The 71,554-nt window shown below is 52.7% G+C and overlaps 1 protein-coding gene across 1 annotated transcript; it reads right to left on the bottom strand.

Moving 5' to 3' along the window:
* Nucleotides 1–50,504: 50,504 nt before the first annotated feature.
* LOC138520404 (olfactory receptor 6C74-like) lies at nucleotides 50,505–69,968 on the bottom strand. The gene is made up of 3 exons (XM_069632806.1): nucleotides 69,651–69,968; nucleotides 51,563–51,620; nucleotides 50,505–51,463 (listed from the first exon to the last, which is right to left on the bottom strand). Exons 1-3 carry the CDS (start codon nucleotides 69,966–69,968, stop codon nucleotides 50,505–50,507), a joined length of 1,335 nt encoding a protein of 444 aa, XP_069488907.1.
* Between the last annotated feature and the right edge of the window lie 1,586 nt (nucleotides 69,969–71,554).

Below are 71,554 nucleotides of genomic sequence, written 5' to 3'. Positions count from 1 at the left end.
GCCCTCTACTTTGGAGATGGGGTCCATGTTGGCAGCAGTGCACAAACAACTCTACATGGCGGCAACCCTGTACAGTTGGAAGTGGTGGGAGTGCAGGCATTTCCAGGTGGTGAGACTACTGATTCCTTACATTCGTAATGTCATGTTAATGGTAGTTTTGAGGGTCAGTAGCTGATAAGTGTTATTGCTAAATACCTGCTCAAGTGTGTTGTTGGTCCTGCATTACTGTGAGCATTTCAGGTGTAGCGAGTTTCAATTAGGGACACTGTACTTTGTGACACTTGTGTCATGTTGTGGGGATTACTTTGTTTACCTGCACATAGCATGACATGGCACAGTGTGTCGTGTGGCGGTGCTGGGGATGGGTTGGGTGACATGGCACTGTCCTCATGTTGCATTTTGCAAGTGGGTATTCATTTTAGCTGCATGAATATGTTTTTTCAAGAAACTGCATTGGTGGTGTCTGTGTAGGTAGGGATGCACACATTGTAACACTCCAGGTGAACAATCTCAGGCTAATATGGTTTTGATGGTTGATTCTCCAGACATTCAGGATCAGTGTCAGGTTGAGTCATCATTGATTGTAAAATGGTATGTGCCAGGGCAGTGTGCACTCCACAGGGGTGTGATTTCTATGTGAAGTAATTAGCCACTAGCTGTGTACGGGCTGCCTCCCCCTTGCCCTTTCCCCTCCCATGCGCAGCGGGCGTGCATGTGGTTGGGGATGTGGGGGCACCACCATGTCCACGGCCAGGCCCCGGCGTGTTGCAACATTGTGCAGGACACATGCTGCCACTATGATCCTGCACACTACTGGGGGAGCGTATAACAGCTGCCCGCCAGAACGCTCAAGGGAGCGAAAGCGTGACTTAAGCACTCCGAATGTGCACTCCACTATGCCCCGGGTTGCAATGTGGGCTGTGTTATATCTTACCTCGGGTGGCGTGGTGGGGTTCCGAATTAGTGTCATCATGTGGGGGCTGAGAGAGTAGGCACTGTCCTCTGTGGAGGTGGTGATGGGTATCATTGGTGGGGTTGTGACCTTGCTCAGTATCTGACATGCATGCATGTGCAGTGGCATTCATACTCACCAAACAGCCATGTATCGCCATGCCGCCCAGCTTCTAGGTCCCACCTTAGGGTGGACATTCGGTAAATGAAGCTGTCGTGGGTGGACCCGGGATAGTTGGCATATACTGAGGTGATGATTCCCTTGGCATTACATACTACCTGCACGTTGATGGAATGCCAGTGCTTGCGGTTCCTATAGATGTGCTCAGATGCCCTGGGGGGACGAAGAGCCACATGGGTGCAGTCGATGGCACCTAGCACTTTGGGGAATCGTGCCACACCGTAAAAATCCAGGGCGGCAGCATGCCTTTCTGCAGGTGTTCTGGGCAGGTATATGTGCCTGTGGACTGATGGGCGTGCAGTGATGATGTTCAAGACCTGGTGTAGGCAGCGTGACTGCGTGGCCTGTGACACCCCACCCACTATGGCACTTGTCCGCTGAAATGATCCAGTGGCTAAGAAGTGCAGTACATTGAAGACCTTCTACAGGGGGCTGAGTGCTTGGGAGCACAGGGTGGGTGATGTGAGGTCATCCTCCCACTCACTCACCAGGTCCAGTATTATGTGTGGTGGAAACCTGTACCTCCCATACACCTGGTCATCAGGCATCCCGAAAAGGCTGGTTCTGGGTGTGAAAATTCTGGCCCTGACTATCCTCCTCCTCCTCCTTTGGTAGCCCACGGCCACTGCTGCTAGGAACGGTATATTCATCCTGGCGTCTGAGATTGTTAGTTTTTTGCGCGCCGATTTATGCGTCGCGGGTCGACGTATGCCTGCTTCCTACTGGCGTATGTGTTTCTTTGCGCGTGTTGTAGGCGAGCGTGTGAAACTTCCCGCGCACCCCTGAAATCCAGTACCCAGGCCAATAGCGTTTGGAAATTTCCGCGCACCCCGGAATACACGTGCGCTGATGTACTCGCGTGTGTATGTGCCCGCGCACCCCTGAAATACACGTACATAGGCCAATCGCGTGTACGCGCACTTTTGTCCAATTACACGCGATGACACTCTGACGTGCAGTCTTTCCACGTGTGCTCCAGCATCACGTGCTATGAGGGAAACACCCGTGCGGGTCACGTCACAGACGCGCTTACGCGCTGAGGGCCATTGGTCCAATAGAATCCCGTATGCGTGCTGAAGTGCTTACGTGCTGAGGGCCTTTGGTCCAATAGAATCACGTATGCGTGCTGACGCGCTTACGCGCTAAGGGCCTTTCCTCGAATTTCACGCTGACGTGCAGGATTTTCACGTGCCAAATCACTCAGTATCAAGCTGGCCACGCGAAAACACACGGAAGACCACGCTCCTGCCCAGAAGGCCGAATTACTGCCCCCCAGTACCCCGAGCAGCCTCCCACGTGCCATCTGCTGCCTGCCTGCCTGCCTGCCTGCTGCCACCGTGCCCTGCCATTTGGTGCCTGCACATCAGCCATCTGCAGGGGTCCAGTTGCTGTGTCCACCCCTGCTGGAACAGAAGACTCCCGACTGGGATAACATCGCTCCACAGCCCAGTCCCAGGGCCCAGTTGCCCACCCACTCCTGCCTCTGGGGTTGCCATGTCGGGCACTTCAACATCTGGCACCAGTGGCAACCCCAGGCCACAGGGGCAGAGGGGCACCAGCTTCACTGTCACCGAAGTTGGTGTCCTGGTGGAGCATGTCCTGGGGCAGTATGATGCCCTCTTTGGATCGTCCCGCGCCAGCAAGGAAGGACGGGAGAGGATCTGGGCCGACTGTGTGGTTGCCATCAACGCAGAGGGGGTGGCAACCCGCGACGTGCAGAAGATCAAGAAGCGCTGGGAGGACTTGAGGTCCAGGACCCTCGTGAAGGCCCGGCGCCTCGTGGAGGGGGGCCGGGGCCGCATGAGTTCCATCCAGATGAGGGTCCTGGAACGCGTACGCCCAGCGCTCCACGCCCAGATCCTTGAGAGGGAGACCCGTCTGGAGTTGAGCGGTAGGTGGCCAAGCATTGCTGTGTGAGACAGGGCATGTTGCGGTGTGCTGGTTGTCTGATACTTGCCTGTATGTGTGACATAGGCCATGTATGCATGTATGTGTGCAGGGACATCATGGTAATGCATGTGCGACCAGTGATGTGTGAACCACATGGTTGTTGCATGTTTTTAAATGCGACATGGGGAGCCCTATGCAGATTTTACATATGAGAGCATGCCAGTCTCTGTTCCTGGACATTGGTGGGGGTGAGGGATGGGTGCTGATGCCAGGTACATATATGGTAGCCATGTCTGTGTGCCTGACCTGCGTGTCTGTGACTTGTGAATGCCATGGATGCATGACACATGGGTGTGACAATGCACAGATTCACTGATGCAGCCTAGTTATCCTTGTATCCACTGTGTTTGGGGTGTATGAGGCCAGATGGATGTGACTGAGGTGAAGTGTGTGCATGTGATAGGCATGACCCATGATGCATGTGAGTTCCATATCATTGTATGTTTCAAGAGTCCATTGGACATGTATGGAAATGTCCATGGCATGCACCATTCCTGTTACTGTGTGTGTTTTGCCTGGACTGACCCATGTGTTGTGGAGGGACATGATGGAAGTGTACTTTGACAGTGGTACTCATCTGCTATTGCTTCCTGTCTAGGGGACCATTGTACAGTACCCTGATGCTGTGTTCTATGTCTCCCTCTACGCAGCGGCTAGTGAAGAAGAGGGCGGAGACGGCGCTGTGGAGCAAGGCGGCGGGGATGCCCCCACGGCTGCAGCGGAAGGGGTGGGTGAGCCCCCACAGGGGCCTGCTACGGCGGAAGACGGTGAGGAGCCATGCAGGTTGGTGGTTTCCACAGAGGAGGAGGAGGCCGCCACTGAGGCACACATGGGGCCTGGTGGGGGCATCCCTGCTGGTGCAAGGGGTGCAGTCCAGGGGCAGGAGGCAGCACAGGTCACCGTAGAGGGGCCTGTGCATGTCGCTGTCCCTGACCCTGTGAGTGCACCACCATGCACCATCAGGGATGCCCCGTCTGTGGAAAAAGAAAAATTGATATGAGGCCGGGAAGCCCAAAGGAAACACACCGACACAGGTTACAAAGGACATACAAAGCGCTTTATTCAAAGTTACAACAATTACCAAAGTCAATTGACATACGGATAGCTATTCGGCCCTCAGAGTAACAGGACGAACCATCAACGGTAGTTCGCCGTGTTAGTGTGAGAGACCGTACATTGGGATACTCGGGTTTTTATACTTTTTATCCAGCCTTGGCCAACCCCTTCGCGGGTTAACCATTCTTTGGACCAGGCCTAGGGTTCGTTGCCAGGTCAATCCCATAATGTATGCAATTTGATCAGTTCCGCTGATACAGTCGTTCATTTACACATAGGTCAGGGATAGGACAAGGTCTCAGTTCGCGGCCCCAACAAGTGGCCTGCGGGCATATTACTTATTCATGTGTGCGGTGGTCACAACGGCCAGAATCCCACTCGAAATGTCATTCGGCCTCCATTTTGTTGTTCAGGGTGACTTCCACACTGCAAGAGTACCTAAAATGGCGGCTTAATCCAAGATGGCGATTTGCACAATACATTAAGGTCAAGACCTTGCCGCGGAATCTATGAACACAATGTTTTTAGACAACTTGGCGTAGGCCAACATACATTCAAACAATGCGATAGGAGGTACAATATTATTTCGATTTCCACAGACCCTCCTTTTGGCCTATGCTAAGTGCTAAACATCATCCCTAATACTTTCGAAAATGACTCCATGTCTTATCATCCATAGGTTCCGCATCATTGTCTGTAATGTCTATAGCCATAAGGTCGTTCATAAGAACCTCTTGTAACATGAATTCTTTAGATGCTGTATCTGGGGTATATATTTTATGCCCTATTGCGCTCACTGCTTGAGCACAACACCCCCCTATCATTCCACATATACTTGGGAGGCATTGAAAACAACAACAAAGGAATAACAGAATCCCTAAAATAACCAGAATGACGGAAAGCACCTTCCAACCCCAAGATCGCAGAGAATCCCAAAACCAAGTACTAAGGTTCCAGTCTCCTACAGGGATATGGACTTCAGAACTGAGAGTATGCAAGTTCTGAATTGCTTTAAAAATTGTTGGTGAGGAGTCTGGTACGAAAACACAACAAGCGGACCCCACTAATTTGCATACTCCACCTCGTTCTGCCAAGATGACATCTAATGCCATCCGATTTTGAAGTGCTACCAATCTTATCGCCTTTTGCTCTAAGGTCATATTGTAGAGTATGTCCGTGGTCCGTTTGATCTTTCTCTCCAATACCCTTGCTAATCCCCTAATGTTCTCTGAGTTTGCTATTTGTCTCCAAAAGGGCACAACCGATTTAGCTATGTCCCCCAATACTTGCCCAGGGGTATCTCCATTGTTGTCTCGCCGTGGGCGAGCCTTAGAAACCTCCAAGGTACTAGCTACAAATACCCCGGGTAACAATATTCCTAAATAACAGGTTCCCTGCCAATCCTTGGGCAACCAGGGAAATGCTAAACTACCACAAACAAAATAAACAGGCCCTCCTACATACAGAGGCCTGTTTTCCCCAGTCAAATTTACAATATTTTTACAAGTTTCAAAATCTCCCATTGGCCTAGTGCCATTTCTCTGTACACAGAAGGGAACCGAATCGGGGCTATGATTTACAGAATAAGAAGGAGGTACAGCGTCCTTATTGCCTATCGGAGCCATTTTAAAGGAAATCAGAGTTTGAAAAGGAAGAGATAGTTTGTCAGACGGCCTAATAGAAGCAACGTTAGGTTTACTTCTATTTGCGAAAAGCGAGCATCCCAGGGGAGTCAATTCACGTTTCTCGAAATCATTTAAATTAGTTCCATCAAAGTTCCTTGAGATGCTATCATTCCATCGGCCAAAGAATAGTGCTCTAAGAGAGGCATAGCAAGAAGTCGTTAAAGGTAGAGGATGTATATACCATCCCAGTCCCTTGCTCCCATGTTGCGGTAAGTGAGTACAAATCCAACAATTACTCTTATTAAAAATGGCATGAGTAGCTTTCATTACTATCATCAGAGTGTTATTATGATACTTCTGTCTATGTTGGGAGTCTCTAGGGGACAGAGTGTGAAGGTGTACAGAGGGAGTCAAAACAGTTGGTACGATCTTGGTCGGTAATAAAGGTTTCAAAGTATAGACTTCTTCGAAATACCAAAGTCCTACAGTAGCAGTTGCAAAAATAACAATAATCAAAATCAAAACACGACAGTACGTTTTCGTGGCCCAGGCACATTGTTCATTGTTCGATTTGGTCACCCCCTTATCTAAAAGTCCAGTGCGGGGAGCAGCGGTGAAGGTGGCAGGCATCGTAGTTCCTTGATCGACGGCCCCAATGTTCGTTGCTGGTGACATTACTGTCGCGTGATTTCTTAGTCCTTCCCAACCCTTGCCAGCAGAATCCCTTTTTGTTCAACAAAACAAAACAATTTTCCGATCACTTCCTTTTCCAGATGCACGACACTCGTGCCGTAGTTCTATTTCCGTGGTCGAAGGTTGTACCTGATGGTACCCAAATTTGTCTGGTCCAGAAGCAAAGTATCGTCACTTCCTGAGGGAAGCGACGTGTCGGTGGTGACGGAAGTCGCAGAGCTCGAAACAGTGTTTTCCGGAAGTGATTTTTCAAGAGAGTGCGGAGACGAGATGGACTGTTCCCCAAGCTCCTCAGGCTCAGAGAACTTCTCCGACGCACTCACAGCGCTGTTTGCTACTCCAAGATCAGAGACTGTAGCACCAGCCAGGGGTTCGTCTTCTTCTGTAGCGTGTGGCATCGGGTGAGGAAGTTTCTTGACGTGCGTCGCGTGAATCCAGTTCTTCTTTTCAGCCACCCGCACTGCTGTCCTGGTGACCAATAATACCTGGTGGGGTCCCCGCCAGCGAGGCGCGAGACAGGAAGACCTCTCCTAGGCCTTCACGAGGACCCAACTTCCAGGCTGTATATCGTGTCCTGGGCCCGTGAACTGTACAGGTAAAGCTGAGTGCACCTGGTGGTAGATGAAATACAAATTTTTAGTTAACTGGTTACAGTAGTCTACAAGCAATACATTCTCCACCTCCCTCAGGGCTTTAGGTTTCGGGAGACCCCAAATGTTAGCAGGCCTCCCCATCACTACCTCAAATGTAGAAAGCCCAGTTCTAGTCTGAGGTGTGGTACGCATAGCTAATAACACAATAGGCAAAGCATCTGGCCATTTCAGTTTGGTATCAGCACTTTCCCACATTGTGCTGTAGGCAGATCATGCAGTTCTGGACGTGCCTCTTTGCAGTTTCCAGAATTTTGTCATTTACCCAAACCTGTTCTAACATGTTCGTGATCTGCTGGGCACACACATGCGTAGGACCGTGTGCATTGTAACCATCGCCAATACATAAGAATCAGGAAGCAACCATTTCCCTTCGGATGTATCCACCCAACACCCTTCGTCATCCAGTTTCCCCATTCCTTCAGCCCACTTTCTAGATTCTTCCATCGTGGCATCAGTATGAATACCTCGCACAGACCCAATACCTTCATCCATTATGCAAACGTCTCTCATTTCCCTCGAGGTATACATGTCCGTGCTAAGGTCTGTGGCCGTTTGTCTGGCTATCAAATCCGCAAAAGCGTTCCCTCTGCCCACATCATCTATGACCTTGCGATGTGCTGCACATTTCATGATCGCTAACCGTTTAGTGAGTGAGAGAGCTGAAAGTAATTGCACTATCAAAGGGCCATGCTGAATCTTGGTCCCATGTGAGGTCAGGAACCCTCTTTCTGACCAAAGTTTTCCGAAGTTGTGAGCCACCCCAAATGCGTACTGGCTATCGGTATATATATTTACTCTTCGCCCTTGGGAAAGTTCACAAGCTCGGGTCAACGCTATAATCTCTGCGGCCTGCGCAGAGTTATGCGAAATTCTCTTACCTTCGACAATTTTGCTCAATGTAGTAACTGCATAGCAGTTCTAGATGTACCATTCGAAAGTTTGAAGCAGGAGCCATCACAAAACAGCTCCCCTTCTGCATGATCCAAAGGAGTATCTATGAGATCTATCCTGCCCTTCGTTTCTTGCTCGGTGGTATAGAGGCAGTCATGTGATTCTTCGTCACCGCAAACAGTGTTTTGCGGGAAAGGTAAGAGTTCAGCCGGATTGAGAACACAACACCTCTTAATTTGAATATGAGGGGCAAACAGAATTAGTTCATACCTTGTTTACCGTGCAGAGGTGAGGTGTTGCGTTTGGGTTTTGTTCAATAGGATATCAACAGAGTGAGGTACCATCAAAATCAAATCATGGCCTAGGACCATTCTCTCACTCTGTTTTACAGACGCGGCAGCAGCAGCAACAGCGCACAAACATCTTGGCAAAGTGCATGCGACAGGATCAAGGGCGGAGGAGTAGTAGTCGCACGGCCTATTCTTCCCTCCGTGTTCCTGTGTTAACACAGCCAAAGCACATCCATCACATTCATGCACAAACAACCCAAAGGCCTTGTCATAATTTGGAGTACCCAGAACCGGTGCCGAACATAGCGCGGTTTTGAGAAGCTCAAATGATCGTTGATGTTCCGATTCCCATGGCAGTGGCAGAGAAATGCCCTTCTTCGTCAAAGCCAACATCGGTTTTACCACTAGTGCGAAATTCGGGATCCACAACCTACAGTAGGACGCCATCCCTATCAGGGCTCTGACTTCCTTCTGTGTATTTGGAACAAACATGCCAGAAATGTGTTTTATTCTTTCAGGTGTCAATCTTCTCCCCTCCTTTGACAGGAGGTAGCCTAGATAGGCAACCTCCTGACAACAATATTGACATTTTTTAAGCAAAGCTTTGTGACCATTTTTTGCTAGGTGAACAAGCAACAGTATAGTGCCTTCTTTACAGGCCTTCTCAGAATATGCAGCCAAAAGTAAATCGTCAACATATTGAAGCATCGTGCAAGTAGGTGGCAATTCAAGGGTGTCGAGCTGCTCTTTTAAAGCTCTACTATAAATACTGGGACTTTCAGTATACCCTTGAGGTGCCCTTGTAAATGTAAATGAGCGTCCCCCCAAGGTGAACGCAAACAGATATCTGCTTTCTTTATGTATAGGGATACTAAAGAAATCGTTTTTTAGATCCACAACGCTGAAGTGCGTAGCCGTAGCAGGGATCATTGTTAATATCGTTGTCACATTAGGCACAATTGGAAATTGTGGGGCGACCACTCGGTTAATAGCACGAAGATCAATTATAAACCGGTATGGAATTGCATTGTCGCCTTTCTTATATACAGGTAAGATCGGACTGTTACACAAACTACCTGTAATTTCCTCGATCACCCCACGATGTACAAAATCGGAGACAATGCATTTCAAAGCACGTTCACCTTCTACTGATATTTTATACTGCGGGATGCGTGGCAGTTTCACCCCATGTTTCAGGACTATTTTAACGGGCTCAATCTGTAACACTCCGACATCATTGTCGTCCACCGCCCACAAACATTCCGGAACGATGCTAAACTCGGGAGGTAAAGGTTGAATCAAGAACTGAGAATTAGGAAGTTGCTGTGGTGAAACCGTTAGCCGTACTCCATCCGAAGAACAATGAATTACTGCGTTCAATTTCTTTAACAAATTCAACCCCAGCAAATTCTCTCCACAGTTTGAAGTGAGAAGAAAAGGACAATGGCCTATAAAGGGACCCAAAGAAACGGATACCGGCATAGAAACCGGACAGACAGTTGGTACACCAGAAAACCCTACGGAAACATTTGTTTGCCCTGACAGTGGGATGTTTGGAACCCGTGAATGATCAATGGAGCACTTCTGTGCTCCGGTGTCAATCAAAAACTGGTGTTTCCTATTCCCCACTAATAATTCAACGTAGGGGCCTTTTTGATTAACGGGAATAGGCAAAGGTTCCAAACCCTGCTTCGGGCAATCCTAATAAAATAGAGCCTCATAAGAAGGAAGCTCTTCAGAAAGATAGGCAGCAGAAGGGTGATCAAATATGTTCTCGAGTCCATACTCGAGGTCTGATTTTCCCATGAAAAAGGTTGCTGAGAATCTTGTAAAAGTTGACCTCTGTCAGGGCCCCTGCTCCAGGGCGGCCCATAGGTCGTCTACCCATACCCCCAAACACACTGTTTGACCTCTGGCGAAGGACAGGGCACTGTGCTCGCCAATGACCTTCCTGGAGGCAATAAGCGCATTGATTAATATTCACAGTACTCAGAGGAGCATTTCCTTTTGGAACGTACTGACCTCTAGTCTGTGTCGTACCTCCTCTGGGATTTCTAATAATTTGCTGTAATAATACTTTGGTTTTCAAATCTCCCTTTCTCTTTTCAATTTTTTCCTTCTCATTATTAACACGGTTCTCATAATACTGAGCCATGTACAAAACCTCAGATTGAGATTTTGCCTGCCAAGCGCTCTCAGAGGACATAATTTGTGACTGGATGTCAGGTAACAATCCACGTACAAATTTGTCCACGAACAACCTCTTCCCCGACTCTGTACCTAAATCCTGTCCACTGAAGTCAGAAAATACCTGCTCGAATCTATTGAAAAATTCGGTGGCGCCTTCAGTTTTCCCTTGAACACAGGCCGTAAGCTTGTCCCAAATAATCCTTTTTTCTGGGATTATAGTTTTTAGTTTAGCGACAATCCTATCAGGTAAAGTAAGTATTACCTGTGGCGGTTTTTCACCAGCTGGTCTTTCTCCATCAATTCTAATCATATTTGCCCACGTATCTCCAACCCCGGCACATCATCTACTGTCCGAACCTGCTTCCATACATCTACGGGTAGGAGTACAGGAAATAACAAGTCAATGTCACTCAAGGTGAACACAGAGGACTGTAGAACGGACTCTATTTCTTTGTAAAACCCCGTCGGGTTTTTCCTAATATCGGGAACTGATTGTCTAATTGTGTTCACTTCCTGTCGTGAAAACGGGACGTGAGCAAATTGCGATACATAATGTGCAGTGATATCCACCGCGGGGGCACCAGTCGCCGCGTTGGCGGGGATCTCAACTTTTGGGACAAAGGTCGGAGGAACCTCTCTCATAGGCAACTGAGATATAGGTACCTCCGGCCGCTTACTAAGCAATAGAGCCAGGTCGAGCGCTAAGGCAGCTGTAGAAGTGTCAGGCGAAAAAGCCCTTTTACAAATCCCCAATAATTCTATGGGGCAACTAACCCTCTTCCTTACACATTCCTCTTGCAGGTGCTGTACCATCACCTGAATTACTTTTCTTTGCATCTCTACTGTATACTGACTATACGTGTCATACACTTCGTCTGGCGGTATCGATGAATCCGAGATCCATCGAACCGCATCTTTGGTACAAATTCATACTTCCTCAGGTGCTGTTCTTCGGCACGGAAGGAACCGTTTCTGTACATATATTCTATCGTCCTCATCATCCTCATCTCGTGATTTTTCAAAGTCTTTCCTAAACTCAAACAATCTTTCAACATGTCCATATACTTTCTGCTCTGTGTCCCTCGAAAGTGCCAAAGCATTCAGATCTCTCACCCCTTGTGGAAAATCCGAATTTTGTAATCTACCCCACATCACACACAAATGAGTCCCCAAACCTTCGATAAAAACATTTTTCTCGGGAAAACTATTCAAATTAGATAACGTAGAAAAAACATTAGCTTGATCACCTTTCTCCATGCAATGCTTAGCCCATGCAAACAATTCCTGTTTCCTATCTGCAGAAACAGTACTACGAGTCACAATCTTTGACCCTGCACCTGGATCGACTCCAATCAATACGGGGCCACTCGGGAGCGGAGGTATAGGTAAATTTAACAAAGGTGCAGGTGCAGGGGGAAGGGGCGGTACGATAGGCGGAGGAACAACAACCAAAGGACTAGGAACAATAGGCTGTACAGGGGGAACAGGAATAGCAACAGGAACGACAGCAGGAATGGGCAGAGCGCCCAAAACAGGAGCATACGGAGGTGGCGCTGAGGCATCGGGCCTGCGTTCATTTAATAATTTCTCAATAAATTCCTCAGACACATGGAAATCTTTAGAGGGATACATTTTCTGGATCCCGAGTGAAAAGGCTCTATCCATATTTTTAACTGATTCTATCCGCTTTTCTTTATCATATAATAATGCTTTTTCAGCGTTTGTTTTATGACGACATGCATGCTTATCCCTACTTTTAAGCTGCTGCAATGCTTCTTTCTTCCAATTTTGTAACACATCAACGGCTGCTGGTCTAGCCTTTTTCTTTAACAAGATCGATTCTAAGTATTCAATACGGGGGATCTCAAAACTACCATTGATTGGCCACTGAAATTCGGAGGCATGTCTGGTCTGTCTGTGCCAAATATCATTAAATACTATACTTCCATGCCATACTTACAGTACATAGTACACGCCGACGACCCCTCCTGTGGTGCCGGGCGGCTAAATTCCAAGGATTGTCGATCGCTGCGGAACAGAGCCCTAAAACAGCAAGACAATTTCCCAGGCATTTCACAAAAAATTGGTGTTACCTGGTTCAATAATTGTGTCTGCAGATACAATACGCCAAATTCAAAGTGTCAGGGTTAAATTAAGAGCCGGGTCACGACTACACCTGACCAAACCTAAGGAGGACCGTACGTTTTACAAAGAACTTACCTAACAAATTTTACCTTGCGTTTGGTGGATTCGGCAAATCTGCCCGCCTCAAAATTGGACCCTCGTCAAGATGCCGTGTCAGACCACACGACTATCGTCCAAGGATCGGATCGTGCAGTGCTGCCGAGGTATCTAGTCTCGATCGGTCGGGCCCGCAGAATCACACCGTCCGATCCCGGTTCGATAGTCTGCGTCAACCTTCAATGATCCGGCATCAATCTTGAGGGTCCCTATTCGGGCGCCAACTGTGGAAACAGAAAAATTGATATGAGGCCGGGAAGCCCAAAGGAAACACACCGACACAGGTTACAAAGGACATACAAAGCGCTTTATTCAAAGTTACAACAATTACCAAAGTCAATTGACATACGGATAGCTATTCGGCCCTCAGAGTAACAGGACGAACCATCAACGGTAGTTCGCCGTGTTAGTGTGAGAGACCGTACATTGAGATACTCGGGTTTTTATACTTTTTATCCAGCCTTGGCCAACCCCCTCGCGGGTTAACCATTCTTTGGACCAGGCCTAGGGTTCGTTGCCAGGTCAATCCCATAATGTATGCAATTTGATCAGTTCCGCTGATACAGTTGTTCATTTACACATATGTCAGGGATAGGACAAGGTCTCAGTTCGCGGCCCCAAAAAGTGGCCTGCGGGCATATTACTTATTCATGTGTGCGGAGGTCACAACGGCCAGAATCCCACTCGAAATGTCATTCGGCCTCCATTTTGTTGTTCAGGGTGACTTCCAAACTGCAAGAGTACCTAAAATGGCGGCTTAATCCAAGATGGCGATTTGCACAATACATTAAGGTCAAGACCTTGCCGCGGAATCTATGTACACAATGTTTTTAGACAACTTGGCGTAGGCCAGCATACATTCAAACAATGCGATAGGAGGTACAATATTATTTCGATTTCCACACGCCCCAGGCCCGTCCGCAGGTAGAGGGGATGTCCATGTCACCTGACTCCCCTCCACCTGTGGACGAGGGGACCCGTGGCCGTATGAAGAAGGTCCTGATTGGGGTCGCGATGCGCGCGGGTGCAATTCGTGATGACGTGCGTGCTTCCCGGGGGGAGCACGCATGTCATCACGAAGAGCACCGTGCCGACGTGGCCCAATTGGGATCTTCCATGTTCGGGGGTTTCCTGCATGTGTCGGCCAATCTGGCGGCCCTCTCCTCCTCTGCGGAGGCTATAAGCCGGTCGTTCTCCTTGCTGTCTTCCGGCCCAGATGCCACCAGGGCCCCCTGTGGACCTGCCCTGACCAATGCACCCAACTTGGTGGGGATCCCATCCCTGCCACCGTCGGGAGTCGGAGGTCCAGCAGGGGTGGACACCACAGCAACTGTACCCCAGCAGATGGAGGATGTGCCGGCATCATCAGGCAGGGCACGTGCACAACGGCGTCGGTGGATTCCATCAGCCTGGATGCCGTTGTGCTGGCAGAGGCAGTTGCGTCGGAGGCAGCAGCAGAGTCAACGTGGGAGGCATTGTCATGAGCTCTGCTCCCGAGAAGCCAAGTCAAGCCCAGCATCCCCGGAAGCAGGCTCATGACCCTCGTCCCCGGCTCCAGCAAACCCCTATTGAGGCCCTTTGGACCATGTCCTGGCGCCTCTGGCGCCAGGCTCATAAGGAACCTCAGTCCCGGTGCCAGGGGCGCCGGGCTCATAATTCTTGCAAAGGTGCTTGGGTGGACCTACCTGTAGCAGACCATGCTGCATACTCACCTTTGCAAATGCTGGCAGGATGAAGTCCCCAGCCTTCTGCTGGGAGGAACTATTCCCTGAACCGGGACTACTTTCTCACCTGGGTGGGGCTGGTGCCACCCCTTAGCTCTGGAACACAGGAACTCTTTTACCTGGGCGAGGCTGAGGAAGAAGACACCCAATCACTCCAACACTATTTAAATCACACCCGATTGGGAAAACGTGCTTCGCATTATTCTGCATCTGCAGCAGGACGCTCACCGAGGCAGCTCCAGCATTCCAGTGACATCTCCAGCTTCAGCTCAGCAACCTGTGGAAGAAAGACACGAGAACTATACTTACCATCCAGGAATCCAGACACCGGCAGAACCTGCAAGCAAAAGAAACATAAGGTTAGCAAGTTGCAACACGTTCGCAGCCGCGCTCGCTTACCTGATCCATCTGTGCTTTCACGGATTCTTTGCGGCCTTCTCTTCAGCAGCCTAACGGCACCTGTAAAGACAAAGAACATTGTTTAGTCGGAATTGGGTGAAGGCGGCCGCATTTACTTTTCTTACCTGCTTTTGTGCGCGTATTACGATCTCTTCAACCGCAGCAGCCCGGCACCCGGAAACAAGAAAAGACATTATTTAAGTGCCATTAAAGATTGCAAGAAAGCCTAACACTTACGTGTTTCCCCACGTGCATCCGCGACTGGGAAAACGCCCGCAAGGTCCCGACACCTGCAAATAAGAAAAGGACATTGTTAGAGGTGCTATAAAAAGGTCACAGATCATTATACTCACGTACTTCGCACGTGCAACGGCAACGGACGAACAACGCCCGCAACATCTCAAGACCTGAAAACAGAAAACAAGGGACATTATTGAGGTGGCATTGAAATTCCCATACCTACGTACTACCGCACGTGTCGTGCTCTCAGTGACCACGCCCTCAGCATCCAGGCACCTGAAAAAGACAATGCAAAGACTTAATTAAAGGTGCCCATCTCTTCAAGACTATAAACTCTTTATACCTACTGGCATCCGCTCGTGCAGTAACGGCGGCATGACCTTTTGGCATCTCAGCACCTGTGCCACTTCTAAGGCCACAAAAGACTTTGAGGACCTCCAGTGACGTACCTGGAACCCACGCACCCCTGCATAAGTCGCAGGATGGAGAGCCCAGTATTTATACGCCTAAGATGAGAGCTCACCAGGACATTGGACTTTCGGAGAGTTGGCGATTAGTGAGGAGGAAGTCCAGCCAAACGGTCATTAACCCTTTTTTTCTTCCGCCTGCAGAAACCTTACCCTGCAAGCCAGACGGTCAATAAGAGGAAACCCAGTCCAGAGAGTCATCCGAGCTCTACGCTTCTCAATTGAAGAGATTATAACAGTTCAGCCGGGACCAGCGCCTCTGTGGGAATCAGGTGAGCGTTACAGAACGCGAAGCCCTCCAATAACCTCCTACCCAGGCGCTATGGAAACTTCCGACACAGATCAACTGGCCCAGTTACTAGGGGAATTAAGAGCTGAAGTACATGCTGCCCGCCAGGAAACGAATGCCCTGAGGAGGGAATTGATTATGTCCAAAGAACAAACTGATGACCTCGCCAGACAGTTATTACAAACACAAGCGGGGCAAATCCCTCTACCTAATTCAGGAGGGACCTATACCCCGGCGGCTTCAGCCAATCCTGTTCAAATCAATCTGCCCGGAAATGTGCCTTTGGCTCCGCCCGAACGCTTCTCTGGTGACCCTAAGAGGTTTGCAGTGTTCATAAATCAGTGCCGATTGCACTTTCTTTGTAGACCAGCTGCTTTTCCGACTGATCAGACTAAAGTAGCCGTTGTGCTTTGGTATCTTAGCGGCAGCGCCGCTGATTGGTCAATCCCTCTGGTTACACAGGATGACCCGATTCTTTGCAATTTCCAGGCCTTCCAGGCCAATATGGAAAGACTTTTCGCAAGACATTCCCAGGGGCAGGCCCTGGACAACGAACTCCTTTCCTCAGGATCTTCTGGCTTATATTGCGTCATTTAACAGACTAATCGTAGAAACCAGATGGCCCGAGGACAAGAGGATCACGCTTTTCCACAGGGGTTGGCGTGGCGAACTCAAAGACGTCCTAGCCCGGGTCGTGAATCCCCCTCAAGATTGTTCAGAGTACATTGATTTAGTGGTCCAATTGGATCACAGACTACAAAACAGAAAGGCAGACCGCTCCAGGTTCGAAACTCGAGTATTCTCTAAGCCACTAACTCACACCAAAGAAGTTGAAGCCGTAGAACCTATGCAAATAGGGGTCGTAAAGGGTCCCCTAACCCAGAAAGAACGTGACAGGAGACGACAATTGGAGCTCTGTCTCTATTGTGGAAATTCAGGACATTTCCTCCGAGATTGCCCGGTGAAACCTCCGAAGAAGACAGTGGGAGCTTCTGATAAGAATTCCGAAAAGCCAGAGACGGGAAACAACCTCGCCTGACAAGTGTAGAGGTCCGCTTGCCGAGCGTAAAAACCAGTTCTTTGACCTCGCACTTCATAATGTCAATGGTCCTCATAAATCCAGAACGACCGGATCGTTTGCATGCCATTAAAGCATACATTGATAGCGGAGCGATTGGAAATTATGTAGACCGCGAGATGGCTTCCAGGATGAACCTACCCCTTTGTCCTAAGGTAATTAAAGACGTCATTACCACAGTGGATGGTATGGAAATAGCCTCCGGACCGGTAACCCATACCACCACAGAAGTGACGTTATTAGGCCAAGATGGACATCGGGAGGTAATCATGTTCGATGTGATCAAGGCCCCTCAGTTCCAAATAATTCTGGGGATCCCTTGGTTGGAGAAACACAATCCTCAAATTGATTGGCGAGCAAAGACGATACAGTTCCCAGAGTGTGCACCTACTTGTTATCCTCAACCCAGTATTGGCCTAGCGGTAGCAACATCCGAAGGACCGCAATTGCCTCCAGAGTATCAAGAATTCCAAGATGTCTTTCAGAAGGAACAGGCTAATACCCTGCCTCCCCACAGATCTTACGACTGTCAAATAGACCTGATACCCGGAGCCACTCACCTTTGTAGTAGAATTTACGCCCTTACCGAGCCTGAAAATCTTCATTTGCGACAGTATCTGGACCAGTACCTGGCCAATGGATTTATCCGCCCATCAAAGTCTCCTGCATCCTCGGCTCTGTTCTTCGTACCTAAAAAAGAAGGTGACCTTAGAACCTGTATTGATTATCGTGCCCTGAACCAGATAACGGTAAAGAACAGATACCCCCTACCTCTGATTCCGGAACTCCTTGACCAAGTTAAGAACGCCTGCATTTATACAAAGCTAGATCTCCGGGGAGCCTACCACTTGGTACGGATTAAAGAAGGCGACGAATGAAAGATGGCATTTCGCACCAAGTATGGACTATTTGAATACCAAGTGATGCCCTTCGGACTATGCAATGCACCAGCCGCTTTTCAGTATTTTATGAATGATGTCCTCAGAGAACTCATAGATGTTTGCGTAGTCGTTTACATAGATGACATCCTTGTGTACTCATCTTCAGAAGCAGATCATCGGAAACATGTTAGAGCCGTCCTTGAAAAACTCTGCCAACATAAGGCTTTTGCTAAGCTCGAAAAATGTGTTTTTCACGTCACGGAGGTCGAATTTCTAGGCTTTATTCTGACACCCAAAGGAGTCCACATGGACTCGAGAAAGGTGGACGCTATCATCAAGTGGCCATCACCTACTTCCGTGAAAGGTGTCCAAAGCATGTTAGGTTTCGCCAACTTTTACCGCAGGTTTATTCCAGAGTTTTCATGAGTGGTGCAGCCCATCACCGCCCTCTTAAGAAAAAACAAACGTTTCGAGTGGTCAACAGAAGCAGAACAGGCCTTTCAAGAGCTAAAAGCCAAGTTCACCTCAGCACCCATACTGAAACACCCACGCCCAGACCTCCCTTACATCGTGGAGACCGACGCCTCCAGCTTAGCAATGGGGGCGGTTCTATCACAGAAAGATCCAGAAACTAACCAATTGCACCCCGTGGCATTCTGGTCTCGCAAGTTCTCGGCGCCTGAAATTAACTACACCATCACAGATAAAGAGCTTTTAGCAATTAAGTCTGCTTTCAAGGCGTGGCGGCACTATCTCCTTGGAGCCAAACACACTGTCACGGTAATCACCGATCATCGAAACCTACAATACCTGAAAACCGCCAAAGCTCAGTCCTCCAGACAGCTTCGCTGGGCACTTTTCTTTGCCGAATTTGACTTTGTAATTACTTATCGCCGCGGCAACAAAAATGGCAAAGTGGATGCCCTTTCCCGGATTGGAATGGGAGATAATATTGTCAATCCAGAACCTGTGCCAATAATTCCAGAACAGAGAATCCTGGGCCTGATTTCTGCACAATCCATCGAAGATATCGAAGCAAAAGTTAAACAACTTGTGAGCCCTTCGGACTTACAAAACTGGCAACTGAAGGGAAAGGACTTCATCATAAAAAAAGACCTGCCTTATTTTCAGGGACGACTATTCCTACCACATGCCGATTTACAAAAACAGGTAATCTCTTGCTACCATGATTCCTTGATGGAGGGCCACCCAGGCATTGCCAAAACCTCGGAAAAAGTCAAGAGACACTTCTGATGTCCGTCATGGAGAAACGAAATAAAGGAGTTTGTGATGTCCTGTGGTGTGTGTGCCCAAAACAAAGGTCAGAAGGAAAGACCAGCGGGTCTCCTGCATCCGCTAGACATCCGACTGTGATGCTGGAAATGCATCAGAGGGACAGGGCCTCTGAATCCTTGTCCTTTACTGCTTTTTATCGTGTGTTCTGTCATGTTTTCTGCCCATGAGTCCATGTGGGACTCCTGGCAGTGCAGCTCTCTCTTTTGGTTTGGTGAACAGACCCATGGGATACCCTTATGGCACCCATGGGTAGGGGTACATCCCTGTACCCCTAGTGTATGTTTTTGTGCACCTGTGGGTGGCCCACAGAGCAGGGTATGGGCTGGTGGCAGCTCCATGCTGAATTTGACAGGTGCTCTGGGTGTCCTCCATTTTGGGATACCCAGGCCCTGCCATTGGGATCAGTTGATTCCTGATAGGAAACAAGATGGCCCCTGTGGCCTCTTGCTTTCTATTGCCTGTTACCTTGTTTCTCAAAGTCCTGGGAAGCCCTGACTCTGTCTCTTCCCCCTGACTGGCTGTTGGGTGGAAGTTCCATATATGGTGTTGTTGTGAAGGCCCAGCTAGACTGACTGGAGCCTTCCCAGTGACTGTATGTTGTGGGTACCTCCTGTGGGTTGGACCTGGGTGAATGGAGTGTGTGACCAATATACACTCCTTGTTGTGGTTGTCTGGTTTCTGGCATGAGAGACAAAGACTGAGACAGCCCTGCCCGAAACTGGCCTGAATGCAGTGTGAGTGTTGAATGGCTGGGTACTTGTCCCAATCCACATTCCTTGTTGTGAGTGTCTGAAAGGGAGGAGTGTGGCCTGAATGCATTGTGTGCCTGATTGGCTGACTGACTGCATGAATGCCCTTCTGCATGATTGGCTGCTGAGTGTGTGCCAGCAGTGTGGATGAGAGACAGAATAGTATATCTGGGGACCTCTCACCACTGGTAATTGTTCAGGGAACGTTCAGAAGCGTTCTGGAACTGAGTCTACACTCTAAGAGTAACTGGAACTGCTGATCCTCGACGTCCAGCTGGAAGAAGAAGACTTGCTGTTGCATTTGCTTCGACCGATCCGAAGGCTGCCGAAATCGTCGAAGACTGACCCGAGAGAGGACCTGGTAAGGCGCCCTCTTCCCGTGCTCCGAGGGACCATCGAGCACCGCTCCATCTTCGCCGAAGCGCCCTGGAAGACAGACCCTCGAAAGGCTGCCGACCCGAGACGGGACCGCCGAGGAGATCGAAGTGAAGCACCCGGACATCACTGCCGTCGAAGTCCATCGCCGTCGACCAGGGTTCGCAGGTTTGTGTAACCGCTGGAGGCCCGTCTAAGTTGTGTTGCCCAGCCGTGGGAACCACTTGACGCCGTGCCGCCGACGACCGGAGCCGCCCGCTCCTTTGCCTAAGAACATTCGAATCGAAGGACTCCCTCGTCCGCACCGTCGACCGCTTTATCCTGCCGGAGAAAGTTGAGGACGACCAACGCGCTGAGGAGAAACCTGCCGGTGGGTTTCCCGCCACCCGAAGACCACAAAGACTCGAACGACTCGACGCCCTTGCTGGGCCTCCGTCTCCACAATCTTTGCGGTCCAGAACTATTGTCACCGAGGTGCCCCGCACGCCTCTGCCTTGCAGGACGCCGACGCTCCGACGCCGACGAGCACCGCTCGGACGAAGCTGCCGCCTCATCAACGCCGTTCTACCCTGTTTGTCGACGGACGTTCGACGCCCCGTGTCTCCCGCTTGAAAGGGAAGGCATTCAAGAAGGGCCGTCGATTCCCCGCCGCCTAACGCCGAGTTCCTCGACGTTTCTCGACGCCTCTCGACGATCCGTGACTCCCGCTTGAAAGGGGGTCGCTCAAGAAGGATCTGTCGACGCCTCTTCGAAGAACTCGACTCCACCAGGTACATTGGGGGGGTAAAAACATTATAGGAGGGAATAAGACTTGCAGAGCAATATATGGACTGGGCTTGTGCTATACCTTTATTTTACAGGCTGCCCAGGTGGGGGGATCGCCACACAGAACTGTGTCTAGTGATAGGGGCCAGTATTCTGCCTATTGCTCAACCATCTTATTTTCTCTCCTCTCTATTGCTGGTTTCACTCTATTGATCTGTGTGACATTGTTACAGTATTGTTAATGCACTTTAATGAGATCTAATACAAAGGGTGGTACCACTTTAGAATTGTATATATTTGCCATTGTTGATTTTCCTAAGTACAAAGTGAGTTATTATGATAAATGTACATAACCTTGAATATTGATTATATAAAGACTGTGTTCTAACCAATACAGTGTGTGGACATTCCTTTGTGGGGGCTTGGGGACTACACTGTACTTAAGAACCAGCCTGCATCACCTCCTGAGAAGCTAGGCCTTGATTGCTCGTCCATTGCTACCGTAATAGAGAATCTTGGCTGGGGTCCTCTGTGCCTCTCTTCTACCATATAGAGAGCAGAAGAACAGACACCCGCCACTTCCCTGGCATACCCTCTCCATGGACTTCATCACCGATTTACCCTCCTGTTCCGGATACAACACTATTTTAGTAATTGTAGATTGGTTTTCTAAAATGGCCCACTTCGTTCCACTAAAGGGCTTACCTTCAGCTTCAGTTCTAGCACAGGAATTCCTTGAAAATATTGTAAGATTGCACGGCTTCCCTTCGGTTTTGATCTCAGATAGGGGGAGCCAGTTTATCTCTCACTTTTGGCGAAGTTGCTGTCGTTTAGCTTAAATCGATGTGAGACTTTCAACCAGCCATCATCCCCAGACCGAGTGTACAGGAGGAAAAGCCCAGAATAAGCTCAGGACAAAGGGCTATCGGTAACAAAAGAACACATGGGGGGTTGTCCTGACTGAAACAGTCAAAGCTAATTGCAATTTGTTGGGATGCAAATAAAATTTGATGTGTATCTAATCCCCTCTTATATCTCTTATTTGTACATATCCAGGGGAAAGATGGGAGAGCACCAAGGAGAAAAAGTATACCACGAGCACTTAGTTAATATGAAACTGGGAGTATTTTTTATTTATTCCCCTCAGTCAAATGTTCACTTTTAAACAAACAAACAGAAATTGCATAGACCCATAAGTAGTACAGGAGTTACGTTGTACAATCAAACAAAGCAGAAACAGATTGATGCATAAGTGTATCATCAGGTGACATTCTAAGAGAAAAACCTATGTACACGCAGGTTTCTTATCATATTTAGTACATTTCATGTTCTTCTCATTAAACACTTTAGATGGATAAAAGGTAAGTAGCACGTCTACCTCTATCTAATAAGACCAACAGAACATTTTGTTGCTCTAACACAGAACCTTGGATAGGTCTAACAGAAGCCAGGCTAGAGGGTGACCAAAATGGATCGACGTCACTGACATAAATCAAAAACAATTGGAAAACGGGGACCTATAGACCCCAAAGGGGGGTAGTGTCCCTGGATGTTTCGGCTAGACAGTGGATCACAGCCTTCTTCATGGAGCCAAGGTTTGGAGAACCCCTGTGAAAGAGGAAGGGGTGCTATAGTTAAAACACCTTATGTAATGGCAGGGCATGGTATATAAACAGACTCCAAAAATAAAGTTAATAAAATACATACACTAGTATATACTGATAAAATAAGGTGTTTTAACTATAGCACCCCTTCCTCTTTCACAGGGGTTCTCCAAACCTTGGCTCCATGAAGAAGGCTGTGATCCACTGTCTAGCCGAAACGTCCAGGGACCCTTCCCCCCTTTGGGGTCTATAGGTCCCCGTTTTCCAATTGTTTTTGATTTATGTCAGTGACGTCGATCCATTTTGGTCACCCTCTAGCCTGGCTTCTGTTAGACCTATCCAAGGTTCTGTGTTAGAGCAACAAAATGTTCTGTTGGTCTTATTAGATAGAGGTAGACGTGCTACTTACCTTTTATCCATCTAAAGTGTTTAATGAGAAGAACATGAAATGTACTAAATATGATAAGAAATCTGCGTGTACATAGGTTTTTCTCTTAGAATGTCACCTGATGATACACTTATGCATCAATCTGTTTCTGCTTTGTTTGATTGTATAACGTAACTCCTGTACTACTTATGGGTCTATGCAATTTCTGTTTGTTTGTTTAAAAGTGAACATTTGACTGAGGGGAATAAATAAAAAATACTCCCAGTTTCATATTAACTAAGTGCTCGTGGTATACTTTTTCTCCTTGGTGCTCTCCCATCTTTCCCCTGGATATGTACAAATAAGAGATATAACAGGGGATCAGATACACATCAAATTTTATTTGCATCCCAACAAATTGCAATTAGCTTTGACTGTTTCAGTCAGGACAACCCCTCATGTGTTCTTTTATCATCCCCAGACCGACGGACAAACTGAGAGGACAAACCAAACTCTGGAACAATATTTACGTTGTATGCTACAGCAGTCGGAAAGTAATTGGAAAGATATCCTTTGGATAGCCGAATATGCTTACAACAACTCGATCCATTCAAGAACTGGAAAAAGTCCCTTTTACATTTTATATGGGATTCATCCTCGAACCTCCAATCTCGACCCGCCCCAAGATCTTGGAACGCCTACCGTGGATCAACTTCACAATGTATCACTCAAGCTTTCAAAGAAGCGACAATCCACCTACAACAGGCTAAAGAATGGTACAAAAGGGGAGCAGACCAACACCGAAGCGACGCCCCTCAATACCAGGTTGGAGATCAAGTTTGGTTATCCACCAAACATTTATCACTTAAAGGACCTCACACCTTCAACCCAAAATATCTGGGACCATATCCAATTACAGCCATAATAAACCCAGTGGCTGTCAAATTGGGTTTGCCATCCCACATGAAAATACATCCGGTGTTTCACGTATCCCTACTAAAACCTATGCAACCTGGAACCAGACTGAATAAACCTCCAGAGCCTATTCAAGTAAATGGAGAACCTGAATTTGAGGTTAAAAACATCCTGGACTCCAAGATCATCAAGTCAAAATTATACTATCTGATCGACTGGAAGGGTTACGGACCTCAAGAACGATCATGGGAACCCTCTGACCACGTCCATGCTCCTCGTCTAGTCAGAAAATTCCACCGAACTTTTCCCAATAGGCCAAAACCTCCGGGGAAGACAAGTTTGGGAGGGGCCTTGAGGGGGGGTGCTGTCATGAGCACTGCTCCCGAGAAGCCAAGTCAAGCCCAGCATCCCCGGAAGCAGGCTCACGACCCTCGTCCCCGGCTCCAGCAAACCCCTATTGGGGCCCTTTGGACCATGTCCTGGCGCCTCTGGCGCCAGGCTCATAAGGAACCTCAGTCCCGGCGCCAGGGGCGCCGGGCTCATAATTCTTGCAAAGGTGCTTGGGTGGACCTACCTGTAGCAGACCATGCTGCATACTCACCTTTGCAAATGCTGGCAGGATGAAGTCCCCAGCCTTCTGCTGGGAGGAACTATTCCCTGAACTGGGACTACTTTCTTACCTGGGTGGGGCCGGTGCCACTCCTTAGCTCTGGAACACAGGAACTCTTTTACCTGGGCGAGGCTGAGGAAGAAAACACCCAATCACTCCAACACTATTTAAACCACACCCGATTGGGAAAACGTGCTTCGCGTTATTCTGCATCTGCAGCAGGACGCTCACCGAGTCAGCTCCAGCATTCCAGTGACATCTCCAGCTTCAGCTCAGCAACCTGTGGAAGAAAGACACGAGAACTATACTTACCATCCAGGAATCCAGACACCGGCAGAACCTGCAAGCAAAAGAAACATAAGGTTAGCAAGTTGCAACACGTTCGCAGCCGCGCTTGCTTACCTGATCCATCTGTGCTTTCACAGATTCTTCGTGGCCTTCTCTTCAGCAGCGTAACGGCACCTGTAAAGACAAAGAACATTGTTAAGTAGGAATCGGGTGAAGGTGGCCACATTTACTTTTCTTACCTGCTTTTGTGCGCGTATTACGATCTCTTCAACCGCAGCAGCCCGGCACCTGAAAACAAGAAAAGACATTATTTAAGTGCCATTAAAGATTGCAAGAAAGCCTAACACTTACGTGTTTCCCCACGTGCATCCACGACTGGGAAAACGCCCGCAAGGTCCCGACACCTGCAAATAAGAAAAGAACATTGTTAGAGGTGCTATAATAAGGTCACAGATCATTATACTCACGTACTTCGCACGTGCAATGGCAACGGATGAACAACGCCCACAACATCTCAAGACCTGAAAACAGAAAACAAGGGACATTATTGAGGTGTCATTGAAATTCCCATACCTACGTACTACCGCAAATGTCGCGCTCTCAGTGACCACGCCCTCAGCATCCAGGCACCTGAAAAAGACAATGCAAAGACTTCATTAAAGGTGCCCATCTCTTCAAGACTATAAACTCTTTATACCTACTGGCATCCGCTCATGCAGTAACGGCGGCATCACCTTTTGCCATCTCAGCACCTGTGCCACTTCTAAGGCCACAAAAGACTTTGAGGACCTCCAGTGACGTAACTGGAACCCACGCACCCCTGCATAAGTCGCAGAATGGAGAGCCCAGCATTTATAGGCCTAAGGTGAGAGCTCACCAGGACATTGGACTTTCGGAGAGTTGGCGATTAGTGAGGAGGAAGTCTAGCCAAACGGTCATTAACCCTTTTTTTCTTCCGCCTGCAGAAACCTTACCCTGCAAGCCAGACGGTCAATAAGACGAAGCCCAGTCCAGAGAGTCATCCGAGCTCTACACTTCTCATTTGAAGAGACTATAACAGTTCAGCCGGGACCAGCACCTCCGTGGGAATCAGGTGAGCGTTACAGGCATCATGGCTCGGGGCCATCAACATCGGAGGGGCAGGCATCGGCCGGAGGGCAGGAGGACCCAGGACAGGAAGTGTCTTCCGTGTGGCTGCGGTTGGCCCAGCAGATAGGTGCGGAGCGGGGGCGGGCGGAAGAGGCGCGGCTCACGATGTCAGGGAGGAGAACTCCATGCGGAGGGCCCTGAGGCGGGCCGAGTGCCCCGAGGCAATCCGCTGGGGGTTGGAGGAGCAGATGGCGTCGTCCCTGTGGACCCTCGGGGCCATGGAACAGGACCGCCTCTGGGACATATACGAGGAGTTTGATGATGCCCTGGCCCGGAACACCACGGAGTGAGCCGCTGGACTTGCCCGCCGCCTTTGTATATAGTTCTTTAGTTTTAGGTTTCCTTTGTTTCTTCTTATGATTTGGAGTCGACGGACACTGCTCCACTTTTTGTATATAGTTGCATTTTAGTTAGGGTTTTTTGTAGGTTTCCTTTGTTCAGTTGGGCTCATGGACCCTTGGATGTTTTGTACATAGTTCTTCATTGGATTGTTTTATTTTCTTTTTTTTTTTTTTTATTCACCATGGAGCAATGGTCTTTGCATGTATTTTTCTCTCTCGGATTGATTTTATTTTTAATTTGACTTTGGACAACTTTTTTTTGGATTTGGATTTGTAGTTTTGATTTTTTTGGACGGACATGCAGCTTATCTTTTTTTCATTGCCATTGTAGTTTGTTTCATTTTATTTGCATTCAATTTTTTTTAATACAATTTTGTTTTCATACTTCACTGTGTGGTGTCATCTCATTGGTTTCATGCATGTCATGTTGGGTGTTTTCCCATTCAATTGCAACCATTGTGTGTGACGGACATGGGTTCATTTGCTTTATGAACATTGGGGGTGCAACATGAAATTTCCATTTCCATGTGGGTGAATGGGTTAGTTGGTAGGGCCTTTTGGCTGTGGAGGCTGACCATAACGCACATGATTGGGGATTGTGAGGACCTGGGTGCAGGGGGACATGAGTGGGGGCCTGGTGGAGGGTGCCCCTGGATGCTGGGGGGTGGGGGTGGTGGGAGACATGAGTGGGGGCCTGGTGGAGGGTGTCCCTGGATGCTGGGGGGTGGGGGTGCAGGGGGACATGAGTTGGACATGAGTGGGGGCCTGGTGAAGGGTGCCCTGGATGCTGGGGGGTTGGGGTGCAGGGGGACATGAGTTGGACATGAGTAGGGGCCTGGTGGAGGCTGCCCTGCACTGCTAGGGGGTGGGGGTGGTGGGAGACATGAGTGGGGCCTGGTGGAGGGTGCCCCTGCACTGCTGAGGGGTGGGGGTGGTGGGAGACATGAGTGGGGGCCTGGTGGAGGGTGCCCCTGCACTGCTGAGGGGTGGGGGTGGTGGGAGACATGAGTTGGACATGAGTGGGGGCCTGGTGGAGGGTGCCCTGCACTGCTCGGGGGTGGGGGTGGTGGGAGACATGAGTGGGGGCCTGGTGGAGGGTGCCCCTGGATGCTGGGGTGTGGGGGTGCAGGGGGACATGAGTTGGACATGAGTGGGACCCTGGTGGAGGGTGCCCTGGATGCTGGAGGGTGGGGGTGCAGGGGGACATGAGTTGGACATGAGTGGGGGCCTGGTGGAGGGTGCCCTGCACTGCTGGGGGTGGGGGTGCAGGGGGCCATGAGTGGGGGCCTGGTGGAGGGTGCCCCTGGATGCTGGGGGGTGGGGGTGATAGGGGACATGAGTGGGGGCCTGGTGGGGGCTGCCCTGCACTGCTGAGGGGTGGGGTGGTGGGAGACATGAGTTGGACATGAGTGGGGGCCTGGTGGAGGGTGCCCCTGCACTGCTGAGGGGTGGGGGTGGTGGGAGACATGAGTTGGACATGAGTGGGGGCCTGGTGGAGGGTGCCCCTGGATGCTGGGGGTTGGGGGTGGTGGGAGACATGAGTGGGGCCTGGTGGAGGGTGCCCCTGGATGCTGGGGGGTGGGGGTGCAGGGGGACATGAGTGGGGGCCTGGTGGAGGGTGCCCCTGGATGCTGGGGGGTGGGGGTGCAGGGGGACATGAGTGGGGGCCTGGTGGAGGGTGCCCCTGCACTGCTGAGGGGTGGGGGTGGTGGGAGACATGAGTTGGACATGAGTGGGGGCCTGGTGGAGGGTGCCCTGCACTGCTGGGGGGTGGGGGTGATAGGGGACATGAGTGGGGGCCTGGTGGGGGATGCCCATGGTGGCTGGGGGGTGGGGGTGCAGGGGGACATGAGTGGGGGCCTGGTGGAGGGTGCCCCTGCACTGCTGAGGGGTGGGGGTGGTGGGAGACATGAGTTGGACATGAGTGGGGGCCTGGTGGAGGGTGCCCTGCACTGCTGGGGGGTGGGGGTGGTGGGAGACATGAGTGGGGGCCTGGTGGAAGGTGCCCTGCACTGCTGGGGGATGGGGGTGGTGGGAGACATGAGTGGGGGCCTGGTGGAGGGTGCCCTGCACTGCTGGGGGGTGGGGGTGGTGGGAGACATGAGTGGGAGCCTGGTGGAGGGTGCCCCTGGATGCTGGGGGGTGGGGGTGCAGGGGGACATGAGTGGGGGCCTGGTGGAGGGTGCCCCTGCACTGCTGAGGGGTGGGGGTGGTGGGAGACATGAGTTGGACATGTGTGGGGGCCTGGTGGAGGGTGCCCTGCACTGCTGGGGGGTGGGGGTGATATGGGACATGAGTGGGGGCCTGGTGGGGGATGCCCATGGTGGCTAGGGGGTGGGGGTGCAGGGGGACATGAGTGGGGGCCTGGTGGAGGGTGCCCCTGCACTGCTGAGGGGTGGGGGTGGTGGGAGACATGAGTTGGACATGAGTGGGGGCCTGGTGGAGGGTGCCCTGCACTGCTGGGGGGTGGGGGTGGTGGGAGACATGAGTTGGACATGAGTGGGGACCTGGTGGAGGGTGCCCTGCACTGCTGGGGGTGGGGGTGGTGGGAGACATGAGTGGGGGCCTGGTGGAGGGTGCGCCTGGATGCTGGGGGGTGGGGGTGGTGGGAGACATGAGTGGGGGCCTGGTGGAGGGTGCCCCTGGATGCAGGTGGGTGGGGGTGCAGGGGAACATGAGTGGGGGCCTGGTGGAGGGTGCCCCTGGATGCTGGGGGGTGGGGGCGCAGGGGGACATGAGTTGGACATGAGTGGGGGCCTGGTGGAGGGTGCCCTGGATGCTGGGGGGTGGGGGTGCAGGGGGACATGAGTTGGACATGAGTGGGGGCCTGGTGGAGGGTGCCCTGCCCTGCTGGGGGGTGGGAGTGGTGGGAGACATGTGTGGGGGCCTGGCGGAGGGTGCCCCTGCACTGCTGAGGGGTGGGGGTGGTGGGAGACATGAGTGGGGGCCTGGTGGAGGGTGCCCCTGCACTGCTGAGGGGTGGGGGTGGTGGGAGACATGAGTTGGACATGAGTGGGGGCCTGGTGGAGGGTGCCCTGCACTGCTGGGAGGTGGGGGTGGTGGGAGACATGAGTGGGGGCCTGGTGGAGGGTGCCCCTGGATGCTGGGGGGTGGGGGTGCAGGGGGACATGAGTTGGACATGAGTGGGGCCCTGGTGGAGGGTGTCCTGGATGCTGGCGGGTGGGGGTGCAGGGGGACATGAGTTGGACATGAGTGGGGGCCTGGTGGAGGGTGCCCTGCACTGCTGGGGGGTGGGGATGCAGGGGGCCATGAGTTGGGGCCTGGTGGAGGGTGCACCTGGATGCTGGGGGGTGGGGGTGATAGGGGACATGAGTGGAGGCCTGGTGGGGGCTGCCCTGCACTGCTGAGGGGTGGGGGTGGTGGGAGACATGAGTTGGACATGAGTGGGGGCCTGGTGGAGGGTGCCCCTGGATGCTGGGGGGTGGTGGTGATGGGAGACATGAGTGGGGGCCTGGTGGAGGGTGCCCCTGGATTCTGGGGGGTGGAGGTGCAGGGGGACATGAGTGGGGGCCTGGTGGAGGGTGCCCCTGGATGCTGGTGGGTGGGGGTGCAGGGGAACATGAGTGGGGGCCTGGTGGAGGGTGCCCCTGGATGCTGGGGGGTCGGGGTGCAGGGGGACATGAGTTGGACATGAGTGGGGGCCTGGTGGAGGATGCCCTGGATGCTGGGGGGTGGGGGTGTAGGGGGACATGAGTTGGACATGAGTGGGGGCCTGGTGAAGGGTGCCCTGCCCTGCTGGGGGGTGGGGGTGGTGGGAGACATGAGTGGGGGCCTGGCGGAGGGTGCCCCTGCACTGCTGAGGGGTGGGGGTGGTTGGAGACATGAGTGGGGCCTGGTGGAGGGTGCCCCCGCACTGCTGAGGGGTGGGGGTGGTGGGAGACATGAGTTGGACATGAGTGGGGGCCTGGTGGAGGGTGCCCTGCACTGCTGGGAGGTGGGGGTGGTGGGAGACATGAGTGGGGGCCTGGTGGAGGGTGCCCTGCACTGCTGGGGTGTGGGGGTGGTGGGAGACATGAGTTGGACATGAGTGGGGACCTGGTGGAGGGTGCCCTGCACTGCTGGGGGGTGGGGGTGGTGGGAGACATGAGTGGGGGCCTGGTGGAGGGTGCCCCTGGATGCTGGGGGGTGGGGATGGTGAGAGACATGAGTGGGGGCCTGGTGGAGGGTGCCCCTGGATGCTGGTGGGTGGGGGTGCAGGAGAACATGAGTGGGGTCCTGGTGGAGGGTGCCCCTGGATGCTGGGGGGTGCGGGTGCAGGGGGACATGAGTGGGGGCCTGGTGGAGGGTGGCCTCGATGCTGGGGGGTGGGGGTGCAGGGGGACATGAGTTGGACATGAGTGGGGGCCTGGTGGAGGGTGCCCTGCCCTGCTGGGGGGTGGGGGTGGTGGGAGACATGAGTGGGGTCCTGGTGGAGGGTGCCCCTGGATGCTGGGGGGTGGGGGTGCAGGGGGACATGAGTTGGACATGAGTGGGGGCCTGGTGGAGGGTGGCCTCGATGCTGGGGGGTGGGGGTGCAGGGGGACATGAGTTGGACATGAGTGGGGGCCTGGTGGAGGGTGCCCTGCCCTGCTGGGGGGTGGGGGTGGTGGGAGACATGAGTTGGACATGAGTGGGGGCCTGGTGGAGGGTGCCCTGCACTGCTCGGGGGTGGGGGTGGTGGGAGACATGAGTGGGGGCCTGGTGGAGGGTGCCCCTGGATGCTGGGGTGTGGGGGTGCAGGGGGACATGAGTTGGACATGAGTGGGACCCTGGTGGAGGGTGCCCTGGATGCTGGAGGGTGGGGGTGCAGGGGGACATGAGTTGGACATGAGTGGGGGCCTGGTGGAGGGTGCCCTGCACTGCTGGGGGTGGGGGTGCAGGGGGCCATGAGTGGGGGCCTGGTGGAGGGTGCCCCTGGATGCTGGGGGGTGGGGGTGATAGGGGACATGAGTGGGGGCCTGGTGGGGGCTGCCCTGCACTGCTGAGGGGTGGGGTGGTGGGAGACATGAGTTGGACATGAGTGGGGGCCTGGTGGAGGGTGCCCCTGCACTGCTGAGGGGTGGGGGTGGTGGGAGACATGAGTTGGACATGAGTGGGGGCCTGGTGGAGGGTGCCCCTGGATGCTGGGGGTTGGGGGTGGTGGGAGACATGAGTGGGGCCTGGTGGAGGGTGCCCCTGGATGCTGGGGGGTGGGGGTGCAGGGGGACATGAGTGGGGGCCTGGTGGAGGGTGCCCCTGGATGCTGGGGGGTGGGGGTGCAGGGGGACATGAGTGGGGGCCTGGTGGAGGGTGCCCCTGCACTGCTGAGGGGTGGGGGTGGTGGGAGACATGAGTTGGACATGAGTGGGGGCCTGGTGGAGGGTGCCCTGCACTGCTGGGGGGTGGGGGTGATAGGGGACATGAGTGGGGGCCTGGTGGGGGATGCCCATGGTGGCTGGGGGGTGGGGGTGCAGGGGGACATGAGTGGGGGCCTGGTGGAGGGTGCCCCTGCACTGCTGAGGGGTGGGGGTGGTGGGAGACATGAGTTGGACATGAGTGGGGGCCTGGTGGAGGGTGCCCTGCACTGCTGGGGGGTGGGGGTGGTGGGAGACATGAGTGGGGGCCTGGTGGAAGGTGCCCTGCACTGCTGGGGGATGGGGGTGGTGGGAGACATGAGTGGGGGCCTGGTGGAGGGTGCCCTGCACTGCTGGGGGGTGGGGGTGGTGGGAGACATGAGTGGGAGCCTGGTGGAGGGTGCCCCTGGATGCTGGGGGGTGGGGGTGCAGGGGGACATGAGTGGGGGCCTGGTGGAGGGTGCCCCTGCACTGCTGAGGGGTGGGGGTGGTGGGAGACATGAGTTGGACATGTGTGGGGGCCTGGTGGAGGGTGCCCTGCACTGCTGGGGGGTGGGGGTGATATGGGACATGAGTGGGGGCCTGGTGGGGGATGCCCATGGTGGCTAGGGGGTGGGGGTGCAGGGGGACATGAGTGGGGGCCTGGTGGAGGGTGCCCCTGCACTGCTGAGGGGTGGGGGTGGTGGGAGACATGAGTTGGACATGAGTGGGGGCCTGGTGGAGGGTGCCCTGCACTGCTGGGGGGTGGGGGTGGTGGGAGACATGAGTTGGACATGAGTGGGGACCTGGTGGAGGGTGCCCTGCACTGCTGGGGGTGGGGGTGGTGGGAGACATGAGTGGGGGCCTGGTGGAGGGTGCGCCTGGATGCTGGGGGGTGGGGGTGGTGGGAGACATGAGTGGGGGCCTGGTGGAGGGTGCCCCTGGATGCAGGTGGGTGGGGGTGCAGGGGAACATGAGTGGGGGCCTGGTGGAGGGTGCCCCTGGATGCTGGGGGGTGGGGGCGCAGGGGGACATGAGTTGGACATGAGTGGGGGCCTGGTGGAGGGTGCCCTGGATGCTGGGGGGTGGGGGTGCAGGGGGACATGAGTTGGACATGAGTGGGGGCCTGGTGGAGGGTGCCCTGCCCTGCTGGGGGGTGGGAGTGGTGGGAGACATGTGTGGGGGCCTGGCGGAGGGTGCCCCTGCACTGCTGAGGGGTGGGGGTGGTGGGAGACATGAGTGGGGGCCTGGTGGAGGGTGCCCCTGCACTGCTGAGGGGTGGGGGTGGTGGGAGACATGAGTTGGACATGAGTGGGGGCCTGGTGGAGGGTGCCCTGCACTGCTGGGAGGTGGGGGTGGTGGGAGACATGAGTGGGGGCCTGGTGGAGGGTGCCCCTGGATGCTGGGGGGTGGGGGTGCAGGGGGACATGAGTTGGACATGAGTGGGGCCCTGGTGGAGGGTGTCCTGGATGCTGGCGGGTGGGGGTGCAGGGGGACATGAGTTGGACATGAGTGGGGGCCTGGTGGAGGGTGCCCTGCACTGCTGGGGGGTGGGGATGCAGGGGGCCATGAGTTGGGGCCTGGTGGAGGGTGCACCTGGATGCTGGGGGGTGGGGGTGATAGGGGACATGAGTGGAGGCCTGGTGGGGGCTGCCCTGCACTGCTGAGGGGTGGGGGTGGTGGGAGACATGAGTTGGACATGAGTGGGGGCCTGGTGGAGGGTGCCCCTGGATGCTGGGGGGTGGGGGTGATGGGAGACATGAGTGGGGGCCTGGTGGAGGGTGCCCCTGGATTCTGGGGGGTGGAGGTGCAGGGGGACATGAGTGGGGGCCTGGTGGAGGGTGCCCCTGGATGCTGGTGGGTGGGGGTGCAGGGGAACATGAGTGGGGGCCTGGTGGAGGGTGCCCCTGGATGCTGGGGGGTCGGGGTGCAGGGGGACATGAGTTGGACATGAGTGGGGGCCTGGTGGAGGATGCCCTGGATGCTGGGGGGTGGGGGTGTAGGGGGACATGAGTTGGACATGAGTGGGGGCCTGGTGAAGGGTGCCCTGCCCTGCTGGGGGGTGGGGGTGGTGGGAGACATGAGTGGGGGCCTGGCGGAGGGTGCCCCTGCACTGCTGAGGGGTGGGGGTGGTTGGAGACATGAGTGGGGCCTGGTGGAGGGTGCCCCCGCACTGCTGAGGGGTGGGGGTGGTGGGAGACATGAGTTGGACATGAGTGGGGGCCTGGTGGAGGGTGCCCTGCACTGCTGGGAGGTGGGGGTGGTGGGAGACATGAGTGGGGGCCTGGTGGAGGGTGCCCTGCACTGCTGGGGTGTGGGGGTGGTGGGAGACATGAGTTGGACATGAGTGGGGACCTGGTGGAGGGTGCCCTGCACTGCTGGGGGGTGGGGGTGGTGGGAGACATGAGTGGGGGCCTGGTGGAGGGTGCCCCTGGATGCTGGGGGGTGGGGATGGTGAGAGACATGAGTGGGGGCCTGGTGGAGGGTGCCCCTGGATGCTGGTGGGTGGGGGTGCAGGAGAACATGAGTGGGGTCCTGGTGGAGGGTGCCCCTGGATGCTGGGGGGTGCGGGTGCAGGGGGACATGAGTGGGGGCCTGGTGGAGGGTGGCCTCGATGCTGGGGGGTGGGGGTGCAGGGGGACATGAGTTGGACATGAGTGGGGGCCTGGTGGAGGGTGCCCTGCCCTGCTGGGGGGTGGGGGTGGTGGGAGACATGAGTGGGGTCCTGGTGGAGGGTGCCCCTGGATGCTGGGGGGTGGGGGTGCAGGGGGACATGAGTTGGACATGAGTGGGGGCCTGGTGGAGGGTGGCCTCGATGCTGGGGGGTGGGGGTGCAGGGGGACATGAGTTGGACATGAGTGGGGGCCTGGTGGAGGGTGCCCTGCCCTGCTGGGGGGTGGGGGTGGTGGGAGACATGAGTGGGGGCCTGGCGGAGGGTGCCCCTGCACTGCTGAGGGGTGGGGGTGGTGGGAGACATGAGTGGGGGCCTGGTGGAGGGTGCCCCTGCACTGCTGAGGGGTGGGGGTGGTGGGAGACATGAGTTGGACATGAGTGGGGGCCTGGTGGAGGGTGCCCTGCACTGCTGGGAGGTGGGGGTGGTGGGAGACATGAGTGGGGGCCTGGTGGAGGGTGCGCCTGGATGCTGGGGGGTGGGGGTGCAGGGGGACATGAGTTGGACATGAGTGGGGTCCTGGTGGAGGGTGTCCTGGATGCTGGGGGGTGGGGGTGCAGGGGGACATGAGTTGGATATGAGTGGGGGCCTGGTGGAGGGTGCCCTGCACTGCTGGGGGGTGGGGATGTAGGGGGCCATGAGTGGGGGCCTGGTGGAGGGTGCCCCTGGATGCTGGGGGTGATAGGGGACATGAGCGGGGGCCTGGTGGGGGCTGCGCTGCACTGCTGAGGTGTGGGGGTGGTGGGAGACATGAGTTGGACATGAGTGGGGGCCTGATGGTGGGTGCCCCTGCACTGCTGAGGGGTGGGGGTGGTGGGAGACATGAGTTGGACATGAGTGGGGGCCTGGTGGAGGGTGCCCCTGGATGCTGGGGGGTGGGGGTGGTGGGAGACATGAGTGGGGGCCTGGTGGAGGGTGCCCCTGGATGCTGGGGGGGTGGAGGTGCAGGGGGACATGAGTGGGGGCCTGGTGGAGGGTGCCCCTGGATGCTGGGGGGTGGGGGTGCAGGGGGACATGAGTGGGGCCTGGTGGAGGGTGCCCCTGCACTGCTGAGGGGTGGGGGTGGTGGGAGACATGAGTTGGACATGAGTGGGGGCCTGGTGGAGGGTGCCCTGCACTGCTGGGGGGTGGGGGTGATAGGGGACATGAGTGGGGGCCTGGTGGGGGATGCCCATGGTGGGTGGGGGTGCAGGGGGACATGAATGGGGGCCTGGTGGAGGGTGCCCCTGCACTGCTGAGGGGTGGGGGTGGTGGGAGACATGAGTTGGACATGAGTGGGGGCCTGGTGGAGGGTGCCCTGCACTGCTGGGGGGTGGGGGTGGTGGGAGACATGAGTGGGGGCCTGGTGGAGGGTGCCCTGCACTGCTGGGGGGTGGGGGGTGGGAGACATGAGTGGGGGCCTGGTGGAGGGTGCCCTGCACTGCTGGGGGGTGGGGGTGGTGGTAGACATGAGTGGGGGCCTGGTGGGGGCTGCCCATGGTGGCTGGTGGGTGGGGGTGGTGGGAGACATGAGTGGGGGCCTGGTGGAGGGTGCCCTGCACTGCTGGGGGGTGGGGGTGGTGGGAGACATGAGTGGGAGCCTGGTGGAGGGTGCCCCTGGATGCTGGGGGGTGGGGGTGCAGGGGGACATGAGTGGGGGCCTGGTGGAGGGTGCCCCTGCACTGCTGAGGGGTGGGGGTGGTGGGAGACATGAGTTGGACATGAGTGGGGGCCTGGTGGAGGGTGCCCTGCACTGCTGGGAGGTGGGGGTGATAGGGGACATGAGTGGGGGCCTGGTGGGGGATGCCCATGGTGGCTGGGGGGTGGGGGTGCAGGGGGACATGAGTGGGGGCCTGGTGGAGGGTGCCCCTGCACTGCTGAGGGGTGGGGGTGGTGGGAGACATGAGTTGGACATGAGTGGGGGCCTGGTGGAGGGTGCCCTGCACTGCTGGGGGTGGGGGTGGTGGGAGACATGAGTGGGGGCCTGGTGGAGGGTGCCCCTGGATGCTGGGGGGTGGGGGTGGTGGGAGACATGAGAGGGGGCCTGGTGGAGGGTGCCCCTGGATGCTGGGGGGTGGGGGTGCAGGGGGACACGAGTGGGGGCCTGGTGGAGGGTGCCCCTGGATGCTGGGGGGTGGGGGTGCAGGGGGACATGAATGGGGGCCTGATGGAGGGTGCCCCTGCACTGCTGAGGGGTGGGGGTGGTGGGAGACATATGTTGGACATGAGTGGGGGCCTGGTGGAGGGTGCCCTACACTGCTGGGGGGTGGGGGTGGTGGGAGACATGAGTGGGGGCCTGGTGGAGGGTGCCCCTGGATGCTGGGGGGTGGAGGTGGTGGGAGACATGAGTGGGGGCCTGGTGGAGGGTGCCCCTGGACGCTGGGGGGTGGGGTGGCGGGAGACATGAGTGGGGGCCTGGTGGAGGGTGCCCCTGGATGCTGGGGGGTGGGGTGGCGGGAGACATGAGTGGGGGCCTGGTGGAGGGTGCCCCTGGATGCTGGGGGGTAGAGGTGCAGGGGGACATGAGTGGGGGCCTGGTGGAGGGTGCCCTGCACTGCTGGGGGGTGGGGGTGGTTTGAGACATGAGTGGGGGCCTGGTGGAGAGTGCCCCTGGATGCTGGGGGTGGGGGTGCAGGGGGATATGAGTTGGACATGAGTGGGGGCCTGGTGGAGGGTGCCCTGGATGCTGGGGGGTGGGGGTGATAGGGGACATGAGTGGGGGCCTGGTGGGGGATGCCCATGGTGGCTGGGGGGTGGGGGTGCAGGGGGACATGAGTTGGACATGAGTGGGGGCCTGGTGGAGGGTGCCCTGCACTGCTGGGGGGTGGGGGTGGTGGGAGACATGAGTTGGACATGAGTGGGGGCCTGGTGGAGGGTGCCCCTGCACTGCTGAGGGGTGGGGGTGGTGGGAGACATGAGTTGGACATGAGTGGGGGCCTGGTGGAGGGTGCCCTGCACTGCTGGGGGGTGGGGGTGGTGGGAGACATGAGTTGGACATGAGTGGGGGCCTGGTGGAGGGTGCCCTGCACTGCTGGGGGGTGGGGGTGGTGGGAGACATGAGTGGGGGCCTGGTGGAGGGTGCCCCTGGATGCTGTGGGGTGGGGGTGGTGGGAGACATGAGTGGGGGCCTGGTGGAGGGTGCCCCTGGATGCTGGGGGGTGGGGGTGCAGGGGGACATGAGTGGGGGCCTGGTGGAGGGTGCCCCTGCACTGCTGAGGGGTGGGGGTGGTGGGAGACATGTGTTGGACATGAGTGGGGGCCTCGTGGAGGGTGCCCTACACTGCTGGGGGGTGGGGGTGGTGGGAGACATGAGTGGGGGCCTGGTGGAGGGTGCCCCTGGATGCTGGGGGGTGGAGGTGGTGGGAGACATGAGTGGGGGCCTGGTGGAGGGTGCCCCTGGATGCTGGGGGGTGGGGTGGCGGGAGACATGAGTGGGGACCTGGTGGAGGGTGCCCCTGGATGCTGGGGGGTAGGGGTGCAGGGGGACATGAGTGGGGTCCTGGTGGAGGGTGCCCTGCACTGCTGGGGGGTGGGGGTGGTTTGAGACATGAGTGGGGGCCTGGTGGAGAGTGCCCCTGGATGCTGGGGGTGGGGGTGCAGGGGGATATGAGTTGGACATGAGTGGGGGCCTGGTGGAGGGTGCCCTGGATGCTGGGGGGTGGGGGTGATAGGGGACATGAGTGGGGGCCTGGTGGGGGATGCCCATGGTGGCTGGGGGGTGGGGGTGCAGGGGGACATGAGTTGGACATGAGTGGGGGCCTGGTGGAGGGTGCCCTGCACTGCTGGGGGGTGGGGGTGGTGGGAGACATGAGTTGGACATGAGTGGGGGCCTGGTGGAGGGTGCCCCTGCACTGATGAGGGGTGGGGGTGGTGGGAGACATGAGTTGGACATGAGTGGGGGCCTGGTGGAGGGTGCCCTGCACTGCTGGGGGGTGGGGGTGGTGGGAGACATGAGTTGGACATGAGTGGGGGCCTGGTGGAGGGTGCCCTGCACTGCTGGGGGGTGGGGGTGGTGGGAGACATGAGTGGGGGCCTGGTGGAGGGTGCCCCTGGATGCTGGGGGGTGGGGGTGGTGGGAGACATGAGTGGGGGCCTGGTGGAGGGTGCCCCTGGATGCTGGGGGGTGAGGGTGCAGGGGGACATGAGTGGGGGCCTGGTGGAGGGTGCCCCTGCACTGCTGAGGGGTGGGGGTGGTGGGAGACATGAGTTGGACATGATTGGGGGCCTGGCGGAGGGTGCCCTACACTGCTGGTGGGTGGGGGTGGTGGGAGACATGAGTGGGGGCCTGGTGGAGGGTGCCCCTGGATGCTGGGGGGTGGAGGTGGTGGGAGACATGAGTGGGGGCCTGGTGGACGGTGCCCCTGGATGCTGGGGGGTGGGGTGGCGGGAGACATGAGTGGGGGCCTGGTGGAGGGTGCCCCTGGATGCTGGGGGGTGGGGGTGCAGGGGGACATGAGTGGGGGCCTGGTGGAGGGTGCCCCTGCACTGCTGAGGGGTGGGGGTGGTGGGAGACATGAGTTGGACATGGATGGGGGCCTGGTGGAGGGTGCCCTGCACTGCTGGGGGTGGGGGTGGTTTGAGACATGAGTGGGGGCCTGGTGGAGGGTGCCCCTGGATGCTGGGGGGTGGGGGTGCAGGGGGATATGAGTTGGTCATGAGTGGGGGCCTGGTCGAGGGTGCCCTGGATGCTGGGGGGTGAGGGTGCAGGGGGACATGAGTTGGACATGAGTGGGGGCCTGGTGAAGGGTGCCCTGCACTGCTGGGGGGTGGGAGTACAGGGGGCCATGAGTGGGGGCCTGGTGGAGGGTGCCCCTGGATGCTGGGGGATGGGGGTGATAGGGGACATGAGTGGGGGCCTGGTGGGGGCTGCCCTGCACTGCTGAGGGGTGGGGGTGGTGGGAGACATGAGTTGGACATAAGTGGGGGCCTGGTGGAGGGTGCCCCTGGATGCTGGGGGTGGGGGTGGTGGGAGACATGAATGGGGGCCTGGTGGAGGGTGCCCCTGGATGCTGGGGGGTGGGGGTACAGGGGGACATGAGTGGGGGCCTGGTGGAGGGTGCCCATGGATGCTGGGGGGTGGGGGTGCAGGGGGACATGAGTGGGGGCCTGGTGGAGGGTGCCCCTGCACTCCTGAGGGTTGGGGGTGGTGGCAGACATGAGTTGGACATGAGTGGGGGCCTGGTGGAGGGTGCCCTGCACTGCTGGGGGGTGGGGGTGATAGGGGACATGAGTGGGGGCCTGGTGGGGGATGCCCATGGTGGCTGGGGGGTGGGGGTGCAGGGGGACATGAGTTGGACATGAGTGGGGGCCTGTTGGAGGGTGCCCTGGATGCTGGGGGGTGGGGATGCAGGGGGACATGAGTTGGACATGAGTGGGGGCCTGGTGGAGGGTGCCCTGCACTGCTGGGGGGTGGGGGTGCAGGGGGCCATGAGTGGGGGCCTGGTGGAGGGTGCCCCTGGATGCTGGGGGGTGGGGGTGATAGGGGACATGAGTGGGGGCCTGGTGGAGGGTGCCCTGCACTGGTGGGGGGTGGGGGTGGTGGGAGACATGAGTGGGGGCCTGGTGGAGGGTGCCCTGCACTGCTGGGGGGTGGGGGTGGTGGGAGACATGAGTGGGGGCCTGGTGGGGGCTGCCCATGGTGGCTGGGGGTGGGGGTGGTGGGAGACATGAGTGGGGGCCTGGTGGAGGGTGCCCTGCACTGCTGGGGGTGGGGGTGTTGGGAGACATGAGTTGGGGCCTGGTGGAGGGTGCCCCTGTATGCTGGGGGGTGGGGGTGCAGGGGGACATGAGTGGGGGCCTGGTGGAGGGTGCCCCTGCACTGCTGAGGGGTGGGGGTGGTGGGAGACATGAGTTGGACATGAGTGGGGGCCTGGTGGAGGGTGCCCTGCACTGCTGGGGGGTGGGGGTGGTGGGAGACATGAGTGGGGGCCTGGTGGGGGCTGCCCATGGTGGCTGGGGGGTGGGGGTGGTGGGAGACATGAGTGGGGGCCTGGTGGAGGGTGCCCCTGGATGCTGGGGGGTGGGGGTGGTGGGAGACATGAGTGGGGGCCTGGTGGAGGGTGCCCCTGGATGCTGGGGGGTGGGGGTGGTGGGAGACATGAGTGGGGGCCTGGTGGAGGGTGCCCCTGGATGCTGGGGGGTGGGGGTGGTGGGAGACATGACTGGGGGCCTGGTGGAGGGTGCCCATGGGTGCTGGGGGGTGGGGGTGCAGGGGGACATGAGTGGGGGCCTGGTGGGGGGTGCCCCTGCACTGCTGAGGGGTGGGGGTGGTGGGAGACATGAGTTGGACATGAGTGGGGGCCTGGTGGAGGGTGCCCTGCACTGCTGGGGGGTGGGGGTGATAGGGGACATGAGTGGGGGCCTGGTGGGGATGCCCATGGTGGGTGGGGGGTGAGGGTGCAGGGGGACATGAGTGGGGGCCTGGTGGAGGGTGCCCCTGCACTGCTGAGGGGTGGGGGTGGTGGGAGACATGAGTTGGACATGAGTGGGGGCCTGCTGGAGGGTGCCCTGCACTGCTGGAGGGTGGGGGTGGTGGGAGACATGAGTGGGGGCCTGGTGGAGGGTGCCCTGCACTGCTGGCGGGTGGGGGTGGTGGGAGACATGAGTGGGGGCCTGGTGGAGGGTGCCCTGCACTGCTGGGGTGTGGGGGTGGTGGTAGACATGAGTGGGGGCCTGGTGGGGGCTGCCCATGGTGGCTGGTGGGTGGGGGTGGTGGGAGACATGAGTGGGGGCCTGGTGGAGGGTGCCCTGCACTGCTGGGGGCTGGGGGTGGTGGGAGACATGAATGGGAGCCTGGTGGAGGGTGCCCCTGGATGCTGGGGGGTGGGGGTGCAGGGGGACATGAGTGGGGGCCTGGTGGGGGGTGCCCCTGCACTGCTGAGGGGTGGGGGTGGTGGGAGACATGAGTTGGACATGAGTGGGGGCCTGGTGGAGGGTGCCCTGCACTGCTGGGGGGTGGGGGTGATAGGGGACATGAGTGGGGGCCTGGTGGGGGATGCCCATGGTGGCTGGGGGGTGGGGATGCAGGGGGACATGAGTGGGGGCCTGGTGGAGGGTGCCCCTGCACTGCTGAGGGGTGGGGGTGGTGGGAGACATGAGTTGGACATGAGTGGGGGCCTGGTGGAGGGTGCCCTGCACTGCTGGGGGGTGGGGGTGGTGGGAGACATGAGTGGGGGCCTGGTGGAGGGTGCCCCTGGATGCTGGGGGGTGGGGGTGGTGGGAGACATGAGTGGGGGCCTGGTGGAGGGTGCCCCTGGATGCTGGGGGGTGGGGGTGCAGGGGGACACGAGTGGGGGCCTGGTGGAGGATGCCCCTGGATGCTGGGGGGTGGGGGTGCAGGGGGACATGAGTGGGGGCCTGGTGGAGGGTGCCCCTACACTGCTGAGGGGTGGGGGTGGTGGGAGACATGTGTTGGACATGAGTGGGGGCCTGGTGGAGGGTGCCCTACACTGCTGGGGGGTGGGGGTGGTGGGAGACATGAGTGGGGGCCTGGTGGAGGGTGCCCCTGGATGCTGGGGGGTGGAGGTGGTGGGAGACATGAGTGGGGGCCTGGTGGAGGGTGCCCCTGGATGCTGGGGGGTGGGGTGGCGGGAGACATGAGTGGGGGCCTGGTGGAGGGTGCCCCTGGATGCTGGGGGGTGGGGGTGGTGGGAGACATGAGTGGGGGCCTGGTGGAGGGTGCCCCTGGATGCTGGGGGGTGGGGGTGGTGGGAGACATGACTGGGGGCCTGGTGGAGGGTGCCCATGGGTGCTGGGGGGTGGGGGTGCAGGGGGACATGAGTGGGGGCCTGGTGGGGGGTGCCCCTGCACTGCTGAGGGGTGGGGGTGGTGGGAGACATGAGTTGGACATGAGTGGGGGCCTGGTGGAGGGTGCCCTGCACTGCTGGGGGGTGGGGGTGATAGGGGACATGAGTGGGGGCCTGGTGGGGATGCCCATGGTGGGTGGGGGGTGAGGGTGCAGGGGGACATGAGTGGGGGCCTGGTGGAGGGTGCCCCTGCACTGCTGAGGGGTGGGGGTGGTGGGAGACATGAGTTGGACATGAGTGGGGGCCTGCTGGAGGGTGCCCTGCACTGCTGGAGGGTGGGGGTGGTGGGAGACATGAGTGGGGGCCTGGTGGAGGGTGCCCTGCACTGCTGGCGGGTGGGGGTGGTGGGAGACATGAGTGGGGGCCTGGTGGAGGGTGCCCTGCACTGCTGGGGTGTGGGGGTGGTGGTAGACATGAGTGGGGGCCTGGTGGGGGCTGCCCATGGTGGCTGGTGGGTGGGGGTGGTGGGAGACATGAGTGGGGGCCTGGTGGAGGGTGCCCTGCACTGCTGGGGGCTGGGGGTGGTGGGAGACATGAATGGGAGCCTGGTGGAGGGTGCCCCTGGATGCTGGGGGGTGGGGGTGCAGGGGGACATGAGTGGGGGCCTGGTGGGGGGTGCCCCTGCACTGCTGAGGGGTGGGGGTGGTGGGAGACATGAGTTGGACATGAGTGGGGGCCTGGTGGAGGGTGCCCTGCACTGCTGGGGGGTGGGGGTGATAGGGGACATGAGTGGGGGCCTGGTGGGGGATGCCCATGGTGGCTGGGGGGTGGGGATGCAGGGGGACATGAGTGGGGGCCTGGTGGAGGGTGCCCCTGCACTGCTGAGGGGTGGGGGTGGTGGGAGACATGAGTTGGACATGAGTGGGGGCCTGGTGGAGGGTGCCCTGCACTGCTGGGGGGTGGGGGTGGTGGGAGACATGAGTGGGGGCCTGGTGGAGGGTGCCCCTGGATGCTGGGGGGTGGGGGTGGTGGGAGACATGAGTGGGGGCCTGGTGGAGGGTGCCCCTGGATGCTGGGGGGTGGGGGTGCAGGGGGACACGAGTGGGGGCCTGGTGGAGGGTGCCCCTGGATGCTGGGGGGTGGGGGTGCAGGGGGACATGAGTGGGGGCCTGGTGGAGGGTGCCCCTGCACTGCTGAGGGGTGGGGGTGGTGGGAGACATGTGTTGGACATGAGTGGGGGCCTGGTGGAGGGTGCCCTACACTGCTGGGGGGTGGGGGTGGTGGGAGACATGAGTGGGGGCCTGGTGGAGGGTGCCCCTGGATGCTGGGGGGTGGAGGTGGTGGGAGACATGAGTGGGGGCCTGTTGGAGGGTGCCCCTGGATGCTGGGGGGTGGGGTGGTGGGAGACATGAGTGGGGGCCTGGTGGAGGGTGCCCCTGGATGCTGGGGGGTAGGGGTGCAGGGGGACATGAGTGGGGGCCTGGTGGAGGGTGCCCTGCACTGCTGGGGGGTGGGGGTGGTTTGAGACATGAGTGGGGGCCTGGTGGAGAGTGCCCCTGGATGCTGGGGGGTGGGGGTGCAGGGGGATATGAGTTGGACATGAGTGGGGGCCTGGTGGAGGGTGCCCTGGATGCTGGGGGGTGGGGGTGATAGGGGACATGAGTGGGGGTCTGGTGGGGGATGCCCATGGTGGCTGGGGGGTGGGGGTGCAGGGGGACATGAGTGGGGGCCTGGTGGAGGGTGCCCCTGCACTGCTGAGGGGTGGGGGTGGTGGGAGACATGAATTGGACATGAGTGGGGGCCTGGTGGAGGGTGCCCTGCACTGCTGGGGGGTGGGGGTGGTGGGAGACATGAGTTGGACATGAGTGGGGGCCTGGTGGAGGGTGCCCTGCACTGCTGGGGGGTGGGGGTGGTGGGAGACATGAGTGGGGGCCTGGTGGAGGGTGCCCCTGGATGCTGGGGGGTGGGGGTGGTGGGAGACATGAGTGGGGGCCTGGTGGAGGGTGCCCCTGGATGCTGGGGGGTGGGGGTGCAGGGGGACACGAGTGGGGGCCTGGTGGAGGGTGCCCCTGGATCCTGGGGGGTGGGGGTGCAGGGGGACATGAGTGGGGGCCTGGTGGAGGGTGCCCCTGCACTGCTGAGGGGTGGGGGTGGTGGGAGACATGAGTTGGACATGATTGGGGGCCTGGTGGAGGGTGCCCTACACTGCTGGTGGGTGGGGGTGGTGGGAGACATGAGTGGGGGCCTGGTGGAGGGTGCCCCTGGATGCTGGGGGGTGGGGGTGCAGGGGGACATGAGTGGGGGCCTGGTGGAGGGTGCCCCTGGATGCTGGGGGGTGGGGTGGCGGGAGACATGAGTGGGGGCCTGGTGGAGGGTGCCCCTGGATGCTGGGGGGTGGGGGTGCAGGGGGACATGAGTGGGGGCCTGGTGGAGGGTGCCCCTGGATGCTGGGGGGTGGGGGTGGTGGGAGACATGAGTGGGGGCCTGGTGGAGGGTGCCCCTGGATGCTGGGGGGTGGGGGTGCAGGGGGACACGAGTGGGGGCCTGGTGGAGGGTGCCCCTGGATCCTGGGGGGTGGGGGTGCAGGGGGACATGAGTGGGGGCCTGGTGGAGGGTGCCCCTGCACTGCTGAGGGGTGGGGTGGTGGGAGACATGAGTTGGACATAAGTGGGGGCCTGGTGGAGGGTGCCCTGCATTGCTGGGGGGTGGGGGTGGTTTGAGAAATGAGTGGGGGCCTGGTGGAGGGTGCCCCTGGATGCTGGGGGGTGGGGGTGCAGGGGGATATGAGTTGGACATGAGTGGGGGCCTGGTCGAGGGTGCCCTGGATGCTGGGGGGTGGGGGTGCAGGGGGACATGAGTTGGACATGAGTGGGGGCCTGGTGAAGGGTGCCCTGCACTGCTGGGGGGTGGGAGTGCAGGGGGCCATGAGTGGGGGCCTGGTGGAGGGTGCCCCTGGATGCTGGGGGATGGGGGTGATAGGGGACATGAGTGGGGGCCTGGTGGGGGCTGCCCTGCACTGCTGAGGGGTGGGGGTGGTGGGAGACATGAGTTGGACATGAGTGGGGGCCTGGTGGAGGGTGCCCCTGGATGCTGGGGGTGGGGGTGGTGGGAGACATGAATGGGGGCCTGGTGGAGGGTGCCCCTGGATGCTGGGGGGTGGGGGTACAGGGGGACATGAGTGGGGGCCTGGTGGAGGGTGCCCCTGGATGCTGGGGGGTGGGGGTGCAGGGGGACATGAGTGGGGGCCTGGTGGAGGGTGCCCCTGCACTCCTGAGGGTTGGGGGTGGTGGGAGACATGAGTTGGACATGAGTGGGGGCCTGGTGGAGGGTGCCCTGCACTGCTGGGGGGTGGGGGTGATAGGGGACATGAGTGGGGGCCTGGTGGGGGATGCCCATGGTGGCTGGGGGGTGGGGGTGCAGGGGGACATGAGTCGGACATGAGTGGGGGCCTGTTGGAGGGTGCCCTGGATGCTGGGGGGTGGGGATGCAGGGGGACATGAGTGGGGGCCTGGTGGAGAGTGCCCTGCACTGCTGGGGGTTGGGGGTGCAGGGGGCCATGAGTGGGGGCTTGGTGGAGGGTGCCCCTGGATGCTGGGGGGTGGGGTGATAGGGGACATGAGTGGGGGCCTGGTGGAGGGTGCCCTGCACTGGTGGGGGGTGGGGGTGGTGGGAGACATGAGTGGGGGCCTGGTGGAGGGTGCCCTGCACTGCTGGGGGGAGGGGGTGGTGGGAGACATGAGTGGGGGCCTGGTGGGGGCTGCTCATGGTGGCTGGGGGTGGGGGTGGTGGGAGACATGAGTGGGGGCCTGGTGGAGGGTGCCCTGCACTGCTGGGGGGTGGGGGTGTTGGGAGACATGAGTGGGGGCCTGGTGGAGGGTGCCCCTGGATGCTGGGGGGTGGGGGTGCAGGGGGACATGAGTGGGGGCCTGGTGGAGGGTGCCCCTGCACTGCTGAGGGGTGGGGGTGGTGGGAGACATGAGTTGTATATGAGCGGGGGCCTGGTGGAGGGTGCCCTGCACTGCTGGGGGGTGGGGGTGGTGGGAGACATGAGTGGGGGCCTGGTGGGGGCTGCCCATGGTGGCTGGGGGGTGGGGGTGGTGGGAGACATGAGTGGGGGCCTGGTGGAGGGTGCCCTGCACTGATGGGGGTTGGGGGTGGTGGGAGACATGAGCTGGATATGAGTGGGGGCCTGGTGGAGGGTGCCCCTGGATGCTGGGGGGTGGGGGTGGTGGGAGACATGAGTGGGGGCCTGGTGGAGGGTGCCCCTGGATGCTGGGGGGTGGGGGTGCAGGGGGACATGAGTGGGGGCCTGGTGGAGGGTGCCCCTGGATGCTGGGGGGTGGGGCTGTAGGGGGACATGAGTGGGGGCCTGGTGGAGGGTGCCCCTGCACTGCTGAGGGGTGGGGGTGGTGGGAGACATGAGTTGGACATGATTGGGGGCCTGGTGGAGGGTGCCCTACACTGCTGGGGGGTGGGGGTGGTGGGAGACATGAGTGGGGGCCTGGTGGAGGGTGCCCCTGGATGCTGGGGGGTGGGGGTGGTGGGAGACATGAGTGGGGGCCTGGTGGAGGGTGCCCTGGATCCTGGGGGGTGGGGGTGCAGGGGGACATGAGTTGGGCATGAGTGGGGGCCTTGTGGAGGGTGCCCTGCACTGCTGAGGGATGGGGGTGGTGGGAGACATGAGTTGGACATGAGTGGGGGCCTGGTGGAGGGTGCCCTGCACTGCTGGGGGGTGGGGGTGGTGGGAGACATGAGTGGGGGCCTGGTGGAGGGTGCCCCTGGATGCTGGAGGGTGGGGGTGCAGGGGGACATGAGTTGGACACGAGTGGGGGCCTGGTGGAGGGTGCCCTGGATGCTGGGGGGTGGGGGTGCAGGGGGACATGAGTTGGACATGAGTGGGGGTCTGGTGGAGGGTGCCCTGCACTACTGGGGGGTGGGGGTGCTGGGGGCCATGAGTGGGGGCCTGGTGGAGGGTGCCCCTGGATGCTGGGGGGTGGGGGTGATAGGGGACATGAGTGGGGGCCTGGTGGAGGGTGCCCTACACTGCTGGGGGCTGGGGGTGCTGCGTGACATGAGCAGGTGTGCAGGGTAGTCCCCTGTGGTGTCGGGTGCCTGCAGGGGCCGTGGAGGGTGTACAGGGAATACCTGGGAGCACACAGCCAAATCGCGTGTAGAATTTCCCACGTACCCCTGAAATACACGTACCCAGCAAAATCGCCTGTGGAAATTCCCGCGCACGTACCCGGCCAAATCGCGTGTGCGACTTCCCGTGCACCCCTGAGATCCACGTACCCAGCCAAGTCGCGTGTGGAAATTCCCACGTACGTACCCGGCCAAATCGCGTGTGGAACTTCCCGCGCACCCCTGAAATCCATGTACCCTTCAGAATCGCGTGTGAGACTTCCCGCGCACCCCTGAGATCCACGTACCCAGCCAAATTGTGTGTGGAAATTCCTGCGCACGTACCCGGCCAAATCGCGTGTGCGACTTCCCGTGCACCCCTGAGATCCACGTACCCAGCCAAGTCGCGTGTGGAAATTCCCACGCACGTACCCGGCCAAATCGCGTGTGGAACTTCCCGCGCACCCCTGAAATCCATGTACCCTTCAGAATCGCGTGTGGGACTTCCCGCGCACCCCTGAGTTCCACGTATCCAGCCAAATCGCGTGTGGAAATTCCTGCGCACGTACCCGGCCAAATCGCGTGTGCAACTTCCCGCGCACCCCTGAAATCCACGTACCCTGCCAAATCGCGTGTCGGACTTCCCGCGCACCCCTGAGATCCACGTACCCAGCCAAATCGTATGTGGAAATTCCCGCGCACGTACCCGGCCAAATCGCGTGTGGAACTTCCCGCGCTCCCCTGAAATCCACGTACCCGGCCAAATCGCATGTGAGACTTCCCGCGCACCCCTGAGATCCACGTACCCAGCCAAGTCGCGTGTGGAAATTCCCGCGCACGTACACGGCCAAATCGCGTGTGGAACTTACCGCGCACCCCTGAAATCCACGTACCCTGCCAAATCGCGTGTGAGACTTCCCGCGCACCCCGCAATACACGCACACGTTATTTTTCAGTCAGCGGGTGTCCGTGTTTGTGGGTACCCCTTTGCACGTCATTTGTCCTGGAGGGCCACAGTATAGGACATTCATCATAGCTGTATATAGGTGCTATTTGTTGGCGCACCTTTTGGCGCACATTTATTACAGGCGCAGAGACGCTACCTCCTGCTTTCTTGTGGCGGTCGTGTTTGTGCCTGTGCGCTGGTTTGACCGTGCGCTTTTTTGCCCTATTCGATTCCATGAATACGTGTTGTAGGCGAGCGTGTGGGCGTTCCGCGCACTTGCACCCTGTACTTCCCCCGTGACGCCCACATTTTGGCAAGTTGTTCCCCATTCCGAGTGTTACGCCCCGTGTTCCACCTACTTTTGTTGTGTGCGCCGCGCTATGTGCGATTTTGGCTGTGGCCTGTGCGATTTTCGCTGTGACCTGGCGCACGCCGTTAGATAGCCTGTGCGCCAACGTGCGCCGCACACTTTTTTAGCGCACATCCGATGATTTTCTCGCGCACGGCCTTCCATGAATCGATGTGCGCTGCTTTTCGTGCGATTTTCGCACTTGCACTGCGATTTTCGCTATTCCACTGCGAATCGCACGTTTTTGGCCACTTGCGCCGCGCTAATTATTCCATGAATCGGCCTGTGAGTTTTTTCACAGGTTGTAGGGAAGAGGCTGTCAGGCAAAATCTAACAGTTGACTTACAGGGAGAAGGCACCCATTTGATTCATAATTTTTTCAAGGATTCCCCAGATGGCTTGGCACATATGTATTATCTATTTGATATTTTATATATAAAGTGGTAAATTATTTGAGCCTGCACGTGTCAAATCCAGGAGCAGCTGAACATGTAGGTTATACGTTACCATAGTAGTAGTGTTAGTAGTAATTCATATAGCACCTTTTCCCATTTGTATGCCTTCAGAGAGCTTGTGGGAACGAACTCCAGGCATGGGAACATTCTCAGAAAAGGCTTCGAATGCGTTTGTGCATTTGGCCAAGATTGCCAGTACAAGTGCCCACTCTAAAGGTCATCTAAGTGCAGCAAACTGCCCACCCTCAAATCCATCTAACCATCACAGATATTCTGAGAGCAATATATGTGTTACCTTCCTAATTTCTTCTGGAGCAGTATATGTGCTAGCCTTCACATTTCTTCATATGCAATGCATGTGTTGGTGAAAATCTTAGGTACAAAATGGTGTGTTTAGGGCATTTGAGGCTGCACTTGACGTTTGCCACCTAAAATCTATTGCCTTTGGTAATGCAAGTTTTAGTATAAGACAAAAGCAAGAATGGAATGCAGACCTCTCTCTTACAGCACCGGGTTGGTTAGTCCGAGATCAAGTAATAACTTGGTTGTAGAACTGCTGCGTTCACCTTCATACAGTGGCTTTACCCTGTGTCGTCACAAATACTAGGAGCTGAGTGATCAGTACCCGTGTTGAAATGTGCAGGTTGCCTAAGCTACTAGTCTTTTATACGTTTAAAATACAATAGTGAGACATTTTGTATTTGACATTGTGATCAATGTATTCCTATGTTGTTATTGCCGACAAGTTTTCTGTCCAGTAATGGGCTTTTTCAAGTATGATGTACTTCCAAGTGCTTATTCTTGGGCTTGTTAAACAAGGCAGCAAGCACGCTCAATACGGCAGTTTTGATTATGCAAAGATAAACTGAACAGATTTGCCCAATGTGTCTGTAACTCAAAGGAAAGGAGGAAACACCCACATCCAAGTACCTACTATAGTGTGAGATCATTGAGATTTGCCAAATCTGGAATACACTCACAGATGATAAATGCACCAGTTTAACAACCCCAAGCATAAGCACTTGCAAATGACCATTATGAGTAGGAATACATTGATCGCCATGTCAAACACTAGATGTATCACTGTTGAATATTCAATTTATACATGAATGTTAGCTTAGGGAACCTGTGAGTTTTAATATAGTAGAAGTATTTTATTAAAATATGTTTGTTGTGCTGTGCCCACACATGCTTACAGTTGTCTCCAAGCATGTCACAGGGTAGCAGAGGTAACTAAACTTCAGGCAATTACAACCAGAACGTGAACACCCAAGTTACATTTATATAAACATTTTGTTTCTTGGAGATAGAGTCCATCTGTGCTAGACTGAGAAAACACATCCAGCTTCCATATATGATTTCTACAGACTCGTTGGTGGAATAGTGTGGCCACAATTTACAACTCATGCTGCACTAACTAAAGGTTCTCAAAAATACTCTGCTATTGAAGCAGCTCCATAAAAAAGTAAGACAGTGCTACCAATGATAAAATAGCTTCATTGGAGAGATGCCGAGGAGCCCTCAGAGCCAATGTGTGATCACAACTGCCAATTTCAGGCTAGAAAGGACCTGGCAAGGTGTTAGGAAGACAATGCTTTCTACCTCCAAGCTACAGGTGCTCAGTCAGGACCTTTCAGATAGCAATTGTTAATGTTTCCAACCGCAACTTTAGCATGTAAGTGTTCTTAGAGTCACTCTTTTCCTTAGCACTCTTTGTAGTGCCTGCTTCACTTCCTTGTTCCTGAAGCTGTAAATAATGGGGTTTAGGAGTGGTGTCAACATGGTGTAACATAAGGCTAGTGCTTTGTGTAGGCTGAATGAATAGAACTCCCTTGGGCCAATGTACATGAAAATGACAGTCCCGAAGAAGATGAGGACAACAATCAAATGGGAAGCGCAGGTAGAGAATGTCCTCCACCGCCCGATGGCAGAAGGGATCTTGACTGCAGTGAAGACGATGTTGACATAGGACACGAGTATTACCAAAAGGGAGCTCAGAACAACAGCAGAAGCACACACATGGACTACCATCTCATTCACAAAGGTGTCCCCACAGGCCAGTTGCAGCAATGGTACAACATCGCAGAAGAAGTGATCAATGATGTGCGAGTGGCAGTAGGGTAGCTGTGTTATCAGGGTGGCAGGGCCCAGGGTGGACAGGAAACCCACCAGCCAAGATCCAAATGTTAACCATCCGCACACCTGCTTGCTCATAAAAGCATGGTATCGAAGAGGGCGGCATATAGCAAAAAAACGATCCAAAGCCATGACAGCCAGCAGGAGAATTTCAGTAGATCCCAACGACAGAAAGATGTAGAGCTGCACCATGCATCCACCAAAGGAAATAGATTTTTGACCTGACAAGAGATCAACAATCATGTTTGGGGCTGTGACTGAGGTATAACACATCTCCAAAAAGGAAAGCTGCCCCAAAAAGTAATACATGGGCGTCTGCAGGTGGGCGTCCACTCTGGTCAACACAATGATGGTTACATTTCCTGTAAATGTGATGAGGTATGTCAACATGAAGATGGAGAACAGCAAATAAGAATCCTGATCTGGAAACCCCAGCAAGATGAATCCACCTGTGCTGCTGTTGTTTCTGTCAATGTCTTTTGGTGTGGTTCCTACAGAAGAGAAGATAAACTGTTTTTTATCAACTCGTTACTTTTTAAAATGAACCCAGTAACATAACTCTCCAAGTGCCTAGTTCTCTCTTTTTTTACCGTTCTCCATCTCTCCTCTTTTTCTGGCTTCACTGTTCAATGGCCTGCATGACCTTATCTATTAGAAAACAAAAAAGTTTAGCTTTAGTGAATCAATGGACAAGACTTGAATCAGAGGTTAGATGTTTATTAAATGCCCTGCATCAACAACTGTCTGAACAATTCCAGAATTGGTGACAGGTTAATTCTACTCTTCCCTATAAGGTGCAATGTGTGGCTGTGAAACAGTGCACATGTTACGTTGCCTAAAGTTTTCACTCAATCATTTCCATGATTTTTTGTGTACAGCATTCTTTGTAGGTGTTCCTACAATTGACCTTACCCAATTAAGACTTCTATAGTGAGGGAGGGAGCATGACTGTGGCATAATACTCCAACCCCAAATTATGGTTGTTGGTGAAGCCGAGTGCTATAGGATGGGGAAGGGTCACTATCCCATCGAACATAAGCCCAAGCAAATATTTTTAGGCTGCAACTCAAGTCAGAATATTTGAGATAGGGTCTATACAAGTGATTAAAGGCTGGATTTCAAGCTCCCTGATTGGCTGAAGGGATTATGTAATGGTATCCAGGTGTAAATTAAGCTTTATAGTCCCCATCTATAGAAGAAGCAACTGAACAACAGACAAACTAGCCTACCGTCATCAATTGTGGTACTAAAATCAGAGATAATAAGAGCAAAGATGGTTCCCATCATGGATCATATAAACTCAGCATTACATGGTCAAAAGGACGTCTTTAAAATAATGCATAATTACAAGGAGCCCACAGGCAGAAATGAGAGCTCAATACCCGAACAGGAACTCTATGATTCCATCACATCACATTTCTGCCTCAAAATACAACAAATCCAAGACCACCAACAACCTACCATTCAAGATTTACTTTCCACAATGAATTCAGGCAACTCAGAAGGTTTCCTGGAAGACCTGTGCCTGCCCATTACCTGCAAAGTAATAACAAAACTCACAGGTTTGTCACCCACCTTGATATGGCATCTCAACATCTCCATTGAATTAGGCTCTGTACCTTAAGAACTGGGTGCATTAAAGCCCTCTTTAAAACACTCAGAACAGACTCAAGCAGTCTAGTCAATTATCTCCCAATCTCCAATACTCGTTTCATCATTAAAATCCATATAAAATTGTCTATGCCAGCATCTCCGGTAATATGATGAGATCAACAATATCCTCCAATATTCCCAACAAAGAATAAGGTCAATGAGAGGAACCGAATCCACACTTTGCTCAATTCGGAACATGCTAAAGAATCATGAGATCCTTCTACAGAGGCTAGATAACATTGGGATAAAGGAAATCTACTTGTGATTAATCACATTCTTCCTTAACAGGGTTAGCAGACATACTTGTAACTCCTTTTAAATCACCCTCATGCAACCTGACATGCCGAGTACCCAAATGCTGTAGCCCCTCACCCCTTCTCTTCAACATATACATGACCACCCTCCTGTAACTATCCAGTCAACAAGCACATTCTTTAGAAATTCACCAATGACTGTGTAACAGAACAGCACACTTAATGGGCACTAACACCTTCCTTACAAATGTGGGCTTCTGATGACTGCTAATTAAGCTCATGCTGCAAAAACAGTACTACTGCTGAGCAGTGCAGCACCACTGAACATTGCAGCAGTCCCCTGGCTGGAATTAATGCAATCTTGCTCACCCCTCAGACTGACAGTGAGACATCTGAGTGCCAAAGTGATAAGCCCTATCACACCACATCCATAGGCTGTTCCTTCCAACTTCACATTCTAAAGTGCATCATAACCTACCTCGGAATCATGCACACAGACTACAGCAGTTACATCTTTTGTACTATCAAGAATTCACTATGCCAACAACCTTTACCATTGACTACCAGAAAATCTACTCAACAGAAAACAAAAAGTTGGAAATATTGAAGCCAGATTTCTACGTGAATTGAAATAACACAAACACATCCGTGCAGCATTCCGCTGGATCCCAATCAAAAAAAGGATCCAAGCAGAAGTGAGGAGCCTATGTTCTGAGGAACAGTTTGCGGACGAAGGAAGAGTTTTGAAGGGAGAAACCCAAGGAACCTAGGCAGTGGTAAGAATTGTCCCCATGAATGGAACTGAAAACTATTTCCATAAAGCAAACTGATGCTGAAAAACTGAAAACCTTGCTGCTCCTTTTAAGTGTGAGGAGATTTCTCAGTGTAGAGAGAATCAAAGACCAATGGAGACTGATCAAAGTTTAGGTGAGAGAGGTGCCATATAAATGAATAATTCTAGCTATGATTTTAGTCTCTTACCACCATGACAAGGGTGCACCTGCTGGATGTAAGTAATCGCCTGTGATCCTGGGAGCTAACACTTGACACATTAGGCCTTTGAGTACATACCATCCAAAGACTGGGTTATTAACAATGTCAAAGAATACATGTGATGCAATATGCACCAGTTCAAAAAGGAACTGAATTTCTGAAAGCGTGAAGAGGCCTGACACTGCCTAAAATATAATCCTGTGAACTGCGTAACGTTACAGAGAATCTTACAGACATTTCAAAAAGATAAAAGTGCAGTAAAAGGACGTTGTCAGGTATTCTGAATTGTGCACTCATACATTTCTTACAGTACATCAAATGAAGGATAGGAATCATCATGTATCCTCAGTATTTTAAAGTAATGTTTTATTTCTCCAACAACGTTCAGATTTATTTAAAAAGCTTATAATAATATCATGGACTTAATATCCTACAGTGTAAATATGTTGAAAACAGATATTCTTTTGTGTAGTTTTAATTACCTTGATGTGTTTAATTAATTCTGACTTTAAGATGACCTAGGCTTCAACTCAGATCAAAACAGCACTCCCACCTTTTAAAGCCTTGAAGAGTGCAGTGTTAGAAAATACTCTACCATTCCGGAATATAGAATTTGCAGTCTATGTACAGATTAATATCTGTTGGTAAAAGTATGTTCTTTTTTATGGCCAGCTTCTAACGGTTTCACCACCCTTAACATGACTGAAGAATCCCTCATCACAAAACTCAAAATGTCTGTTGGACGAATGCAATGAGAACAAAAGAGCCCTTTCAACCTACTCACATTAAGCATTAAACCCTACAAAGAGCTGTTTGTTCAACTCATGCGATGGCCACAAAACATCCAGGCTGAATTACAGTGCATGTTTAGGCATGCATATTAACTTTGGTTTTAAAAAAAGAACATATTTTTCATTGACCCTATATGCAAACACGAATATCACTTATAACTTTTGAATGATTAAACTTACACCATGGGGATGGATCCGTTGTGAGACTAAGGCGCTCATTACAGTTGTGCCGGTATACCGCTGGTAATTCCAGCAGAATACCTGCAAAAAACTGCCTTATCATTTCCACCACCCCGATATCCCAGTATTACTGGGATATTACGAGCAGCAGAGACACTGTTAACTTCCCATTCCATGCAGTCCCATAGGACCTCATGGATGTGATTATCAGAATCACCAGCACTGGTAGTACCATTGCCAGTGATTCGGGCATTTATTTGCCAGTAGGGGCCTGAGCTCCCAGCAAGTCAGGCCTGCTGTTAGTTCAATGCCCCCACCGACAAACTTGGGTTTCCCTGGTCCAGCACTTTGCAGGAGTTTGGTGTAATTCACTAGGAGCTATCATTTAATGACACACATATACCTACAGTTACTAAAGCACTGGATCTTGCATGGCAAATGGGGCAACAGTTCTCTGACTCTTCTGATGAACTAGAGATGATTCCCCCAGAAAACCTGGCCTGGGACCCTTCTCATCTGGCCAGAAAAAGGCAGACACTTCCTGATCCTGACCCTGGGGGTTGGTGTTCTGCAGAAGGATCAGATGGAGGTAAGCAGGTCAGGAAGAATAGGAAAACCCCTTTTATAACTTCCCTTTTATAACTTCCTCAGAGATCCTATCATCCTAATGGCTTATTGTAAAATTGAAACTGTGGGAAAAGATGATTTGAACATTGTGGACTTCAAATCCCACAAACCCCAAAGTACTGGGACGAAGGAGAGGGTTGCAGAGTGGGAAGGCATCATGAGGGAAGACACAGACAAACGATTTGAATTCAAATATTTAATTTAAATGTCAGAATGGATACAGGCCTAACTTGCCCTATGGTAGGATGGGATTTCCCTATCTAAATAAATGTAAGGAAAGTCTGCGACAAAAAGTTCAACATAAGAATCTGTGTGTTTCAAAAACCTATAATTACCCTCACAACTAATCTAAACAATATGTAGGGATGTCAGTAACCGAAGGAAACACAGTCCAACCCAAAGTTCTGAGCTTTCTCCAGCATGCAGCTTCCATTCAGCTCCCTTGTCCAAGTATAAAATAGTTCCACAACGAATACTCAAAATCACTCCTCTTAAGTTCAGGATGATCTAGTTTTTATCCAATACTTGGGGTTCCCTTCTCCAAGTCTCTAGTGACACAATTCCAAACACAAAAGGACCTTGAGAGTTCATCCTCAAGTTAGCAAATGTTCAAGTAACACAGTTCCAAACACAACCAATACTCAAAGTCCCCTTCCCCAATTTTCAAGTCTTAGGGTTTCCTTCCCAAGACTTAATTTCAGTATTACAAAAGTTTCCCTTGTCTTGTTAGGTTTCTTTGCCACACTTACACCAGTTGATATTCAATATGCCCCCCTTTGTTTAAATATTAAAGTACCATTCACTTTAAAGTTCAGCATGCAATGTCTTTCTTAAAGTTTCATTGATTTTAGAATTCAGTATTTCTTGGATTTAAAGTTTTGCTTGTTTTAGAATTCAGCCTTTATTGGATTTAAAGTTGTGTTTGCCTTTGAACTAAGTATATAACAGTTCTCCTTATTTGTAAAGTTGTCACTGAATTTGGCATTCAATAGGCATGATTTGTACTTGTAAGGATTTTCATTCAGTTCGGTATTCAATAGAAATGGGTTATACTTGTTAAGCTTTTCATTCAGTTTGGCAATTAATAGACACGAGTTGCAATTGTTAAACTTTTCATTCAGTTTGATAATTAATAAACACGAGTGGTACTTAAGCTTTTCATTCAGTTCGGTATTCGGTAGACACCGGTTATACTCATAACACACCTTCAATTCAACCTATTATTTAATAGCCCTTTCGTTTGCTTAAACGTAATGCCCAGCATTCAGAGACTTTAAAAAATCTTTTTCCTCAAACACACAATCACTCCGATACAAAGTATTTCTTGAGTAGCAAAGTTCAAACACTCACGCACCAGGCTTCTCATTGGCTAGAAACTCACTGGTCGCGTTCACAGCCTTTCCAGCAGCACGGGTCACTGCTTTTCAGGTTGGGAGACCAACTTCTGCGCCTCAGGCATTCCTGTGTCAACCTGTCAATACAAGGGAACAAACATCTTGAACACAGGTGAAAGGGACAACCTCTCCACACGACTCCTTTGGCAGCGTTCGGTCTGCTCCATGAAGCCCCAGCTCCCATGCCATGCTTCCATTGGCCACCTCTCCCTGCAGACCTTAGTGTTTCGGCATGCCTCGCAAATTTAGTCCCCTGCTTCTTCTCATGAGACTCCTGCCGCTCCTGCTGCTCCTCGACCCTTGCCCCCTGGGCTGGTATCCTCTTGTATACCTGCAGCCCCTTGATAGGCTGCAGGTGTGGATGTCCACTCAGCCCTGCCTGGCTACAATCACCAGGACATGCCTGACCTTCATAGCCCTTAGCAGGCATCTTCCTTATCCCAGTAACAGATTGGTAAAAGAGTGTAGTCTTCATTGTTCCCAGTTGTTTTTTCTTGGTCCCAGTACTTTAAGGAGAGCAAAGGTGCAAGTTCTAGGCTTCTCTTTCCTCTCTTGTGTTGGCCAAATAGCCAAGCCTGGAAAGAGTGCAGCAAACAAACAAATACTGCACACAACCTCTACTTCAAAATCATTATACAATTACTTTATTCAAAAACATATAATACATCTACTTATTTGCTTAAATAGACACCAAAAACCATTGGTTTACACAGACATCGACAACGATTTCTTAAAAGACAAAAAACAAATGTGTACATAGTCTGCAAGATAGGCTGACAAATACTTTAACTTCAGGATGTATTAGTACAACCCTAGTCTCCAAAAAGTGGGGTTAGTGCAAAACAAGATGCATAGAAATAGACTTATTTTAAGACATTTGACATTTTTACAGATGGGACCATACATGCAGATATAACCCGGAATACCTAAGAGGTATATCTAGGTATTATTATTCGATACAGGGTCATTTTACTATCATGATATTGATTTCTGTGTACATTTGCCTGTGGTTGTAATTATCTGATTGTTCTGCTGATGAGAAGGATATATTATGCAAAATATAATAGTCAGCACAATGTGTTTCGGCCCGCAAACTGGGATCCACCCTTTCTTGTTGTTCCTCTTAGAGTATGTAACCTGGGGCCTTCATCAGAACAGATATTTATTTGTCATGCAATCCTTGGATCGTGAGCTACCCCTTTTGTCTTGTCTTCTTTTAGTCTGTGAACATAAATACACATATAAAAGTAGTGAGTGAGGTTAATCCACGTCTATGGTTCTTACCCAAGTGAATTTCTATCTTGGACTATGGACCTTGGTTGATTTCACATGAATTTCTTTGTGACATGACATTTTTAGTTACTTCATAAACGTGATAGCTTCATGATGAGGCAAATAGGGGGGATGGTTATTAGCCCACCTGCAACAGTAATATGTTAGAAATGTTTTTGTCGCCTTTCATTTAGGCTCTGCTTACACATAACTTGGTTAGGGATCTCTATTTCAATACTATGCACAACCGCAAATGTCGGTACTGATCTTATTTCTGTATTCTGTGGAACAGTTCTTTTTGTTTATACTGCTTTGGATGGCGCTCTTGCTGACCGCTTTTTCCATACACCCGTGATCTGGTGGAGGGAAACATTGTAGTTACGTGCCTGTCTGGGAGGGCACTATTCCCCAATATTTATATTGTTTCAAAACCCCAATCGACCACAGCATCACTATGTGTTCCTCCAGTATGCGTGCTTGGTATAGTTAGATGTGGACCCTGGATACTCCAGGGGTCTCCTTATACTGATGTTGGGTTACCGTATTGCGAGTGCAAGTGTAGCACCCAACACCACGGTTCAGCATCCCATATAATTAGCAGTTTAGTTTACGTTTTACAACACCACACTTGTGGCCAAGTTGGCTCCATTTTGTCCCAATGTGATGGTATGACATGCCATATTCAAGTTAAGAGCCGTGCCTCACGTGTCATATTTTAATATTTACTCAGTTCGCAATTGGTTATTTAAAAGGTTTGCTTACCTATACTCGACCCAGTCATCCTCATTTCCTCGCTACTTTCTCTCCAATTGATCATGTACAAGGCGCTCTGGGAAGCGCCTCCCTATAACTTGTGTGCAGTCCGTTTTTACTTACTAGCATCTAGCCTGCCCTGATTGTTCAAGTAACGCGATCGGCCATCTTTACCTTGAGCTTGTTCTAAAAATGAGTGCTGCCTTATGGGTAGAAATGAGTGGAACTTGCTTTTAACAGCCCAAAAATGTTGGGGAAGGGTTGAGTTAGTCATTAATAAGGAAAGGGGGTACCATGTCTCGCCCAATGGCAGCCCGCTCCCAGTCCCCAAGGACCCTCCACCCAGGGGATCCTCCCTTGATTCTCCGCCCCCCATGGTCGGAATTCAAAAGCAATGGCCTTTCCCTGGCCACCTGCGCAGAGGTTCTCAGGGGTTTAGGAGTGAGAAAACCCTCAGGTTTCCCACAAGTGGAACAAGACTGCAAGTTGCAGCCTAATAGCTTTGATGAGTACAGGTCATAGAGAGCTGTAGTAGGAGGTGGAGGCGGTACCTCCACGTTGCGGTGGAAGCAGAAGCTGGAGGAGAGCAGAGACATCAGGACCACTGTTGTGTGCCGAGCAGAGGGTGGTCCTGAGAGGGTCTCTCCCTATGGAGACCTTGATTGCAGAGGTCACGCAGCAGGAAACATTGGATTTGGAAGCTTTCCCCCTGAAGACTGAGGCTGCAGCGGTCGCGTGGCACGAAGCGTAAAGTTTAAAAGATTCCCCCATAGTAAGTCTGGCTCCCTTGGCAGATGAGCACCGAAGAGCTTTTGGAGCATGGGGCGCTCCATTTCTGACTGGGATGGGCCACGGGTGACAGAGCGAAGCAGATTGTCGGCCACGCAGAGTAGCAAAAGCAGAAGACCAGGAGGCAGCGGAGCGAGCTGACCCGCACACTGGACCTGGTGAGTTAACTACTGTTTTGTTTCTCTGAAGCAATCCTTGATCGCCGCTGGCCAAGACTGGGTGCATTAAGTACAAAGCTAATATAAAGAGAGTGAAGTGGCAACATTTTTTATTTTGAATACTGAACTGAAGTAAAGCAGAATAATAATCTGTTTAAAAATCAAGCTAACTTAAAGCGAAGAAGGGGCCAGAAAAAGAATGTGACAAGTAGACCAGGAAAGCGTGATTGTATCTATGTTGGTCAGAACAATACCCAACAAGAATGTGTAATATTATGAGACACCAATACAAACAGCTATTGCCAAAGTGAAAAGAGAATAATAGCAAGACAAGTTCCAAAGAACCATCATTGTCAAAGCCAAGAGAGGACAATTAACAATCCAAGTGATTGTAAATCATATTACCATTGTATAACTGAGGCTATATGAGGAGTGGAGTATAACCTGCATTGCATGTGGCATTCACAAGTGTGTAACAAACAGCACCAATGTGTTTCTTTTCTTCCCAGAAGAAGTAGTCCAACTTGATGTTGTGAAGCAAAAGACATTGCTAAATTGTTGGAAGCAAACCTTTACCAAAGAAGTACCTGTAATTTTGTCATGGTAGGAGAGTACACCAGGGTAAATGATCATTTAGTAGTAGACCTGGCAGGTGGGTGGCTCAGTTGGAAATCTTTGAAGTACTGTGTGTGGTGGTTGAAGAAGAAGTGGCACAACCACTAAGGTGTTTTTGTAAACTGTTGCAGAATCATCCTGACAAATTTATATTGTTGAAAACAAGTGTTTTGTAAACTGCTGCAGAATCATCTAACATTGCTGAAACAAGTGTGTTGCGAACTGTTGCAGAATTATCCTGGCAAATGCATTTTTGTTGATCCTAATGAATATGGAAGTATTCTCGGTTTATGAAAAGAAGTTACTTTGAACTCTTTATCACAAGTGGAACGAGGAAATACCTGTTGAACGTTTTGAACTGTTGGTTGAGTTCAAGTTGGAACAAAAAAACGGTATTGGAACTTTGTTGCAAGACAGGATTTCCTTATCATTTTGGAACTGTTGAATAGAATCCTGTTTCAATATGGGGAAGGGCAACTCACACAGATTATAACGAGAGACATTTACCAGGTTGTGAACATAACTGTTGTTTCTGTTCTATTTGAACTGCCATACATTACCTTGTTAAGTTGTTATATTGACAAGTGTGTGGAACAGAAACCTTTTGTTAGAGTGTTTCCTTTAGTTTATTTTGATAGGCAGGGAAATCCTCGTCAGGGTAGGGATAGTGAGGTGTTTATCCAACCTTTTGAGTTATTCAAATGGCATCTTTTCAAAAACCTTCACAAAGTTGTCCACCTGACATTTCTGACACCTCACACTCTATAATTACTGGTCTTATTGGGAAAGCAAAGTTCTTGGTATCATTAAAAATGTGACCATGTGTAATTCTTAGATGTTATTGATAAATCAAGGATTTTGATATATCAACTGACACGTGGTAGAAGTACACCTAGAAGTCTGTGTTAATTAGACAGGATTGATCCTGGAAATTAATACATGTGTGTGAGAAATTGTGACTTTCCTTTTTTTAGACAAACTGCCTGTTACGGTGTACTTTGTGGAACCTTCCATTGCATTAAGTCTGGAGGCCACCTTTAATGAATCTATTGAAATGCATTTCAGTTTTGAGCAGCCCCCCGTATCATACCTAGAATTGTAGAGTCAGACTGTATTGCATGGGCTGTCCACTTAATGAGCAATCCAAATATTAATATATTACCCACAATATATCTTACAGAACCCAGTGAGCTACCTCAGGCAGGTTCCGGAAGCCCAGGTCATGTAGCCTTAGGCAGGACTAGAAGGTGGGAGTTTGGGAAGGGGAAGTTGGGATTAAAGAGATGCAAGGAAAGCAGCCAGTACATCCAATACATGACTCCTCTCCATCCACCACTGCCTCTCTGGATTGACTTACTCACCTGTTGGATGGGCTCCAGTGCATCAATAATTTGTTTGACAAAAAGGTAATGTAAATTATTTAGGCTTCAGCACAAGGAAAATGTTTGAAATGAGGCCTTAACGTAATTGATTATCACCAGTAGCAGAGTTTGTACTTGGTGGTAATGGCCTGGGGTCCTGCGTGAGGGCCATTAAGGACGCTCCTGGGCCATTACCACCGGTTAAAGTCATGGAATGGATGATTATTGCAAGTAGCATCCCGATTTTGCTTACTAGGGAGCTGATAGTCATTTCTTTGTGTCAATAACAAGCTGCGCAGAGCGTTTCACTCATTGTTTGAGAGAGCACAAAATGCACCAAAGTTGGTCGCAATGGACATGAAAGGCAAATCTTATTGGGGAGGCCCTCTTTGATTTTCTTGGCTGGCTTATTGAACCGTGTTCGGTGAAAGGGTGAGGCAGTGAGTGGCAGGTATGTGGGGCCTAGGTGCTGGCAATACAGAGGGAGCAGCAGCGTGAGGGCAGAGGGAGAGAACTAGGTACATGGGTTGGCAGAAGTACAGTGCTGGTTAGGCAGCCGAGATAGGCAAAAGAGCAGGTGCGACCAGCGTGCACCTTGCCCCGACCCTTTGCTTGGATAGTTAGAGTCAGCCACAGGTTCTTAGCAGCATGAATGAATCTTCACAGATTTTTGTCCAATTGGAGCCTTGTTTGCCTGTGCATTATTGCACATATGACCATTAAGTCTCACACAAGGTAGGATTTTGTAATCCTTTTTTTTTTTACCATTTTCGAATTTTGATTCTTGAATATTTGCCAGTATCGTTATGCTTTTTTCTTCTTAGATCACAAACGGTACATTCGTACTTTTATATGTATTATTTTTTGGCTATTCTTCAAGCCCGGTATGGTGCAAAGATTTCATTGTGTTCACTATGAATGTAATGTATGTCATTGTTGATAATTCTGGATTATTTTATGTCATTTTTTGGTTAGTTTTGTTTGTCAATTTTCTCTTTTAAGACTACATCTTGCACATGCATTCCTTTTATGACTGGTTGCCTTGGCTACTGTTCAGGCCAAGTATGATGCAACACATTGCTTTTCTTTTCTGCTCATGCGCATTTTAAGCTTGCCGTTTGTTTGTTTCTTTCTTTCTACAGCGCAGATAGTGCCCTGACGAAGGACCTTGCATGGTCTGAAAAGCATTAGCCAAATAATGTCTGCCTGACGAATTATTAAATGCCGAAAACCTCATTGTTGGACTAGTTGTTATTTACATTTTGATGAATAGTATGCATGTTTTTCGATCCATCCTTGTGCAAGGTTGGTTTGATGGTTTGCACTCAGGGGGATAGCTCAGGGGCAATGTGCTCGACATGGAAGCAAAACGACACGGAGCAACACAGATTCCATCCCCCTTAATTTGTTCATTGTCAGACAAATGGCACTCATGGTTATGGGCTACAGCACAACACTCACATCTTGTCCTAGAGCTGTCCTCGTTTCACCTCCTCAATGTTCTGCCATAGACCCATTGCTCGTTCTACCTGTCTTACACAACGTGTGAACCTAAGTTGTGTCCTACCCTCAATGGAACTCATTGGCCCTCATTACGACTCTTGCGGAAAGGGGTTTACGCCGGCGTAATGCATGGCGTACCTTTCCGCCTTACTACGAGTTCCCGTAGCGCCATGGTGCTTTTTTCGCCTGCTTTTTCCGGGCAGAAAAATCCATGGCGCTACGGGACTTGTTGTTAATTACGCCACCGTAATTTACGGTGGCGTAATTAACGCCTTCCCCACTCCCATTATACCCTATGGGGCAAAAATGGGAATGGGGAAGGGTAAATGGGGATTGGGGACTTACCACCCCGCCAAGGTCGGAATGGGGCGGTAAGTCCGCCAACCCCAATGGCGGAGTTGGCAGCTTTGCGCCATGGACCATGGTGCAAATTGCACCATGGTTCTCCGCCAGGGTCGTAATGAGGGCCATTGTGTCTCCAGAAGAACCTCCACTATCCCATGCTAGTCTCGCTTCACTTCCTCTTCTCCACTGCACTTCCCTTCCTCCCCCCGTAGTGTAACTCCTTTTTCCACTTCCACATCTTGCTTCTCTCTTCCACCTTCTCTTCTACTTGGATTCAACCATCCTCTCAATATACCACTCTCCATCCTTTCCTCTCTGGTATTCGTTTCTTCTACCTGCTCCTTCTTATTTTGTTTCATTCCTCCTCCCAATATATCACTTCTCCTCCTCTACCACTCCCCTACCGTCTTGCTCTCTTCTACATCAATCTTTGTACGAGTCCTCCTTTCTTTACCTATTGTTCCATTTCCTCTTGAACCTACACATCCGCCAACCTCTTTTGCATTCCGCCCACCTCCTCTGCTTCCAATCTATCCTTCTCTTTCCAGTTATGTGTCACCTTTAATCTCTTTTATGCATCAGACCTTATCTGCACTCCCAGTTGTCCCACACTTAAACCTCTCCTGAAATGGCAAGCTCTCTCGCACCACCAACATCTCCTGCACCTTCTGCCTTCACTTTGCTCTCCTTCGCACTGATCCACTACTCCAAACACCCAGACCCAGCTGCAGAGGCCTCTATCTCCACCCCCCACCCCCACCCCTTAGGGCCGGGCTACAGTGATGGGTTGATTCCCTGTGAAATTGTGAAGGACATCTTCTGTAAGCACCGGTGGGCTCTGTGAGGGGTGGTCTAAGCCTCTAAGAGGCGAGTATGCCATCTTGCTTCCCTTATTGTTGGGCATTTGCAGAGACAGGCACACTCAGAGGTTAACAGGTGAGGCTAGCGCTGCTTGCATGAAGCCCTGAGCAACACTCGCTCGCTGTTCTTTCCTTGCTACCTGCTCAGGGGATCCATTGGTGACCTTTACATGAGCAAACTCTGATGTACTGTTATAATGATTTAGGATCTGGGTTGCCTGGTCTTCACAGCCAGGGGCATGACAGCCCCAGTATGGATTCTTTTTTTAAAGGCCAGTGTCACCTAGAGCATGCACGTGATGATCCCCTATCTCTTGCCCATTGTGCTGTGTGGGATACTAAGGTAGCCTCCCCCTACTACCAGCTGGAGCACATCCCATAGTGAGTTGTGGTGTCCAGCTCCTTAAATCTCGCACCAACTGCCAGGGTCAAGCAGGGGACACCATTACCGACTCTAAGAAAATGACCTCTGCTTCCCATTAAGCTTTTGTCCAGTGATGGCTCATGCATAATGGGTGATGAGGGATGGCCCTTAACCCATCATAGAGCAGCCATATCTCTTTACTTTTCATTTTTGTGTATTGATAATATAGTAAAAAAGAACTTTTTTAATCATAATAACATCACCCAGAAAATGCATTTAAGTAAAAAACAACCACCACCCCACAATGAATAAGGCAAACGACAAGAAAAGGAATTAACGTGTAGAAAAAAACCTCCAATGTACAATTTGACCCACTGAAAATCCAGTGTGCCTATATCAAACCCTCCAATACGTTTTTAATAAAACTCCACAATTTAGTGAGTGGTAAATGAGGTTGTTATCCTTTCCGGCCATGTACAGGTCCCACATATATCCTGAATTCCCCTAATGTATGTATATATTGACTTAACTCTGTTGCACCGCCTGACTATCACAACCCATCAACAAGTGCTTAGCATTTTCTAAAACTGTCTTTCCACACAGCCTACATGTGCGATCGACTCTGGGTCTATTGCGTCTTGCGCCAGTGACTTCCTGTGTGCCCATTTGATGGAACCGAAGGTTAAACTATTTCCAGATTGTAGCGTCTCTAGGAAAAGCAATTGAGTAGCTTGGGATTTCAGGTGTACCAAGATTGAACATTATGTGCAAAGTGCTATTACTCTTTGTAGAAAGGTCTACCAAGTTTTGTTCATAATCGTAAATCTTACTAGTGGAATAGGTCATTTTCCTAAAGGGGTTATAGCTACTGTCACTGGTGATATGATAGGTTATTTATAACACGCTTAATACCCAGAGGTTTCTAAGCGCGGACCTGGGGATCAAACCTGTGTTGCTCTGTGTTGTCTTGTTTCCAAGGCGAGCACGTTGCCCCTGAACTATCCTCCCGATACGCTGGTGCCAAGAATTATGGTTAGAGTACAAACTGGCAAGTGTGCTATCCTTGAGGAGAAATACATTTGTGAAACATAACTTTTACCAATCTTATGGGTCAAGCATTTATACATTTTTAATAAAAGTTGAGTCTCGTAGCAATTAAAATTGAGCTGAGTAAATGCACGTGGATGGTACCTGGAAGTTGAGCATTTCAAGCCGATCCCCATATATTATAATTGGGAAAATATCATGTTGTCTATTTAGTTTATAATTGTTGACGATACAGTTATCAACCTCCCTTTCCTCAAAACTGTGCAGTTCACCCTCTCTTTCCCCAAAACCGGGATATGGTTTTCAAATAAAACAAAGGCCCTCATTGCGACCCAGGCGTTGGACCATGGTGCTAATAGCACCATGGTCCATGCCGGTAACTTACCCACTCCGCCATGGCGGAATGGGGAATTACCGCCCCATTCCGAGGTTGGCGGGGCAGTAATTCCCCATGCCGCCATGGCCCTTCCCCATTCCCATTTTTGCCCCATAGGGCTCAATGGGAATGGGGAAGGCGCTAAGTACCAAGGTCCCTTTGCGGGTTGGTTTTTTAATGCCTGTTAAAAGCAGGCGTTAAAGTGCCACCCGCAAAGGGACCTCGTAATCAGGCGTTAAGGGTTTAACGGCGCCGCCACCTTTTACGGCGCCGTTAACCCCTTAACGCCTGGGTTGTAGTGAGGGCCAAAAACTCTTAGGACTCGTTGACAGAGGGCCAAATTCCAGCACAGTCCCAGCAAGACCATGACATCTGGTCACGCGACCCCTCTCCCACCTTCCTGGTTCCTGTGTGGGCGGTGTGCAGGAACGGGATGGCCATGAAAGCAGGGTGTGTGGTGGTCCTGGCTGTGGCATGATTCCTGAGTCATCACCATCATGGTATCTGTGTGTTATTGTAAGGGGCTGTATCTATGTGCGTCAGTATGTGAATGAGGGTGCAGTGGGAATGTTGTAGCATGTGGGCATGCAAATGAATGGGGGAATGAGAGTGAAGTGTGAATATTGTGTAGTATTGGTCGTGTTGACTGAGTGAACTAATGCAATATTAATGGTTTGGCATCTGGGTATACATGGGAAAGCACAGATGATGTATTAATGTGTGTAGAGGCAGAGAACGTCTGCAGAGGGGATATTTAGGTGCCAGCATATATATGGGTGCCTTTTATGAAGATGGCATTTAATTTGAAATTGCATTATGGGAACATTCAACATGATGAGTGTTCTTATTTGGGGAGAAGGATGCATTATTGTAGCCAGTATGCAGATGTTTTCTAATAGTGGTATATTATTATTGCTGGCTTATGGGCATAGCCAACATGATGAGTGTTCTTAATGGGGCTACTTGCAAACACTGGCAGTTAATACAGACATGCTTTCCAATAGTGGCCTATCATTGTTACTGTCAATAATGGCAAAGTAAACATGATGAGTGTTCTTAAGTGAGGATACTGGTCCACAGTGCCACAAACAGTATGGACATATTTACTAACAGTGCAATATAATTCTTTACTGGCTTTATGGGCAAAGACAACATGATGAGTGTTCTTACGTGAGTATATTAGCTTACAGTGGTATGGTACATCCAGTATAGACATGTTTTCTTACAGTGGCATTTCACCTTTACCACCATTATGGGCAAAGCTAAAATGATGTGTGTTCTTGCGTGGGCATGCAGCCTATTTTGGTGCTGTCAAATCGGATATGTTTTCTTACAGTGGCATTGCATTGTTCCTGGCAATATGGGCAAAGTCAATATGAAGAGTTCTCTTATGTGGTAATATTGTCCTACATTGGTGCAGTCAGTATGGACATGTTTTCTTACAGTGGCATAGCAGTTTCACTGCCATTTTGGGCAAAGTCAACATGAGCATTCCTATGTTGGTGTAAAGGCCTAAGTTGGTGAAACCAGCATTGACATGTTTGGTTACAGAGGCATGGCTTTGTAACTGGCGTTGTGGCCAAAACCAACTCAATGAGTGTTCTTGAACGCAGAACCTTGCCTACTTTGGTGCAAGCAGTACGCATTTCTTTTCTAACAGTGGCATAGCATTTTTACTTTCATTAAGGCCAAAGTCAGCATGAACATTCTTATATCATTATACAATTCTATACTGGAGCAGCCAATGGACATGGATTGGTGAATCCAGAACGGACATCTTTTCTTAAAGTGGCACAACATTGTTGCTGTCATTATGGGAAAAGCCAACAGAATGTTGTTATATGTGGGGTTATTGATTATACTGGTTCAAGCAGCATGAATATGTTTGGGCATAGCCAGCATGAAAATGTGTTTACACTGGCAGAATACTGGGATATATTGTGGGCAAATGCATCATGAAAATACACTGGAAATGCTGATGTGCCTGTTAGTTACTTGGCATCTATTGGATTTTTTTCATGGGTTATCCTACAAAACGATTGAAAACTGTGTGGATTTTTACCCAGTTTTTTAACAAAAGTGTTCTGTAAAACCCACTATCTGAAACCATTATTTTTAAAATAATCACACAGAGAGAACCAACACAAACTTCCATTTCTTGCTACAAGATTCCACCGGTTTATTTCAGTAATTTTAGATGCTTTTTTTATATTTTTGCCAAATCATTTTGATGGCCAATGCTAACATTAGCCTTGCCAGTCTTTTAAATAATGCATGACACAATTCTGGTTAAACCACAGACCTAGCAATCACTATGTACCACAGGTGTTGCAGGTTAATGTAGAGGTTTTCAGAAATCGTGTGCCAATACATAATTCCAAGAAAAAGGCATATTTTGAATAGTGACTGTATCATTTTGACAAAACCAGCTTTTTATCATCATCATCATTCGGGAGATTTAGATGGTTACATTTATATGGGGCCATGGGGATCCTCAATCCAATTCCCAGAACAGTTTGTTTGTTTGTTTGTTTTATTATTTATAATGCGCGCCAGACCCGGGAGTATCAGGGTGCAGAAGAGTGGCAAGGACATTCTCAGCTTATGTTACAGTGCTGTACAGTATATACAGAAGAAAGGTAGCAGGCGTTAACATTTTGGGAGAAGAAATATGTACATGAATAAAAGAGTGGCAAAGGCTGTCAACTGTAGGGAGGCAACAGTTATGATATATACAATATATACAAGGTAGGAAGGTAGGGAGGTGGGAGGTGCTCAAGGTTTAGTAGTTGTTGTCTTTGAACCAGTTGATGATATTATGTCGGAAATGGGAGTATGTTTGGTCTGCTCTAAGGGTAGGTGGTAGTGAATTCCACATCTGTGCAGCCTTTACTGGGAAGCTGTGTCCCCCTGTTTTTGCAAGTCTGAATCTGGGTACAGTCAACAAGTTGGTATTGGCTAGTCTTGTAGGGCAGTTGGATGATTTTCTCTTGAATCTTTCTGTGAGGTAGAGAGGGGCGGCATTATTTAGACACTTGTGGGTGAGTGAGGCTGTTTTAAGCAGGATTTTGTCGTTGGTGGTGAGCCATTTGTTTGCTCTTCTTAGCTCTGAGATGTGCTCTTTTTTGGCTAAGCCTAGTGCCGCTCCAAGGGCGTTATTTTGCAAGATCTGAAATTTATTGAGGATGTATTTGTTGGCTCCTAAATAGAGGGCATTGCAGTAGTCTAATTTTGAAAGAATTACAGCTCTAGCTAAGGTGATGCAACTGGGAGTGGAGAGGAAGGGCTTAGCATCTCTGATTAGCTTGCATGTATAGTCTGTGGCGGAGGCCATGGAACTGACCTGTTTAGTGAAGGAGAGAGTGTCGCCTAGGTGAAAATCTAGTGTTTTGACTGTTTTACAGGCATTCATGGTGTTACCGTCAATGGTGAAACTGGAATAGGTGAGGTCGAGTTTGCTCAGGTTAGGGGTAGTGTCGAGAATGACAAGCTCAGTTTTGTCATCATTCAGGCATAGGCCATGGGTGGCCATCCATGCCTGGATGATGAGGTCCACTCTATTCACTAAGGCCAAATCCTTGTCGTAGTCTCCCATTAGTGGCATGAGGATCTGAGTATCATCTGCATAATTAGTGCAGGTGTTACCAAGACCATAGACCATCAAGATCATCAAAAAGGGGCTTGGTGAAAATGTTGTACAATTTCGGGGAGACACACAAGCCCTGAGTCACTCCACAGGTGATGGGAATGTGGTCGGCAGATGCTGTAGGTGAGAAGACACGCATGGCCCTATTGATTAGGGAGGATTGTATCCAGCCTATAGCTTCATTTGTGAAGTGCGCCGCTGAGTCTAAGCGGCTGCAAAGGACTGTACGGTCTACCAGATTGAACGCTGCTGAAAGGTCAAGTAGTAGTAGCAGGGCGGTTTTTCCATTATTCCTGAGTGTGTCAATTTGGGCCTTAAGGTCTGTCAGTGCAGTTTCAGTCCCGTGTTGGGGTCTGGATCCTGACTGGCGAGCTCCTAAAAGAACATTCTGTTGCAAGTACTGCTGAATTTGGAGGTATGCAACCCTGTCTAGAAATTTGAGCAGGAAGGGGACATTGGTTATGGGTCTGTAGTTTGTGGATATGGCGGGGTCTAGTGTTTGTTTTTTAAGGAGGGGTAGTACCCGGGACTCCTTAAGATTACTGGGGATGATGCTGGTGGAAAAGGATACATTAATACGTTTGGAGATAAATGGGGATAGTTCTCTTGCAGCGTCTTTAATAATTTGGGCGGGGCATGGATCACCCTGGCAGTTCGAGGGCTTGAGGGTGAGGATAACATTTTCCACTTCAAGGACGTTGACTTTGGAGAAGCTGAAGCAGCATGAGGGTTTGGGTGAAGGTGTGGCCGTACTGAGAGGTGGGGTGGAGTTGTCAAGGTTATCTTTTTTGTTGGCAATCTTAACCTGGAGGGATGCTGCTTTTTTGGTTAAGGCTCTTTGTATACCAGTGCATCAGTCTTTGTCCTTCCAATAGTTGTCTGGTATAGGGATAGGAGTTTTGATTTCTTTAAGGATTGTAAATAGCTCTTTTATACTTGAATTAGCTTATAAGATTCTTGTATTGTAGGAATCTTGTTTCGCATGGAATATTTATTTTTTGTAATGGGCTGAAATGGCACTAAAATTGGCCTTGTTGTCATCAGAGGGATTGTGTCTCCAAGTAGTTTTGCATGTTCTTTTTTCCAGGTGCAGTGATTTAAGATGTGGTGAGAACCAAGTGTTCAGGTGCATTTAGATTCACTCTTTCTCAATTTTGATGGGGCAATAGAGTCTAGGGCCTTGGTCATTATATTGTTATATGTGTCGACAAGAGAGGAAGGGTCAGAGGATTCTGGGATGGCATTTAATGTGGGTAGTAGTAGTGGAACAAGTTTGTCAGCTGTAATGTTTTTTTTATTCCTGATGGGTATAGAAGGGGCTTTTGGTAGTGGATGTTATGGCTTCAAGAGTGAAGGCTAAGAGGTGGTGGTCTGTCCTGACTGTGGGATGATAGCGGTGATGGAGGAACTACAGTTGTAGTCAGCCACCCAATCAAGGGTTCTCCTTTGTTATGGGTAGGGCACTTTGCTTTTTGTGTGAAACCTAGTTCAGCAAGAGTGTCTGCGACTAGGGCTGCTTGTTGGTCTTTGGGGTCTTTATAGCCTAAGTTAAAATCACCTAGCAGCAAGGTTTGAGATGTGGTTTGCAAATTGTCGGATAA

Source organism: Ambystoma mexicanum, chromosome 13, assembly GCF_040938575.1.
Source record: "Ambystoma mexicanum isolate Mex_15411 chromosome 13, UKY_AmexF1_1, whole genome shotgun sequence".
Taxonomy (NCBI): Eukaryota; Metazoa; Chordata; class Amphibia; order Caudata; family Ambystomatidae; genus Ambystoma; species Ambystoma mexicanum.
This window is presented reverse-complemented; position numbering and strand designations above follow the sequence as displayed.

What these genes read in the sequence shown, in the direction of transcription:
- LOC138520404 (XM_069632806.1), bottom strand. Translation starts at nt 69,968, where the DNA reads ATGGTCTATGGTCTTGGTAACACCTGCACTAATTATGCAGATGATACT. An exon ending in CTCTCTCCTTCACTAAACAG is followed by an intron (nt 51,621 to 69,650) that starts GTCAGTTCCATG and finishes GTTTTCTAATAG; the next exon opens with ATAAGGTCATGCAGGCCATT. An exon ending in AAGAGGAGAGATGGAGAACG is followed by an intron (nt 51,464 to 51,562) that starts GTAAAAAAAGAG and finishes TCTCTTCTGTAG; the next exon opens with GAACCACACCAAAAGACATT.